The sequence below is a fragment of the Rana temporaria genome, chromosome 1 (genome assembly GCF_905171775.1).
Source record: "Rana temporaria chromosome 1, aRanTem1.1, whole genome shotgun sequence".
Taxonomy (NCBI): domain Eukaryota; kingdom Metazoa; phylum Chordata; class Amphibia; order Anura; family Ranidae; genus Rana; species Rana temporaria.
In genome coordinates, this window is record NC_053489.1 from 115,525,655 (window position 1) to 115,597,743 (window position 72,089).

The window sequence follows — 72,089 nt, forward strand, 5'->3', positions numbered from 1 at the left end:
TATTTGTTACGACACCCAAAGTGCACAGAATATGAATTGTGCTACCAGAACTAGTTCACCTCTTTAATTAAAAAGATAGTCAAATACGCTTGAGCAGGATGATGCCTGCAGGCATATGAATGGACAGGAGCATGTACAATACCTCACCCTCTGAGTATTATGGATTGGACATGTAATACAAACAAAAGGCTTCCATAGTGAAACGCTATTTTATTTAACCACTTGTTTACTGGGCACATATACCCCCTTCCTGCCCAGGCGAAATTTCAGCACTGTCACGCTTTGAATGACAATTGCGCGGTCGTGCGATGTGGCTCCCAAACAAAATTGACGTCCTTTTTTCCCCACAAATAGAGCCTTCTTTAGGTGGTACTAGCTGAATACCCGGCGTTGCCCGGTCTTCCTATCTTAACCTTTTGGGGAGGAAAATCATAGTAATATAAATATACCCATCTTTTATATAAGGGTGTAGGTAAGGGTTAATTTAACTGTCATATATTTTTATTTGGCATATAAGTAATATGTGTAGCAGGTATTATTGAAATATCTCCAGGCGTACAGAAGTTATGTGGGAACATTAAAGTCCCATGCAAATCAATGGGAAATGTAACAAAAACCCCGACCCTCACAAATGGGGGTAGTTAAGGGATAAATTAACTATCCTATAGTTTAAGTGGACATATAAGTAACATGTGACCAAGTGTTATCGAAATATGTACAGCCGTTTGGAAGTTATGAAGTAACATGTATTTCCCATAAAATTGAATGGGACTTTAAAGGAAAACCCCGACCATGTCAAATGGGGGTGGGTAAGGGTTAAACCACCTATCCTATGTTTGTTGCTGACATATAAGTAACATGTGTGCCAAGTTTCATGTTAATATCTTTAGCCGTTTGGACGTGATGCTGGAACATACATACATACACACACACGTTGAGTTTTATATATGTATAGATTTTGCTTTCCAGGGTCCTAGACTATGGAACGCTTTACCAACCAGCATTCGGTTGGAGGAAAACCACCTGATTTTCAGAAGACGGATCAAAACTCTGCTCTTTTGAGGTCATGAGTCACAGACAACTAGCGCCCAGAAGCGATTCAGTTCGCATGTGTTGCGCTCTATAAATTTTTCATTCATTCATTCATTCGATCACCTCTGTGGTGCGATATAAACAAAATATAGCGACAATTGTGAAAAAAAATAAACATTTTTTACTTTTTGCTATAATAAATATTGAATTAAAAAAAGTTTAGTCCGATACGTATTATTCTACATATTTTTGGTAAAAAAAAAAAAAAAAACGCATTAAGCTTATAGTGATTGGTTTGCACAAAAGTTATAGCACCTACAAAATAGGGGATAGAACTGACTTTTTTATTATTATTTGTTTTACTAGTAATGGTGGTGATCTGTGATTTTTGTCAGGACGGCGACATTACGGCGGACACATCAGACACTTGACACATTTTTGGGACCATTCACATTTATACAGAGAACAGTGCTATAAATATGCACTGATTACTGTATAAATGTGACTGGCAGGGAAGGGGGTGAGGAAGGGGTTAATGTGTGCCCTGCATAGTGTTTCTAACTGTGGGGGGGAGGGGAGTGACCGATGGTTATCCCTATAAACAAGGGACACACCATCGGTCTCCTCTCCCTGATAGGACATGGATCTCTGTGTGAGTGACGCGGGGGGCATGCGCGCGCCCCCCCAGTGGCTGGAGGGCGTATAAAGACGGCCTCCCCGCAATTAAAATCCACATTGCGGCCGTAAAAAGTCATTTGGCGGGTAGGAAGTGGTTAAAAATGGAATATAAAAACATCAGCCAAATGGCTACTCACTTGAAAAGTGCCCTTATCCCGACACTGGGGCTGCAGGCTCATTGCCTCTCCCACCTCTGTGGCGGCGTGCGTTCCACTGGCCGTTGCCACTATCCAAAGAAAACGGAAGTGTCGTAGGGCATAGTACACGTGACCAGGTACGGTCGCCGACGTATGTTTTCGTATTGTTTACGTTTTCAAGGGGCATAAGTGCAATTATATCACAATTCCTAAGAGTTACACATCTAAATGGCTTATAAAATTCAATATTTCATTGAGGCAAGGTTTATCTATGGCTGCCACTTTCAACCCAGGGTCCTTCTTAATCCAGTCCAGCAGGGACTGTTATATTGTTCCCCTTCCAGTGGGTAACAGGCATTGTCAAGAACACAATCACACAGGGATTTGTTTTTTTCCATTTTTGGGCTCATTGATTTGCAATATTGCCCCTCCATTACTTGTGAGCAACTTCAATCCGATGATATTCTTATGCCAATGGGCAGATTGTTGATCCTTTGTGTCCCTGGTTAATGGAAATTAAGATAGAGGTTTGTATCTCAGGACTTTATATACTAATTTAGACCTATTATATTAGGACTTTGTATTGATTGATTTCTACTCTGGTGTCTTTTGGGTTGCTCCTGGTTTTTGTTGCTTTGTAGTCGTCCCTACACTTGCTTGTTCATGTTTGGTGTCCAACTAGAATCTGGGTAAGTGGCCCCTGTTTGGGATAGTCATGCCATTTTGGTTCACAAGCTATACTTACCTGCTGTTTATTGTGATTTTTTGCCATATTGATTGTCTGTTTTATTACAAACAGGTATGCTCTGCATATTGAACTCCTTAATTTTTCAGGTTTTAGATCCTGAAAAATGCATAGCAATATCACTTTGAAGTAAAACCACTCTTAAAAGTTTACAAGTTGTACTTAGCAGCTTAAGCCCAGTTGAAGTGTAACTGTAGTAACCTCTTTTGTATGGATACATTTTTGCAGACAATTTTAATGCCAATACCTTTTAACCACTTCCTGACCCTAGGACGTACCCATACATTCTCAGGTGAAAAAGTGGTTATACCTGGATCATGTCTGAAGCTATGATTGGATCTAAATTTGCAGCCGGCGATGGGCTTGTAAAAAAAAGTAATCTGAGCAGCTCTACAGCCACCCAATCACCTAAAGGGCATGGAAGGGGCCTATTCCACCACAGAACCTGGGACCATTACACTGGGTCAGGCAAGCTGCAGAAAGAGGTGATGAATGAAGCAACACGTATTATATCACGGCCGCTTTCAGCTGTTTGTTTACTGCATGTACCAGCCAGACAAGCTCACATTTCACTTTAAACTGGTAGCCAGTAAAGTGTTTTTTAACCACTTAAGCCCCGGACCATATTGCTGGTCAATGACCGGGCCAGTTTTTGCGATTTGGCACTGCGTCACTTTAACTGACAATTGCACGGTCCTGCGACGTGGCTCCCAAATAAAATTGGCCTCCTTTTTTTCCCACAAATAGAGCTTTCTTTTGTCGTTATTTGATCACCTCTGCGGTTTTTATTTTTTGCGCTATAAACAAAAAGAGCGACAATTTTGAAAAAAATATGAATATTTTTTACTTTTTGCTGTAATAAATATCCCCAAAAATATATAAAAAATATTTTTTTTCCTCAGTTAGGCAGATACGTATTCTTCTACATGTTTTTCGAAGAAAAAAAAAAACGCAATAAGCGTTTGATTGGTTTGCGCAAAAGCTATAGCGTCTACAAAATAGGGCATAGTTTTATGGCATTTTTAATAAATATATATATATATATATATATATATATATATATATATATATATATATATATATATATTTTTTTTTACTAGTAATGGCGGCGATCAGCGATTTTTATCGGTACTGCGACATTATGGACACATTTTTTGGGACTATTGGCATTTTTATAGCGATCAGCGCCATTAAAATGCATTGATTACTATAAAAATGCCACTGGTAGGGAAGGGGTTAACACTAGGGGGCGAGGAAGGGGTTAATTATGTTCCCTGTGTGTGTTCCAACTGAAGGGGGGGGTGGACTGACTTGGGGAAATGACAGATCGCTGTTCATACATTATATGAACAGACGATCAGGCATTTCTCCCCCTGACAGGACCGGGAGCTGTGCGTTTACACACACAGCTCACGGTTCTCGCTCTGTAATGAGCGGTTGCCCGGCGGTGATCGCACGCGCGTCGGGACTAGGGGGCGAGCGCCCCTTTCGGCTGAATCGCGAGATCACGTAATATTACGTGATCTCGCGAAGCTGAGCTGGCGGCTGGTCGGCAAGCGGTTAAAGCATTGCTATGACGTTTAGGGTACTGTAGTTTTATGCCATTTCACATGCATGCAACATTTTTAATCTCAACATGTTGGGTACCTTAAAAAAGTGGCAATTGATAAATGGCTGCGCAAATATTGTGACATAAAAAAAAAAAAAAAAAATATGCTCCTCCAGAGCATCTGCTCCACGAGGTCTAGAACTCTCATGGAAATCTCACTGTGGAATGTCTCTTACCTCAATTCTCAAGCATTAGCTCTTTGGAAGAAAAATTGCCTGAGATATGTCCAGAACCAGACCCAAGTATTCCAGGAATATCTGAATTTGAAGGTATTTATTGGGGAATTTTAGGCCCAGAACAGGACAAACTGGTACTGTAAGCAGGTTTGGAAAGAAACATTTGAAGTGGTCCTGGCACAAGATATGGTTTAGGGCACTATGCAAATCGGACTGTCCTGGGTTGATTTGGAGAGTGGGAAGGAGGGAGGAGGTTTTTGGAATCTTCTGCTGTGGAAGTAAAAAACATACCCCCATTGTGACATTTTTTTTTATGAATTGGTCAAGTGGCTGAGTTTTAGCACCATCCCAAACCTAGTCTTTTTTTACAGTAATGGTATAGTGTTTTCCTGACACTGGACCATATATAGAGTCCAGGTTTTGTCCATCATAGTGGAAATACCCCCTACAGCTGACTACACACCAAGTGCCAAGCTGAGCACCCATGCAGGATCCATTGCCCAAAGTGTAGGGCCCAGGTACAGTTCCCATCGTTTTATTGAGGTTGTACTGATCAGGATGCAAGGTTTCAGTTTTCGGTATTAACTGACAAAGTGGACTGAAGAACCCGAAGATAAAATATTAACTAGGTAAGCTAAAATGGATTGCTCCAAAAAGGGAAAGAGGTCCATCACCTAAGGACACTAACAAAAAACTGAGGACTCATGGAGGGTAGGGATATAGTGAAGGTACCCAGGGGAAGTGTCCTTAAACGTTTCCAGCGTCCATTCACCTGAAAGCATGAGCTTTGACCAGGGTCTATGAATACTCCGCTCGTTTCCTGTACAGTAAGATTAAAATGTTCCATTTACAAACTCAGCTCATGCAATTGCCATGAGAATGGGGGAAACAGTGTATACGGTATATCTTTAGCCACCCACCAAATAATCTGTGATGCCCAGTACAAAGAAAACAGGCCATACATTAGCTATTATAAACAAAATGTATTTAACAATATAATACCTTTTACACAAACATCAACAGTTTAAATACCCAAAACAAAAATACACATTTGTTATGTACATGTCCAGTGACTATAAAGAATCCACCAAATCATCATCACTCCACTCCTCCTGGAAAAAAAAGAGAAAAAGGTGAACTGCAAATTTAGCTTAATTCAGCATGCTTTACTTCAGTATGCGATTATATGGGATTCTAAGGATTTTATGGCAATTGCCTTTACCAAGATCATGGGACCACTTTCTACCTGCAAGAAGGTAATGAGCGACTAGTTTAATCTCTGGTGCCCAAGAACTAGTATAGAGCCATGGAAGTCCTGTTTTCAACACAATTTTTTGATTAAAGCCCCGTACACACGGCAGAATGGCGGGAGACATTTGTCTGTTAAATAAAAAAAAAAAAACTGACCGACTCCCAATTAGCGCTCTCAGTCAATGGCAGAGAGCGATGTTTGGAGTGTTCTGGTGGGGGGGGGGGGGGGGGGGGGCATCCCCCTGTCAGAACACAACAGCTCAGCAGGGGAGATAGCTGGACTAACCTTGCATGATTAGTACAGTGTCTCTGACGGGAGCCGTCAGGTTTTTTTTTTCCCCCCAGAAAAAAAAAACTTTTAGTGTGTACCCCGCTTTAGTCTTCTGTAGGTAAACAGTCATCTGCACAATGCCCTGTGCTGAGTGTATGTTAATCTAATAAACACTGTACTCTTCTGCCAGCCTGGGCTACAAGATTATTATATATATCAATTAAGATGTTTAAAAGACACACAACACTGATCTAGGGCAGGTAGTACGCAGGAACTTTACCAACTTTCATGAGAAGACAGGAATCCACTTCCTCTGCCTCCTGCGGCGCAGCTTAAACCAAAAGCTCTGATGTAAATAAGGGACTGTGTGATTTGGGGGCTAATGAGTTGGGGAGAACTCTGATGTGATTGGGTGGCTGATGAGATAGAGATATAGATATATGCATATCATTAAGACAGTTGTGAGCATCAACTGTCCCAGCCTCAGGTTTCCTACTAAGAATATTTGTTTCTTACACTTTAGATTTGGGTACTTTAGGGTTCTGCATACTTTTTAAAAGTGCTGCAACAAAAAAAAATACCAAAAAAAAAAAAAGGAGGAGGGGATGAGAATTGCAGATCTAGGCTTCAATTATCTCAAGTCATGAAAAGGGTAACCAGATTTACTTAATTGACGCTTTCCCACTAAAGCCTAGTACACACGGGCCTAATGTCGGGCGGCATCTGTCGAAGGGTCATGACCGAAAAAGGTTTGCCGACCGTCTTCCGATCAGCACTGTCAGTCAAAGAGCCCTAAAAAACAGAGTGTTCTAGCAAGGGGAGATGGGGTGGATGTCCTCCTGTCATAACACAGTAGCAATGCAGGGGAGACCGCTGTACTAACATTGGATTGTTAGTGCAGCAGCGCCTCCTGAGCGGTCTATTATACTAGTGTGTACGAACAGAAGAGGATCTACAAACACACGTGTTAGATGTTCCATCCGTCTCTCCCTCCGACAGCAGGTAGGGATCTTCTCTCTGCACCGACTGTCACGATTATAAAACAACGTGGCTGCGTCACTCATTTATAGAGTCCTGTGAATGAATGAACTACAAGTACCTTTAGCTACCACGACCAACGGTTTGTAGTGATTTTTCCTGTAGTTTTTCAGTAACCGCCTGCCCATATCGGAGTTAAAAAGGCAGACAGTGAGGATCCTGCAATTGCACCCATAATCTGCTGATCGCGGGTACAATGCTTTACAGGCTCCAGAGAAAAATATAAATAAATGCACATTTATTTTTACCTGCAAATAGATGTGCATTTGTTATTTTTATTATATTATAAAAAAGGTAAACATCCTTTAATAAACATTTAAATAACTCATAATTGTCAAAGTACAAAATGTGTACAAACCTCTTCCATTCTTGGCTTTTTGGATATATAATCATCGTCTTCATAACCCTTTCTCTTTTTTCTATAAGAAAGGAAAGCATTTTCATTTTTTTAATGATTGATTCACTTTGGGGGAAAAGGGTTTCCTACGACTTTCTCATTAGAAAGGAGGCGATGGTGTTAATTTGCTTGCTTGTAGCAAGACCCAACTTATAAAAAACTACAAATGTATTAGTACAGGAGTCAGTAACCCAAGGTAAATGTGCCATGGTGGACAAGTGAAGCCTGTTTTAGTAGCACTTGTAAGATCAGTAGTCCTAGGTCTACAAAACGATTTGGTATTTCTAGGTAAAACAAAACAAAACAAAAAAAACTGTAGTAAAAGTGAGTTTATACGACTTATGCCTCATAAACATGATAGGATTATCCAACGGGAATTGTTCGACGACAGGCTGTTGTCTGAAAATCCGACCGTTTGTATGCTCCATCGGACAAACAGGCATGCTCAGAAGCAATGTTCACCATAACACAACATTAGCAGAAGTTGCCCAAAGGGTGGTGCTAAAGAGCTGAAAAATCATGTAGTTTCGTGTTTGTTGGCTGACAATTCTTTGCCGTTTGTATGCAAGACAAGTTCATGGCCAACACCCTTCGGACAAAAGTCCTACGGTTTGTCCGATGAAAATCTGATCGTGTGTATGAGGCTTAAGGCATTTTTACAGCAGTCTTTTGGCTTCAGACATTTTTTTTTGCATCCAATAAATTCCCCAGCAAGTTATCCTATGTATCAATGCACACATAGGCGGTTATTTGTTTTTGCAGGTACCCCCCCCCCCCTCAAAACTAGTGGGGTTTGAGAGGCGTTGTTGAGCTTAAAAACGTGGCTATTCAGCGTTTATTAGTGTTTGAGCCATAAGCTTTTATGGGGGAGTATAATTTTGCTGAAAAACCGTACAGACAAAAAAAAAAAAAAACACACACACACACACCAAAAAACGCTAGTTACATAGTTAGATTAATGAAAAAAAAAAAAACACAACAATCGCATATACCCAATATAGAATTGATCCAGAGGAAGGCGAAAAACCCCAGCAGAGCACAAGATCCAATTTGCTACAGCAGGGGGAAAAAAAACAGATTTTCCCAGGATCAACTTTACCTACAAATCTTAGTACTCGGTTATATTCTGTATATTTAGGAAAGAATCCAGGCTTTCTTAAAGCAATCTACTGAGCTGGCCAGAACCACCTCTGGAGGGAGTCTATTCCACATTTTCACAGCTCTTACGGTGCCCCCTTGTCCTCAGTGTTGACTGCAAAATGAATAACTCAACACCAAGTTTACTACATGGACCTCTTATATATTTGTACATGTTGCTCATATCCCCCCTTATTCTCCTCTTCTCAAGAGTGAATAAATTCAGTTCCTCTTTCCTCATAGCTGAGCTCCTCCATGCCTCTTATCAGATTGGTTGCCCTTCTCTGCACTTTTTCCAGATCCCCGATATCCTTTTTGAGAATTGGGGCCCAAAACTGAACTGCATATTCCAGATGGTCTTACTAAATGATTAGTACAGGGAAAAAAAAAAAAAAAAAGGATCTCCATACATACAAGAAAGGACACTGTTCCTAGTGCAAAAACGCTGAAAAACCTCACTCACTACAGCTTTCTACAGCCAACATTACTGGCTTTTTTTTAAGAATGTCCAGTGAGCATGAGGCCTAGAGCTGTGCAAAAAATCGATTTGATTTAAAAAAAAAAAAAAAAAAAAATCGAGTTGGTAGGTCAAATTACACCACAAACTAGGCTAAAGCCACGGCCTTGCCTAAAAACTCCTGCCTGCAGCTCCTCAGGACCAGAAAGGTGTCAAAATAAAATAAAAATAAATCACCCAGCTCTAATTAGGCCCAATTCTTACAGTTTTAACCACTTACAACAACCGCCTAACGCCATTATACGTCGGCAGAATGGCACGGCTGGGCGCAGGCATGTACCTGTACGTCGCCTTGCGCATGCGACCAGGTCCGAAGCTCCGGGACCCGATTGCCGCCGGTGTCCCGCGATCGGGTCACAGGAGCTGAAGAACGGAGAGAGGTGAGTGTAAACACACCTTCCCCGTTCTTCTGTGTGGCAGTGTCACTGATCGTCTGTTCCCTGTTATAGGGAACGACGATCAGTGACGTCACACCTACAGCCACGCCCCCAATAGTAAGAATCACTCCCTTAGGGCACACTTAACCCCTTAGCGTCCCCTAGAGGTTAACCCCTTCACTGCCATTTGCACAGTAAATCAGTGCCTTTTTATAGCACGTTTTGCTGTGAAAATGACAATGGTCCCAAAAATGTGTCAAAAGTGTCCGCCGTAATGTCGCAGTCACGAAAAAAAAAAAAAAAAGCCGATTGCTGCCATTACGGAGTAAAAAAAAAAATTATTAATAAAAATGCCATAAAACTATCCCCTATTTTGTAAACGCGATAACTTTTGCAAAAACCAATCAATAAATGCTTATTGCGATTTTTTTTTACCAAAAATAAGTAGAATACGTATCTACCTAAACTGAGGGAAAAAAAAGTTTTTTTATATATTTTTGGTGATATTATAGCAAAAAGTTAAAAATATATAAAAAAAAAAAAAAAATCACAATTGTCGCTCTATTTTTGTTTATAGAGCAAAAAAAAACAGAGGTGATCAAATACCACCAAAAGAAAGCTTGAATGGTGGGAAAAAAAAAAAAGACGCCAATTTTGTTTGGGAGCCCTGCGAACGACCGCGCAATTGTCAGTTAACGCGACGCAGTGCGGAATCGCAAAAAGGGGCAAGGTCCTTAAACTGCATAATGGTCCGGTCTTAAGTGGTTAAAAAGAAGGCCTTTATGGGGGTTTTTTTGCACTTGGATCCACAGATATGAGCAAAGCTGATTTTTCACACCTGAAGACTAAAGCCTCGTACACACGATCAGATTTTCGGACCATCTAATTTTTGTGGCAAGCTAGTCTCATGTAGAAAGTTAATCCATTTGGATTGTAACAGAGCCACCATTAGAGCCAAGGCCATGGCTAGACTAAAGGGAGAGCCACGACCTGAAAATTATTATCCGCCACCACAAAACTTTAGGATGTGCAAGAACACATCCTTGACATCGATAGATGGCGAGAATTTCCACAGCTGAAGGACCGCTATAAACTGATCTTGCAGATTGCATCAAGACTTTGTGACCTTCAGAATAAGGTTTAAGTTCCAGAATGCGTCTGGCCTCCCCTCTTGGTCGGAGAACCATAAAGAGGCTTAAAGTAGAACCCCTGAAACCTTGATTCCTCAGGGACCTTGTAAATAAGGATATAACCTCCTGTACCCAGGAGTTAGAGAACGCTTGACACCAGATACTACCCAAATTTACCAAATACTTACCTGATGTGCATGGTCCAGAGTTTGCTCTTTTCTGGGCTACTGGAGTGGGATATCTTTAGATGACCATACTGCTGCCTAGCTGCCTGGGCTGTGTCTTCACAGGGTCCTAAAGACTTCAGCACCAGTGTGAGGATATCAAGATGAGTGGCAGCAAAAGGATTAGTCGGTGGAGAGACCACTAGTTTTCTCTCCCAAAAAATACCCTGCTGCAAACTCCATTTTGACCGATGAAAGGTTTTAAATATGACACCTGGCATATTTATGTACAGATACTTTTGCTACTTACAGGTTAACCAAAGAAGAAACTTCACCGCTGTGGCACTTCTCCAATTTCTTCTCTATTAAAGAGACATCTTCAGGTCTAGCAAACTCATATTTCGATACCAGTATCTTTAGACCTATGTAATAAATTGTGAAAAACATACCATTAGGAGTGCAAGTAACTAACAATATAGCAAACATTTATTGGAGGGTATACAGTGCATACGGAAAGTATTCACAGCGCTTTACTTTCTTTATCGTACATCACGGGACACAGAGCAGCATAGCCATTACATATGGGTTATATAGTGTACCTTCAGGTGATGGACACTGGCACTCTCCGACAGGAAGTTCCCTCCCTATATAACCCCCACCCATAGTGGGAGTACCTCAGTTTTTTCGCCAGTGTCTTAGGTGTTGGTGCACGTTGAAGGTTGTGCCTGCAGTTTGTCCTTGGGACCAGGGCCAGCCGACCGGATCCGTCCAAGGTGCTTCATAGCCAAAGTGGACGGTACCCGGGCCCCAATTCGTGGATGGGGTTTTGCCTATAATGCCTCTCCTTGGAGGGATCCAGGACTGGGTTTTTAACCTATGAATACCTGCTGCCAGTAGTGCTGTATAGGTCCAGGTGTGTGGTGTTCCTGACTTGGACCCCGGTCCCTGAAGGTCTATGACCATACCCACGGTGAAGGGGGAAGATTGGGCCTCTTGCATGAGCAATACCCTGCGGCGTGGAAAAGGTAAGCGGGGGGCCTACGGAACTTGGTTTGTCAGTAGGCCCCCCACAGGGGACTCTGGGGTAAGCCTTTTTTATGCCTCTGTGCATGGGCTAAAAGAGAAACCACAAAGTCTGCATGGCTGGATGGCTCAGACACCCAGGTATACTGTTCCTCTGGCTGGGCTAGTAGACTGCTGCTGCTGCTACAAGGTGGTTTTGCTCCATGAGATTGTAAGGGGGCATGTCAGGATTAAAAGACTTACTTCCTAGTTGTCTGTGTGTGCTTCCAGCAGCTCCTGGGCTCCTCTCCCCACATGGCTTCCTGCTTCCTCAGAGCGGCGTCTGGAGCGAGCGCGCGCGCATGCGCGCGCACTGTTATAGACGGCGGGGCGCGCCGACGCTGCGTGGAGGGGGCGGGGGACGCCCGGGGAGTCCCCTCCCCTCTGTACATCAGAGGGGAAAACTCTATTTAGCCTGTCAGTCTGCTGTAGGCTGTGAAGGGACACGGAGCAGCGATGCCGAGCTGAGCAGGATAGGTTTGCCTATGATTATGCTGACAGTGACACCTAGTGGCCGTTTTTTTGTACACACCTTACTAAAGAGCTGTTTAAGCTCATATTTTCTCTAGAAAGCCGGTGTACTAAGTAGCAGTCAGAGTACTTTTATTATTAGGTGCTCTCCTAGCCCAGCATTAAGGGAAGCAATATTAGGATGTGATTAAGCCCTTGGGGCACAATATTGTTATCTCTTGTTAGGAAAAAATTAGGCTAGGGTAATGTTAGACAGAGACTAAACTTCCCAAAACCTCATTTATTTAAATGTGTGTTTTTCTCCAGCTATTACAGTTGGTTGTATATTAGCGGAGTATCTCAGATTTGTTTATTATGGCTCCTAAGGGTGCAGGGAACGCTAAAAATGCTAAAGGTGTTAAAAAGCCAAAGGGTTCCCCATCGGGCTCTGAGGATATTCCCCAAAATCCAGCTGCCCCTACCTCCCCGGAGGATTCGGAGGTTGCTGCCCTAGGTGAGCCATCGGGGTTGCTAGGTGCTACGGCTGGCCCTATTCAACCAACTCCTTCCTATGTCACGGAAGAGATGTTAGCCTCCACCTTGGGTGGATTTGAAAAAAGGATGGCCGCTTTTATTACGGCCTCTTTATCCGGGAAGAAGCGGGCTAGGTCCCCGTCTCCCAGGTTTGAATCTCCTGAGGAAGATGTCCTTTCCACTGAGGAATTGGAAGATACAGGAGACCAGGCCGAGGATCACCTGGACCATTTAGGTTCTGAGGATTCTACTATAGAAGAACCTTTTTCAGCTTCTCACGCAGAAAAACTGTGGGTTCAGTCCTTAACGGATATGGTGCGGTCAGCTTTTAGGATGCCTTTGCCTCAGCCTCTGGCTTCCGCTGTGTCCTCATTGGGCTCCCTAAAGGCGCCCCAAGCCAACTTGGTGTTCCGGTTCATCCTTTGTTAAAGGACCTGATATTTCAGGACTGGGTTAAGCCAGACAGGATTTTTTTTTGCCTCCTAAAAAGTTCGCAGTTATGTACCCCTTAGAGGAGGATTTTTCAAAAAAATGGGCTGTCCCCACTGTTGACGCAGCCATATCATGTGTCAATAAAGCTTTAACGTGTCCAGTGGACAATATTCACATGTTCAAAGATCCGGTGGATAAAAGACTTGAGACCTTACTGAAGGCATCCTTTGCCACAGCGGGGGCAGTGGTCCAGCCAGCCGTAGCTGCCATTTGGCGTCTGCCAGGCTTTAAAGGACCAGGCAAAGCAGGCCCTAAAGGACCTCCCGGCTCAACAGGCTCAGGACTTGGCTGACCTACCTAGAGCTTTATGTTTCGCGGTAGACGCTATCAAGGATTCAATCCAACAGGCGTCCCGCCTATCCCTGCTTCTGGTTCACATGAGAAGATTACTTTGGTTAAAAAACTGGTCTGCAGAAACCCCCTGCAAGAAGCTCCTTACAGGATTCTCCTTTCAGGGAGAGAGATTGTTTGGAGAAGATCTTGACAAATATATACAAAAGATCTCTAGTGGTAAGAGCACCCTCTTGCCGGTTAAGAAAAGGTTCCGGGGTACCTCTTTTAAGCGTCCAACCTCTCCAGTCCCAGGGCCCTCATTCTCTAGGCAGTGTCGACGGCCTCCTGAACGCGCAGCTGCAAACAGGCCACAGGGGCAAGCTGCAGGAAACAAGAGACCATGGAACCGTAAGCCGGTTAAAGCTGCCCCTAAGGCAGCCTTGTGAAGGGGCGCCCCCACTCTCTCGGGTGGGGGGGAAGACTCCGGTTCTTCTCGGGGTTGTGGGGGGCCAAAGTTACCGACCAATGGGTTCTGTCCTCAGTGACTCAGGGATACAAGCTGAAGTTTCGGGAGTTCCCCCCCTCCTCACTTTCAAGCGTCAAGACTTCCAAGCAACCCTCAAAAGCAGGCATCGCTTCTGTCCGCCCTAGAGCGACTCCTATCTCAAGGAGTGATTATGGAAGTACCAGCAGGGGAGCAAGGACAAGGGTTTTACTCAAACCTCTTCATTGTCCCGAAGCCAAACGGCGACGTCAGGCCTATACTCGACCTAAAGTCATTAAACCGCTTTTTAAGAGTCCGGTCCTTTCGAATGGAGTCCATTCGCTCGGTGGTGGCCGCCCTTCAAGGAAGGGAGTTCATGGCCTCCATCGATATAAAGGACGCGTACCTGCACGTTCTGATTTTCCCAGGCCATTACAGGTTCCTGCGTTTTGCCCTAAACTATCGGCATTTTCAGTTCGTGGCCCTTCCGTTCGGACTAGCCACGGCCCCTCGGGTTTTTACGAAAATCCTGGCCCCTGTGTTAGCCATCCTAAGGGAACAGGGCATTCTGGTCATGGCCTACTTAGACGACCTTCTGGTAGTCGACCACTCAGCGGCCGGCTTAAATCGGGCAGTGTTGCTAGTAGTAAACTGCCTAGAGTCCCTGGGTTGGGTTCTAAACCGGGACAAATCGGCCTTACAGCCCACAAGAAGGTTGGAGTATCTAGGTTTGATTTTAGATACAAGACGACAACGGATCTTCCTGCCCCAGTCCAGAGTAGACTCGATAAGGGAGTTAATCCAGATAATCCTAAGCAGCACAAGGCCATCTATACGCCTATGCATGCGCCTGTTGGGAAAGCTAGTGGCCACCTTCGAGGCAGTGCCCTATGCCCAGATCCATTCTCGGAGGCTACAGAGAGCAATTCTCACGGCCTGGGACAAAAGACTCCAGGCCTTGGATCTTCCCATTTCTCTTCCCTATGCGGTAAGACAGAGTCTGTGCTGGTGGCTAGTCCCAAAAAATCTTCTGAAAGGAAGATCGTTCAGTCCCCCCTCATGGAGGATAGTAACCACGGATGCCAGCCTATTGGGCTGGGGTGCAGTCCTAGACGATTTAACCCTACAGGGGAAATGGTCAAGGGCAGAATCAGCCCTATCCATAAATGTCTTAGAGATCCGAGCAGCTCGGTTGGCTCTTTTGGGCTGGACGGAGATTCTGCAGGGTTCCCCAGTAAGGGTACAATCCGACAATGCCACTGCCGTGGCTTATATAAACCACCAGGGCGGCACCAGGAGTCAGGCAGCCCAGAGGGAGGTAGATCGGATCTTTTCATGGGCAGAAGCCCATGTCCCCTGCATCTCAGCTATCTTTATCCCCGGGGTGGACAATTGGCAAGCGGACTTCCTCAGCCGCCAACAGATGTCCCCAGGGGAGTGGTCCCTCCACCCCGAAGTGTTCCAGGACATCTGCCGGAAGTGGGGTACTCCGGAGGTGGACGTTATGGCGTCCAGATTCAATGCCAAAGTAGCAAAGTTTGTCTCTCGAACGAGGGATCCATTGGCCTGCGGGACGGATGCCTTGGTGTGCCCTTGGCATCAGTTTGCGCTAATCTATGCCTTCCCTCCAATACGGATGCTACCCCGTCTTCTTCACAGAATTCAAAGGGAACGCAAACCAGCGATTCTAGTGGCCCCAGCGTGGCCCTGAAGACCTTGATAAAAAGGATGACGGTAGAGGAGCCTTGGGTCCTCCCCCTGCGTCCGGACCTCCTCTCACAAGGGCCATTCTACCATCCTGCCTTACAGGCCCTAAATTTAACGGCCTGGCGGCTGAGTCCCTGATTCTCAGAAACAGAGGCCTTTCAGGGCAGGTCATTTCCACCCTTATAAGCGCAAGAAAACCAGTTTCCAGGTTAATATACTATAGGGTGTGGAAGGCCTATATTGCCTGGTGTGAGACCAGGAAATGGGATCCCCGCAAATATGCCATTGGGAGAATCCTGGAGTTTTTACAGTTGGGAGTGGAAAAAGGTTTGGCGGTCAGCACAATCAAGGGGCAGGTGTCTGCCTTATCGGTCTTCTTCCAGAGACCTTTGGCTGCCCATTCTCTAATGAAATCCTTTTTACAAGGTGTTATTCGGGTGAATCCCCCGATTAAAGCTCCCCTGTATCCTTGGGATCTAAATTTGGTTCTATCGGCCTTGCAAAGGCAGCCCTTTGAGCCCTTGTCCGCGATCCCTTTGGTCCTTTTGACTAGGAAACTAGTGTTTCTGGTGGCCATGGCATCCGCCAGAAGAGTGTCGGAGTTGGCAGCCTTGTCATGTAGGGCACCTTATTTATTACTGCATAAGGACAGGGTCGTTTTGCGGCCGCTTCCGTCCTTCCTGCCTAAGGTGGTGTCTAATTTTCACCTTAAATCAAGATGCGATTCTTCCATCATTTTTTCCAAAGCCTTCTTCTAAGGAAGAGAGGTTACTACATTCCTTGGATGTAGTTAGAGCTGTAAAGATTTACTTGGAAGCTACAGCCCAGATTCGTAAGACTGGCGTCTTATTCATTCTGCCAGAAGGGCCCAAGAAGGGTCAGGCAGCGTCTAAAGCCACTATTTCTAAGTGGATTAGGCAGACAATTATACAGGCCTATGGCTTGAAGGGGAAGAGTCCACCCTTATCGGTTAAGGCTCATTCCACTAGAGCTGTGAGTGCCTCTTGGGCAGCGTATCACCAGGTCTCTATGGCTCAGGTCTGCAGGGCAGCGACCTGGTCATCTGTCCACACATTTGCAAAGTTTTATCAAATGGACGTTAGGAGGAACGCCGATTCAACTTTTGGGCAGGCGGTCCTCCAGGCCGCAGTTTAACCTCCTCCTGTCCGGTGGCACCTCCTGTTTGTTTTTTTCTGGTTGTCTCCCTCCCCTCATGGAGCATTGCTTGGGGACATCCCATATGTAATGGCTATGCTGCTCTGTGTCCCGTGATGTACGATAAAGAAAAAGGGATTTTTAATAACAGCTTACCTGTAAAATCCTTTTCTTGTAGTACATCACGGGACACAGAGCTCCCACCCCTCTTATGGGGAATTTTGGGATGCATATTGCTTGCTACAAAACTGAGGTACTCCCACTATGGGTGGGGGTTATATAGGGAGTGAACTTCCTGTCGGAGAGTGCCAGTGTCCATCACCTGAAGGTACACTATATAACCCATATGTAATGGCTATGCTGCTCTGTGTCCCGTGATGTACTACAAGAAAAGGATTTTACAGGTAAGCTGTTATTAAAAATCCCTTTTTTTCCACATTTTGTTATATTACAGCCTTATTCCAAAATTGATCGAATTCATTATTTTTCTCAGAATTCACGAACAATACCCCATAATGACAGCATTAAAAGAAGTTTGTTTGAAACCTTTGCAAGTTTAACCACTTGCCGACCAGCTCACACAGATATACTGCGGCAGGTTGGCTCTCCTGCGCGAACCGACGCACCTGTACGTCAGTCCGTGCAAAAATGATAGCAGGCACACGTCGCAGGCTCGATGTCCGCCGGGGACCTCAGTGAGTAGAGGCAGAACGGGGAACTTAGTATGGAAGGCTGCTTTCACACTGGGATAGGGGCAGCGTCAGCGGTAAAGCGGCGATTAAACGTCATTTTTGGCTGTTAGCAGGGCGATTTTAACCCCCGCTAGTGGCCGAAAAAGGATGAAAGCCCCCCGCAAAGTGCTGCTGCAGCAGCGCTTTGCCAGTGGTTTGGCCATGCTACCCATTCATTTCAATGGGCAGGAACGGTGCCCTTCACTGCTCCAAAGATGCTGCTTGCAGGAGTATTTTTAACGTTCTGCCAGTGCATCGTCTCAGTGTGAAAGCCCTTGGGCCTTCACACTGGGGGAATCAGGAGAGCTGTTTTTTAGGCACTATTTTTAGCCCAAAAGCGCCTGAAAAACGCCTTGTGTGAAAGGGTTCTAAACAACACAATTCCCCATTCTGCCAGATGACACGACAGATCTACTGTTCCCAGTGATCAGAAGCCGTGATCTTGGTTATGTTCCACTAAGCCCATCCCCCCTACAGTTAGAACACACTTAACCCCTTCCCTGCCATTTTTACATCGATCAGTGCAGTTTTATAGCACTGATCAATATAATAATATCACTTGTCCTCAAAGTGTCATTTGGTGTTAGATTTGTCCACCGCAACCCTGCTAAAAAAAATGCAGATCGCCACCATTACCAGTAAAAAATAAAAAAAATAAAAAAAAGTCCCTAAATCTCAGTTTGATGCGATAACTTGCGCAAACCAAATCAATATAGGCCTACTGCAATTTTTTTTACCCAAATTATGCAGAAGAATATATAATCAGCCTAAACTGATGAATAAATCAGTTTTTCTTTTAGATTTTTTTTTGGATATGTATTGGATATGGATATATTGTCGAAATTTTTTGTTTATAGCGCAAAAAATAAAAACCGCAAAAGGTGATCAAATACCACCAAAAGAAAGCTCTATTTGTGGGTAAAAATGGACTTCAATCTTGATTGGGTACAACATCGCACGACCGTGCAATTGTCAGTTAAAGCGACGCAGTGCCAAATCGCAAAAAAATGGCCTGGTCATTAAGGGGGCAAATCCTTCCTGGGGCTGAAGTGGTAAATAAAAAATATATCACATGTAGATAAGTATTCACAGCCTTGACATGACACTCAAAATTGAGCTCAGGTGCATCCTGTTTCTACAACTTGGTGTCCACATGTGGTAAATTCAGTTGATTGAACATGATTTATATTAGACAGGCGTGTGCCTTTCCAAAGGTCCCACAATTAACAGTGCATGTCAGAGCACAAACCATCTGAAGGAATTGCCTGTAGACCCGCAAGACAAGATAGGATCCAGGCACAGATATGGGGAAGGGTACAGAACAATTTCTGCAGCATTGAAGGTCCCCATTAAAAAAAGTGGCCTCCATTATCCATAAATGGAAGTATGGCACCACCAGGACTCTTCCTAGAGCAGGTCGTCTGACCAAACTGAGCAATCGGGGGGAGAAGGCCTTAGTCAGGAAGGTGACCAAAAACCCTATGGTCATTCTGACAGAGCTCCAGCGTTTCTCTGTGGAGAGAGGAGAACCTTCCAGAGAAACAACCAACTCTGCAGCACTCCACCAATCAGGCTTGTATGGTGGAGTGGCCAGACGGAAGCCACTCCTCAGTAAGACACATGACAGCTAACCTGGAGTTTGCCAAAAGGCAACTGAAGGACTTTGTTCATGAGAAACAAAATTCTCTGGTCTGATGAAGAAAAGATGAACGCTTTGGCCTGAATGGCAAGGGTCATGTCTGGAGGAAACCAGGCACCGCTCATCACCTGGCCAATACCATCCCTACAGTGAAGCATTTTGGTGGCAGCATCGTGCCATGGAGATGTTTTTCAGTGACATGAACTGGGAGACTAGTCAGGATCGACGGAAAGATGAATGCAGCAATGTACAGAAACATCCCAAATGTAAACCTGTTCCAGAGAACTCTGGACCTCAGACTTGGGCAAAGGTTTATCTTCCAACAGGACAATGACCCCAAGCACACAGCCAAGATAACAAAGGAGTGGCTACGGACAACTCTGTGTCCTTGAGTGGCCCAGCCAGAGCCCAGACTTGAAGCCAATTGAACATCTCTGGGGAGATTTGAAAATGGCTGTGCACCGACGCTTCCCATCTAACCTGATAAAGCTTGAGAGGTCCTGCAAATAATAGGAGAAACTGCCCAAAAATAGGTGTGCCAAGCTTGTAGCATCATACTCAAAAAGACTTGAGGATCCAATTGGTGCCAAAAGTGTTTCAACAAAGTATTGAGCAAAGTTCGTGAATACTTATGTAATTTTTCTTCTTTAACCCCTAACCCCCAGACCATATTGCTGGTCAAAGACCAGAGCACTTTTTGCGATTCGGCACTGCCGCGCTTTAACCGACAATTGCGCGGTCCTGCGATGTGGCTCCCAAACAAAATTGACGTCCTTTTTTTCCCACAAATAGAGCTTTCTTTTGGTGGTATTTGATCACTTCTGCGGTTTTTAGTTTTTGCGCTATAAACAAAAATAGTGCGACAATTTTGAAAAAAATATGAATATTTTTTCATATATTTTCATATATTAATAAATAAATATTAATAAATATCCCCCAAAAATATATAAAAAAAAAATCATTTTTTTCCTCAGTTTAGGCCGATACGTATTCTTCTACATATTTTTCGTGTAAAAAAAAAAAAAAAAAAAAAAAAAAAAAAAAAAAATCGAAAAAAACTTTTTATTGGTTTGCGAAAAAGTTATAGCGTTTACAAAATAGGGGGTAGTTTTATGGCATTTTTATTAATATTTTTATTTATTTTTTTACTAGTAATGGCGGAGATCATTATGGCGGACACTTCAGACACTTGACACATTTTTGGGACCATTGGCATTTTTAAAGCAATCAGTGCTATAAAAAAAAGCATTGGATTACTAGAAAAATGCCACTGGCAGGGAAGGGGTTAACACTAGGGGGGCGGGGAAGGGGTTAAGTATGTTCCCTGGGTGTGTTCTAACTGTAGGGGGGGTGGCCTCACTAGGGGAAATGACAGATCGCTGTGCAAACATTGTATGAACAGACGGTCAGGCATTTCTCCCCTGACAGGACCGGGAGCTGTGTGTTTACACACACAGCTCTCGGTCCTCGCTCTGTAACGAGCAATCGCGGGTGCCCGCACGCCCCCTTATTCCCCAGCTTTGAGAGCCGACGTAGAGCTACGGGTTCTCGCGCAGGAAAGCCGACCTGCCGCCGTATATCAGTTATACGGCAGCTGGTCGGCAAGAAGTTAATAAATGTGCAAAGATTACAAAACAAACTTCTTTCACATTGTCTTTATAGGGTATTGTTTGTAGAATTTTGAGGAAAATAATGAATTAAATACATTTTGGAATAAGGCTGTAATATAACAAAATGTGGAAAAAGTGAAACGCTGTGAATACTTTCCGATGCACTGTATACAAATCCTAACTACAGTGGTTCCACAGCCCAAATTTTTTTTTCCAGAAGGTGCACACCAGGATCACAAGATCCACCGTCAATGAATACTCACAGAAATAGGTCCCAGAGTTCCCCTTCGATTCTGGGAAGATCACATTTATTGATAAAGCCATTACAGAAAGAAAACAATGTTTCAGGCTAAATTTGCTTAAAACACAAAGAGGGGAAACATGGCTTTATATTCCTAATAATGAAGGCAGAAGTAGCCCATAACAATGTACTTTCCAGCAAGGAACATACATTGCATTCCACATTAATAATTCTGCTACCATAATGAGTGTGTGCTGTGAATTGTCTCCAGCATTGCTCCTGTTTCTTCTTCCCGGAGGCTGCCATTTTGCCCTAGCCCGGAGCTCCAGCAGTAAATCAGCAGAACTAAACCCATTGATTGAAAAAGTAAAAAAAAAAAAAAAAGGCTACATTCCTGGAATGCCAGGATTACCAACTGTCACATTTGCTCGTGTCCTCAACCAAACCATCAAATTATGATGTCATAATTGACCACATGTGCAGCACCATGGCAGTTGCAGATCAAACAAAAGCAGCTTCCTTGGCTGTAAAGGATAGAGGGGTTTAATTCTGTCTGTTAGCAGATTGGTCTTTACAAAATCAGTAGTGCCTAAAAATGGGAGCAACTGTGCAGAGCAGGGCGAGACAGTGTATTACTGGACTTTAAACAGTATAGGTGCCTATTTTTAAATGTTTACATTGCTACAGTGGGAAAAACAATTAGTTGATTCCTTGCAGATTTTGTAAGTTTGCCCACTTACAAAGAAATGAATGGTCTATAAATGTATCATCATAGGTGTATTTTAAATGATAGAGACAGACTATCAACCAAAAATCCAGAAAAACTACATGATGCAAATGCTAGAAATTGAGTTGGAGTTCAGTGAGTAAAATAAGTATTTGATCCCCAAGCAAAACATGACTTAGTACTTGGTGGAGAAACCCTTGTTGCCAAGCACAGAGGTAATACGTTTCTTGTAGTTGGTGACCAGGTTTGCACACATTTTAGTCTACTCTTCTTTACAGATCTTTTCTAAATCCTTAAGGTTTCTTGGCTTTCATTTGGCAACTCAGTTTTAGCTCCCTCCATAAATTTTCTACATGACTGAGCTCATGTTCACATTGGGCCGTTTTCACATGCGATATGATTTTTCTTGCTCCAAACACGGCGAGTCAAGTTAATGCCGAAGAGCTACATTTTGGTCTCGTCTGACCTAAAAGGGGCCAGCCTGAAATCACATAGCAGGACTTAATTTACTGACTAAAGTCTCACTTAAGCCAAATGGAGTTGAAATGGGTGCCAACAACCCTGGATCCATGAGTGCACAGACTTTCATTGTTTAACTTATAGAAGACTAAACCGATTCTACTACAATGAACACAACATTGCTTGACAAATATGAAAGAACTGTAAAAACAAGATCCAGATATCCCAAAGAATAAAAATAAACATACGTTTCATCCCATCCAGTAGATTATCCATGGTTCCCCGGCTGTCTTTTAGAGAAAGACACTCCAATAAATAACTGAAATACAGAAATATGTTATTTTCAGTAAGGCGGCATTCTGAACAACATCATCTCCTAAGAAGTTATTTTTACAGATAAAACGACACCATTTAGAAAGATAATTCAATCAAGCATTCTTTGCATTTAAACTTAACCACATAACATGATCCCAATGCAATATTAGAAAAACCCATTCTGCCAAAGAAAACAAAACACGGTGTGGAATATTCCTACATCTCCAGATACCTGTGGAAGATTTAAAAAAAAATTGAAAAAACGTGTGTGGCAGCTTCTTTTAATCATCGGAGCATAGCTGAGCAGCGCAAAACTCCACTCAACCTTAATGCAACAGGAGCCTCTACTATTTTATGTAAATATAAATAATCCACAAGGATGGGCACAGATACAATTTGTTTGTTGGCGTCATGCCTTCTCAACATGTTTTAGGGGAGACTTGTGATGAGAATTAAGCCTAGTACCCAAAGGCCCAATGTCAGGCAGCATTGGCTGGTTAAATAGAAACCGGCTGACATTTGGCCCATGTGTACTGCAGCCAGTCTGACAGAAGCTGGTATGGCAGAAAAAGGTCCGGTTGATTGTATTCTGGCGGGAGGGCAGTCTTCCCTGTCAGAACACAATATTACTGCAGGGGAGATCGCCGTACCAATGTCAGATAGTTAGTGCGCGAGCTCCCTCTAAACTGTCAGTTTTTTTTTGTTCAACCCACTGGCTTTTATGAAAAAAAAATTTTATAATTATATATATATATATATATATATATATATATATATATATATATATATATATATATATATATATATATAAAGGGGGTCAGAGAGTTAGTTACCTCGGACCATGTTTATTTGGCTAAATTCAGCTCTGGCTGTACTGTGTGCCCATGGTTGTTGCCCGGGCAAAACCTCACACCACCACGGGTGGCAGCAGTGAGGTCAGGGTCGCGTGGATGCTTCTCCTCGGCAGCCAATCAGAAGGGTTGATCGCCTCACTGTGCATGCTGGGGAGAGGTATTTAGGGGCAGATCCCATTGGCTCGAGGTCGTCGTCCTCGCTGCCATTCGCAGTCGTCCCACCATCCCCGTGTGGCCCTCCTGGCCGGGGTGTGTGTTAGAGTGTTCCTGGCTCCAGGACCACGTTGGTTTGGAGCAAATGATCTACCTTGTAGGCCCGGTGGGTAGACTGGGTCTGCAATTTACAATTGGCCCTGTGCTGTCCGTCCCGAGGGTGGAAGCTGACCGATGGAGAACCTGTCCGGGGGGGAATACCGAGCACGAGGCTGGTATCTCAGGAGAGGCCTGTTGCATCATCGAAGGACACATCGTTTCTGAGAGGCTGAATGATGGTCGCCTATCAGTCCCGAAATCACAAAAGCTGTTTGAAGGAGATCCGGGTGCTAAATCCAGTTTGAGAAGGATTTCGGAGAATATCTCCACCTTTGGGAAAGTCTGTGGCCGGGACTTTTGCTAAAGCTCAGACTGACACCCTGGCTGCTAGGCTGGCGAGAGAGGCCTATCCAGGTGCACTGTACCCACTCTGGCTAGAGTGGTGACGAAAGTTGTTGGAAGCAAGACTGTTTCCAGAAACCAGTTATACCTGAATCCGCCATCTTCCATCCCTTCACCTATTACTATGTTTACCATTTTACCCCGTTGGGTAATAAAGCACAAAAAAGACATCGACAGTGTGGACATTAACTTTATTACAGCTCTCATCCAGTACCCTAGACCGCGGAAAATTAGAGGCAACACGCCACCCAAATCAAACCAGCAGCTCCTTCAGGGGTAGTGCTACATTATATTATATAATATATATATAAATAAAACGTGTGTCTGAGGCACAATATAGGCTTGCTATTAAGCTTACCCCATGAATTCCATACTTTCAGGCTCAGGTATTTTGGCTTCTTCTTTTTTTTGTTTTTTTTACATTCTGGATAGAGCAAGGGAGTTTTTTTCTTTTTTTGCCAGCTGTGTCCCATTGAGAAGTGAGAGGAAATCCCTGCAAATTAAGGGAATCCCTTGCCCCCCCCCCCCCCAGGTGACCAGATCTAGTGTTCCAAATTGGAGGTTTTCTCCTCTATAACTTTTATGGAGAGAACACAAAATTTGTGATTTTCTTTTACTCTCTAATTTTAATGAGAACTGGTAAACAGGACAAATAGAGAGGGTGAATTGAATGGAGTCACGGACAGCAATAAAAACCCAATAGGTGTTCTAATCCCTCTCCACTCTGTGCACGTTGAAGCCCGAGGTCCAACTGGGCAGCCAGCAACTAGTCTGCATCGGCAAATATTTCTTCTACAACCCCAAGCCGTGCTGCATTTTATAAATGCCATTACACTATGTCTATTTGTGACAACATACCTCTCAATATTAAGACCTGCTCTGCAAGCACTAGATAAGATAGCAGTAAGAGCAATAATGGATGGTGTAAACAGCAAGCAAGCATCAGTCAGAGCGACGCGATTCAAGAAGTCATCAGCCGCTTTCCTCAACGTCTCCGGATTATCTAGCAAGGGATATCGCGTCTAAAAAGGAAAAAGTACATCTTGTTTGTATTATACATTCAACACATATAATGACTAGAATGTCTTTATATTTCATTGGTCATAGCCAATTATAACATTTTGATTTGTTGGTTTTATTTTGCTACAAACATTTCACGTTGCAGCGTTATCAAATTCTGCATTCAAGTAACATTGTTTCAACAAACAGAATCACATGACCCCTTTAAAAACGTTTTCCTTCAGGGCCAGTTAATATTTGTATACATGTAATTAAGCTAGGGATTGACATATATCGTTTTTTTCATTGCAGATACCAACATCCGGTGCCGATATTCTGTAGATGTAAACATTTTTGCACTGTCCTTTTAATTTTTTATATATTTTTTTTTCTGTCATAAGGCATGTAAACATCCCTTGTGACAGTAATAAGCAGTGACAGGTACTTTATGGAGGCATCTGGGGGTCTATAACACCCCAAACCGCTCCTCTGCACTTGAAAGTTTTCAAAAACAGATTTTTAGAATATTACTAAAACAAAAAACGAAAAAACAAACAAACATGATTTAGAATACTTTCTATTTATTTTTATTTTTTTTTAAACTGGCGCCTATAAGATGCCAGTAATCCGGAAGTAATGTCATGACATTGCTCCCAGGTTACTAGATCTGAGACCCAAACAAAGTCCATTCAGCTTTGTTTGGGTCTCCGGCCAGACCCTCTCCCGCTTCTTGTAATAACAGCTGAGCGGCTGCTTAGCCGTATTGGTTGTTATTACAAGAAATACCACCACCCGCTCTATAGAACGGTACTGGGGTGATGCCTGGAGCAATAAAAAAATAATAATAATATCGGCCTCCCTGATAATCGGTCGACCCCTAGTCTATACCAACAATATATCACAGGACACTAGAAGATGTAACCACTTGACTCCCAGGCCCTTTTCTGGCACTTTTTGTTTATATTTATCAATCAGTATTTTTTGCTAGAAAATTTCTTAGAACCCCCAAACATTTGTTTAAAGCAGAGGCTTTAGAAATTAAAATGGTGGGTGCTCCTATTTTTAATGTCACACGGTATTTGCACAGCAATTTTTCAAATGCAATTATTTATTTAATTTTTAAACTATGTTTTTTGGAATTTGAATGCAAAAAAACAATACAGAAACCAATTTTTGGTAAAATATAAAAGATAATATTATGCCGAGTAAAGACACCAAACTTGTCATATTGCAAAACTGAGTCACCTGTGCAAGGGTGACAATGTAAATTTTACTACCCATAAGTGACACTTTAAAAAGGGGGAATCCAAATGTTTACAGTTGTCACCAGAACAGAAAGTGAGGAAAAATATTCCAACGGTATTTGTGTTTTCCCTGGGTTGTTTGCCTCACCTAATGCCCAATGATGGGATCACATGCTGTGGCTGCCATTTGTAGTGCAATGACTGACTGATTTCCTTATGTGCAAGCATGAATTCACCTGACTTGTCCCTATTTACCAGAGGGACAAGCAACTTCTTGGTCTGGGTCATATAGCATCCAATGAATGTCCATCACAAACATGTGCATGCTAATGGATGAAAAACACATATCTTCCAGCATGCCAAGCCAGGGCTCGACAAAATCCGGGCGCCCAATCGCAATTGTGACAAGAAATTGTGACCTGGCGCCCGGGGAAGCTTAGGCCTGCAGAAGGCTGCAAAGCCGCGGGCTCAATTACCGGCGATGGCGCGGCGGGGGAGGTGGGAGTGCACGGAGACACAGGATTCTGTGTCTCCATGTGCCCCCACCGTGCGATCGCGGAGGGCCCGCGCCCGCCAGTAATTGAGGCCCGCGGCCTGCTGCAGGCCTAAGCTTCCTTCTGTGATCTGGCGCCATCTTGTGGTGGCCGTTGGCATTACAAGTAAAACAGCAGTTCTAATGTGTTTTTCACGGTTTTCACTGCCATCTCCTTCCCTCTAATTGGAACCCCCAAACATTATATATATTTTTTATTCTAACACCCTTGAGAATAAAATGGCGGTCGATGCAATACTTTGTCACACCGTATTTGCGCAGCGGTCTTACAAGCGCACTTTTTTTTTGGGGGGGGGGGGGGGAATACACTTTTTTTAATTAAAAAAATAAGATAACAGTAAAGTTAGCCCAATTATTTTTTATATTGTGAAAGATAATGTTACGCAGAGTAAATTGATACCCAATATGTCACACTTCAAAATTGCATCCGCTCGTGGAATGGCGACAAACTTTTACCCTTTAAAATCTCCATAGGCGGCGTTTAAAAAAATTCTACAGGTTGCATGTTTTGAGTTACAGAGGAGGTCTAGGGCTAGAATTGTTTGTCTCGCTCTACCAATTGCTGAGATACCTCACAAGGGGCGTTTAAATACCGTTTACATATGCAGGCGCTACTCACGTATGCGTTCGCTTCTGCGTGCGAGCTTGGCGGGACGAGGCGCGTTTTCTGGCTCCTAACTTTTTTAGCTGGCTCCTAGATTCCAAGCAAATTTGTCAAACTGTGCTAAGCTGTTAATAGCCCTCACCTGCAAAGCACTAGATTGAGAGACCTTGGGGTTCTGGCTTACGTACTTTCTTCACAGCAGGTGTCAGTTCTCAGACTACAGACAGAGGTCATGCATTAACCTGTGCAGTGCCACCCCCCATTCCTCAAACAAACATACATTTCTGGCACAGGATTGTGATGATTTAATAAGCTGTGTGTACAGGGCAACAAAGGACACCATGAAGCTACATGATCAATCAACAGTTTATGCAAGTGAAAAACACAAGGTGCAGGTAGGACAGTTCATAATGCCTTTATTCAATGTTCCTCTAATAAGTGTACCTGTATAGTAAGGGGGGGGAGGGTTGGGGGGGAAACAAACAACCAACCACAACACATACTTACTAGTCCATGCAGTATAGTGTCACCTTCCTTGCAACCAAATCACTGCTCTGCTCCTGTGCTGCCATCTTTAAATATCCCATGTATGTATAGACATGCCTCTGGTTTCAGATACAGTATATGGGACTTGGCAAAGACTTGTGGCATGTCTCAGCACTTGCAGGACTTTACTAAAATCGTACTTATTTTATTTGAAGTCGTAAGACATTGACACGCGAGGGGGCAAGGAGCCCCCCCCATTATAATTTTAATGGTCTATGCTAAACTAAAGCTAAAACATGGAACAAACAGGATTCTTGTGATCCTAGAGCAGTTTGCTGCTGCCTTCTTTATGATTCACAATTATCCAAATAAAATGTTTTGTGTCACAATTAAATCAATGATTTATTACAATGTCATTTTTACTTCAATTTCTAGCTTTTGCCATGCTAGTTAGAGGTATAACAAGATTCTGCTCTCACAGTACCTTTAAACCAATAAAGCAAAACGGAAACCTCCTATTCAAGCCAATAAACCTGCCATCTTAACCTCCATTTGATCTTCAGTTGTCATGGTGCTGCACACTTGATCAGTTATGACACCAGCAATTTGACGGCTTCACAGTTTGGTTGCAAGCACAAGCAACTGTCACAGTTATTCACAGCATGCCTTAAATGTAACGGTTTTGGGAAACTTGATGGGTTTAGTTCCACTTTTGGTACCCATCCAAAAGTCAATAGTGGTTGTAAACCTCAGACATGAAATATGAACAAAGCATATCCCTCTATAGCAGTGATGGCGAACCTTGGCACCCCAGATGTTTTGGAACTACATTTCCCATGGTGCTCAACTACACTGCAGAGTGCATGAGCATCATGGGAAATGTAGTTCCAAAACATCTGGAGTGCCAAGGCTCGCCATCACTGCTATAGTGTTTACTTGTCTCAATTCAGAGCATTAAGTGTAATTTCTGTCTGCTGCTTGTTCCTCTGCTATCAGCATGAATCACTTCTGACAAGTTTTCCTGACACCAAAAAAATGGTGACAGGGGAGGGAACTCCAGCAGACTGACAGTCTCTGTTCTTGTGAGCTGTGTGAAGGGGGGGGGGGGTGCCACTTCCCTCCAATCAGCTTTCAGAGTTCTGCTCACTGAGCTCTGCAGTGAAGAATTGCAACTCTCCAACAAGCTTTATTAATTCATCACTTTGAACGGCTGTAGAGAAGAGAAGACTACAGATAGGCAGGTACAACTTATGTAGGAGGATTGGTTTCATCTCTGCATCACCTTAGGCAAGTCACTTCACTGGGTATATATGTGAGGGTTTACAATTACATTCATTTAGAGCCCTTTTACACTAGGGCGCTTCCACAATGCCGATAAAACGCTGAGCGCTTTTGCAGCGCTCTTCAGGCATTTGCAGTGCACTTTTTAAAGGACACGTGACTCAAAAACCACTACAAAAACCATTGAGGCAAGTTTCAGGGGGTATTTTTGAGGCACATTTTTTAGCGCTGCAAAGATTGCTGCATGCCAGATTTTTTACTTTTTACCACACAACCAGAGCACTGCCCATTGTGAAAGCAATCATGGAAAGCATTTTTCGTGAGCTTTTTGGGCGTTTTTTTTTTACGCCAAAGCGCTTGAAAAACTGAGTGTGAAAGGGGTCTTAAAGTGGGCATTTAGCTGTTGTTATGTGTTACTGATGCTGACCATTAGATGCCAGTCATCAATATGCTTGTCAGTTTTGTTAAAAAAGCCCAGACCTGACCATAAAAGTGTTTGTTTGATTTTCAGACATCTCAAGATCCATTTTCCTTTCACTCAAGTTTATAACTTACAACATAACAGTTTAAGATAGAGGAATATTGCTCTCATAGTACCTTTAAATCAATTAAATACCCTTCAAAAGGTCGGTAAGGGTTGTGTACTATTAGGTGGAAGTTCAGCTGTTGGATGAGCAGTAGTTCATATTCCAGAATCTGTTCTAGAATCTTCTCCTGGGTTGCAGGGCTTTCTGGAAGGTTACCAACAAACTGGACGCTGGATACATTAAATTCATCTACTTTACAAGCCAAGAATGCACACGTCAGCCTTAAAGATAAAAACAAAAAAAAAACATGGAGACACTAACAGTAATACCAAAAAATTGCTGTGCTGTTTTAAGAGAGAGGGCTGGAAAAATAAAGGAATGGTGTAAGTTTCAATGTACCTTGCCCTCCGATTCCTGCTGTATTGAATTGTAACTGTACTGTCTGCCCCCATGTTGTAAAGTGCTGAGAAAGATATTGGTGCTATATAAATTCTGTATTATAACAACAATGGTGCGTCATAGTGACAACAAGCATTTCCTTTCAACTTTTAATGTGCTGCATTGGTTACCGATTGGATCCACCGCTGTCACACCTAGTGCACTGCATTAGGATCAGTGAAGCCACTCATCACAGCTATGGATGATTAGCAAAGCAGTGGGGTTTAAATTACCAGCTCCAGGAATATTCATTTCCACTCATGCAGAACAGAAGAAGTTGAAGTGTTTGTTTTGTTTGTTTGTTTTTTTAAGGTTGAAAATTGAGCTCCCGTTTCCTTATAGCAGGTTAAACAGCACAGTGCTTGCACTGTATAACCTGCCCCTCTGGAAACTGTAAAAAACCTGGCTGATCCTGACGGTTTTTATCCTCCCCCATGTAAACAGATCACGGTTTATAATGGCTGCTGAACCCTGACACCATGGTCAGTTTACGTGCCTCCATCATCCACTCTTCTCCCCTCCCTGCCTGTCAGGTTGGTAGTCTGTGTCTCTGTCTTCGCCCCCTCCACTGCTGTAACAAAACTACTATTTATAAAAATAAAAAAAAAGCCATTTAAGCTGCCATCCTCCTGCACTGTAAAAGTGTTTGTTAGAAATAAGGACACTCTGATATTCCGATACAAGGATACAGCGGGAGGGGCAATCGGCCAGCTCCGCGGTCACATGACTACCGGCTGACATCAGAGGGAGAGCTTGGCTCCTCTTGCTGTAGCCCTGGATCAGAAGACTGGGAGTCTTCAAATAGTTATTTAGAGGCATCGATTCTAACAAACACTTACACAATGCAGGAGGGTGGCAGCTTAAAATAGTGGGGCTGGCAGCAAAGCATAATTTAGGTTTACAAACCCTTTAAAGTATATTACGTTTTGAAAGGGATTGTAAAGTTGCTATATATATACACACACACACACACACACACACACACACCTGTCCTGTGTAGTGGTCCTGTCGAGTGCCCCCACAGCAATCAGCTTTCTATGGGGGCACCAGAGCTGAGGCTTCGGTTTGGCCCACCCCCACTCCTTCCTGATTGGCCAACTGACTTTGATTGACAGCAGTGGGATCCAATGGTGCCACTGCTGTTTCTGTCTCAGCCAATGAGGAGGGAGAGTCCCGGTAAGCCGAGTCACTCATGTAGATCACTGGATGGAGTTAAGGCTCAGGTAAGTATTAGCAGGGTGGCTGCACACAGAAGGCTTTTATCTTCATGCATAAAATGCATGAAGATAAAAATAAAAAATTCTGCCTTTACAGCCCCTTTAAAGCGGAGGTCCACACATAAAGTGAACCTCCGCTTTTCTGAACCCCCCCCCCCTCTCTGGTGTCACATTTGGCACCTTTCAGGGGGAGGGGGGGTGCAGATACCTATGTAATACAGGTATTTGCACCCACTTCCAAGTATAGACTCTATATAGAGTCACGCCCCTCCCCCACCCGCTGTCTTCTGGGAAACACACTGGTCCCAGAAGACAGCGGGGACCAGTGAGGAAGTGCCACGCAACTTGCGCATGTGCAGTAGGGAACCGGGAAGTGAAGCCGCAGCGCTTCACTTCCAAATTCCCTCACTGAGGATGGCGGCGGGGGCAGCCGACATCACGAGCACCCTGGACAAGGTAACTGTCCATTTACTAAAAGTCAGCAGCTGCAGTATTTGTACCTGCTGGCTTTTAATTTTTATTTTTTAGGCAGACCTGCGCTTAAAAAAAAAATTCTAGTTGGCATCTTCGTCATGGTTTATTATTTGCCTGTGTTCCTGTTTAAGCTGGAGCTATGACTGCTGCCCCAGTCTCTTGTTTCAGTGTGGCTCCCTTCTCTTGCAGCACCCCATGGATTTACCTTTGAATGATGGTACTAGAGCCGTGTCTCCCTTTGCTCTGTGCATCAATAGAAACACACACCCTAATAGCTGCTTATGACAAGGCACTCCTCTGGTCCTCCCTTCTGCTAACTAACAACTTTTCTGTGAAGACCGGAAGTCCAAGAAGCAGAACTGAGCAGGAGCCAGAAACATTGACAGTTCTAAACTGGAAATGCTTGTGTAAAAACTTTAAACAAAAATAGTTAACTGGAGAAAGTCTAATTTATTGGGGTCAATGTGTTGAAAAAAATAAATAAGAAAATGCTGAAGATCTAATACTATGTTAACATCCACATACTTAAAGGTCCCCATACAACAACATATAGCTCTCGATCGACAGCCTTTTAGAAATGGCCAACCCTGGCTTTCATGGCACAGAGTCATATGACCAAGTGCACAGACATTGGTCATGTGATCTCAGCTAACGGGGAGGATTATTGTTCATGCCAGCTGCTGACTGGCCACTACATCAGATTTAGCTCCAATCCCCAAAGCTATTCAAGTTGAAATCATGGGATTAATGCCCAAGTATTTTGTCATGGAACTGTCATGCCATGAAACGGTGGTTTGAAATTAGGTACTACTTAGCATCTTTTTCTTTTTTTAAAAAACAATTTAAAGGGGACAAGATAATTAGGATAGAGAGAAGGAGCAATTTAGGTGTAAATGATTCTGACAATCATACAATGTATTAAATGCATGATCATCTTCAGAGGCCCCCAAAGGCTTAATTAGACTAAACATGGATTTTCATAGGATTCAACTTGGATTTCAGTTGCGACTACAGAGATAAGTCTAACAGCTTTCACACTCTCCTAGGAAAAACTTGTCTTCTTGAGGAAAGAGACATGCAACAAGTAGTAGCTACATGAACACTCGACACAAAGGCTTACATGATTATTCGTGGATGATGTTCCATAACTGAATTATTCAGGTAAAATCGTTTGAAATACATACAAGCTGTCCCCTGAAAGAAAATAAACAGCAAATAAAACAGGAAAGCAAAGAAAATGCAAAACCTTTGAGCACTTACATAGCTATACAACTTATAACTCGTTTAGATCACAAGAGGCCCAATTAATTATTATATAAGGCAAAAGGTTACTGGACCCAACAATTGTTATTTACAGCCACCTGTCTTAATTTCACCTCTCAGCAACGTTATACCTGAGTTAATTATGCACAAAATCAAGTCTGAAAATTAAAGAGGTGCTACACCCTTTAGTGATCCTAGAATATTATTTGACATGTTTTTCTAATTCTAAAGTTTATGTAATCCCTTACAACAAACCTACAAACTTTTTTGCTCCTTTTTTGGCCCATTTAACAGAATACTGCTTAAAAGTTTGTTCTATCTGAAAAGTGCAAATACATCTGTTCATCACACAGCAAAAATGCTGCTAAATCGCAATTTGAATAGAGCAGTGAGGAGTTGGAATTCTGTCACGTAATTTTTGCTCTGTGTCCCTGTTCAGGAGTCTAAGCATATATATATATATATATATATATAAATAAAAAAAAAACACACACACACACACACACACACCTTTTAAATATTCCTAAAAAAGGGATCAAAACACTTACAGCATAGTGTATGAAAGGGAGCTCATCATAAGGATAGGTTAGGAAGGTGATCCGGCATCAGGATGGTCCCAGTGTGTGAATATATATATAAGTCCCAGGGGTGAGCCCTCTTCTGGTCAGGCTGGGACTTGCTGCTACTGATCAGAAGCACCAAAGGAATAGCCGCACTGCCGGGATCAGCATGGCATGCAAGCCCCTGAGATTACATCAACGGGAGGAGACCAACAACCAGCGTGGACCGCAAACCTGTAATTAGGTTGCCATGTCCGACTCTCACTTTCATGTCCATCGTCATCTGACATTTGGAGTTTTCCCTCTCCTTTTGTCTTCTCATTTCGTAAATTTTTCCCCCGCTCTGTATGCATTTTTTGTATATTTATTTGTGTCACTCGTGCTCTCAGTGCTGGCACAGCACAATACCAGGTCTATACTTTCTGTTTTCAGCCCACAGCCTGCCTCCAGACTATAAGAAGCTATACCTTCTAATTATTGGCATTAAGAAGGGACCAATCAGTTATTCTGAAAAGCGCCCCGCCTTTATCACCTCACTTCTGGTTTGCGGTCCACACTGGTCGTTGGTTTCCTCCCACTGATGTCATCTGCGGAACTCGTGTTCCACGCTGCTCCAGGCAGGGCAGCTATTCTCTTGGTGCTTCCTTTAGGGATATTAAAACATTTTTTTTTTTTTTAATGCTGCACTTAGAGGTGCATTTTTTCTGTTTTGTTTAGGAGATTCACAAAATCTGATCACCAAATGTCACCAGGAATAAAAAGAAAAGTGAGAGTAAATTCAGAACAGGAATTGAACAGGAATGAAGGCAACTGTGAGGCCTCGTACACACGATAGGTTAAACAGAGGACAATGGACCATCAGTCTGATGGACCATCAGTCAGCTTCATCGATTAACCGATGACAACGGTCCATCAGACCGTTCTCATCGGATGGACTGATCGTGTGTACGCGGCTTAGGATGGAAACGGTCACGGATAGGATTTACCCAATGTAAAAAAAAAAAAAAAAAAAAAAAAAAAAAAAAAAAAATTGTCTTACGATTTATGCCCCATACACACGATCCAAAAATCGTACAAAAAATGTCGCTTTCGAAACGATCGTATAATAGTCGGATCGTTAGTACAGAGCTTTCGAGAGCCAAACAGGACAGTTCATCCGATATTATTCTATCGGACATGCACATAATGCCAGATCGTACGATTTTCATTTAATCAGTACAGCCGTTGTTCGTGACATGACATCACTTCCGATTTTTTATTTTGTCGTACGAAAATTTTCGTGACTTTAGTAAACTCAGATTCTAAGTGAGATTAGCATACAAAAAAAAAAAACGGACGATCATTCGTCCGATAATCAGATCGTGTGTGCCAGGCATAAGTCTACAGGCTGGGAAGTAAAAAAAATCTCCAGATGACAAAAATAAAACACTGACAGGTGTTTTACCCTTCTCTACTCAAATCAAAATGTACCGCCCCCAATTTTGGATAATCGGTAAATACCACATCATACAGTACACAGGCAAAGTATTCATAGACCCCTGGGGTATTGGCTCATAGCTTCAGGTAACTGGACAGTGGCAAACTTTTGAGGACACACACACACACACACACACACACTGGATGGGTCCCTTATAACCCAACCTCACTCCATAAGTCCTCAGTTTGTAAACAAGAAATGCAAAGTAATCAATAAATTGATTGAAGGATGACCTACAAACTGTACTTCAAATATGAAATTTACAGGCAAGTCAAAATTCCTCTTATCCTTATTGTACAGTGCAGGACAAAAAGTATTCATAAACCCTGAGACATCACCAAGCCATAAATGAGAAAGATGGGCAACAACCAAGCAAACAACACAGGTCAACAGACCCAACTTCAGACCGCAGCTGCAAGAACTTTACAGTTGAAAGCACCATCCACAGAAGACTGGACATCCATCTGCTAGAACTTTGAAAAAGTATAAACATAGGATAAGGTGGCAGCCTTACACGGCTGCGTTAGACAGGCCCAGTGCCGAAATGCCCAAAAAATTCCCACTAAATCTGGTGGAATTGGCTTGTAAAGGTGCCAAGCATTTGTAGAGTGTTAGCTCTAGCAATTAGAATTCTTATCCATTTTGTGATGGTGGACTTGAAAGCAAGGTGTCCCTTGCAAGGTTATGACAAGACAAATAGGGGATGCATCTGATAGAAGATATATATATCTTTAAAAAGGTAGACTCTAATGCAGGGGTCTTCAAACTACAGCCCTACAGTTGTTCAGGAACTACAATTCCCATCATGCCTAGTCATATCTGTGAATGTCAGAGTTTTACAATGCCTCATTGGATGTGTAGTTCCGCAACAGCTGGAGGGCCGTAGTTTGGGGATAACTGCTCTAATGGCTGCGACTACATCCAGGCAATGCAGAGAGATTTCCTTTGGATGCTTTGGAGTAGGGTGTAAGGATGGTAGAACAATTGAGGTGAAAGGATTATCTTGTCTTTGTGAAGTATGAGGAAAAGCTCAGTAAAACTACCAAAAATCTTTTAAGACCTGGGATTCAACAGTAGGATTGAACAGAGGGCCCAGATCTGGTCTATTGGAAAGGGGTCAGGGTTCATTTTCTAGACATCTGCGTAAAACCCTATACACCCTATAAGATTTTCTGCAGATTTCGGTCTTCAGATTTACCAATACCATATAATAGGAGGTCAAACCTTAAGAGTTTCAATTTGTATGCAATCAGGCAGGCCCTTGTACTACATGGTTTTGGTAAATCTAAAGACAAAAAATCTGCATAAAATCTAATAGTGTGAATGGGGTCTAAAGCCTCATACACACGATCGGACTTCAAACAAACTTTTCAGTGCATTTTTGTTCGAAGGGTGTTGGCTGTGAACTTGGTATGAAAACACGGCAGGACTTTTTCAGCAAACCTTACCAAAATCAAGTTTTTTAGCTCTTTACCGCCACCCTTTGGTCAACTTCTGTATTGTTGTCGGATCTTTTACATTGATTCTGAGCATGCGTGTTTGTACTTTGGACTTAAGTCCGATGGATTTCTTTACACACAGCAGGACTTAGCACCACAGGACTTTTGTTGCAGGAAAGTTTGTCTGTTTGCAGAGTGAACATTTGTCCGATGAAAACTGAAAAAGTTTGTCCGATGGAGCGTACACACGGTCAAATTTTTTGAAAAACCTGGTCATTTTGAAAAAAACCTGGTCATTTTGAAGTTTGTCAAAAAGTCCTATCATGCGTATGGGCCTTAAGTCTGTGTACCAGGTTCTTCTGGGCCAGTTTGGTGCAATGAGAATCACAAGTTTCTTCTCTTGCTCTTTTTAAGCAAACAAGGCAGAATTTACACTGAAGTGAAGGTATAGCTTAGCCTGAACGGAGACCCTGAATCCGGACGTGGGAAGCTGAAGTAGTCCATTTTCTAGTTGTCCACTCCTAGGATGTGGACCACAGAGACTGCTGGATAGTGAGTTTCCATTTGTGAGATTATTTGGTTTGCTTCTTTCAAGGCTGCATGACTCCTGGTGCCCCCTGGGTAGGGGATGCAAGCCACATCTGTGGCATTGTCTAATTGCAGTCTAGCTAGGTTGTCTACAGAGAAAAAGGTGTCAAGTGTTGCAGAGCCATCCAAACTGCTCTGAGATCCAGTATGTGGCTGGGGAGGTGACCAAGTTTCCTGGATTTTGGGGAATGGAAACAATCCTCCCAGCCCGGAGTCTAGAGTCCAAGGATAATGGGGATGTTATAACCCAAATTTGGCAATGGCCATATTTTAGAAATTACTTGCAACTGGGTGGGCAGGGCATTATGGGCAACTGAGAAACTAGTGCCTCTTCACACCCACTTAACTTTTCACTGACAGCACACAGAATTGGACACATTCAAAAGCTGCAATTGGATGGAATTGTGGCTATGGATCCACCCATGTGGAAAGCCAGCTGAAAAAAAAGTACAACTTTGTGTATAACCCTTCACTCTCTGGATGTATGCAATACGCCCAAAAAGATGAAGTGATTAAATAAACTGACAACATACAGCTGAATAAGAGTTTGCCTGTGCCTAGGGGTACAATTATAAGCATATATATTAAAAAAAAAACTAAGTTAATTTACTAAATACTTACCAAGACAGATTTAGGCATTGTGGGCTTAAAAGCATTGCAGAAATCCACCAACTTCTTCTCATAGTATTTGCAGATGATCCCCTCTTCATGAGTCTCCAAATTAAATATCTCACCCAAGTGTGCCTGTGAAAAAGACATTTTACATTTACATTTTGTTGATGACACAGTACACTTTTGCAAAACATTACATGTATGTTACAATACACAAAGGATTAAACAATACAATGTGCAATAATGCCAACTGACATTTCCTCTAAAGTTTTTCTTCATTCATGCCCAACATAGACATATACTGTATAGCGCCCTCAGTCAACAAACAAAGCAAAAGAACAAAGTCCTAAGTGCAAAGTCAGTGACCTATTGTAACCAATCTGAATTGCTGTTTCTGAAGTGGATTCTGATTGGTTGCTATAGGTTTAGCACTTTAGAATGACACTTTAACCGGTTCCGGACCGCCGCCTGTACATATACGTCGGCAGAATGGCACGTACAGGCACATTGGCGTACCTGTACGTCCCTGCCTAGACGCCGGTCGGGGGTCCGATTGGACCCCCCCCGGTACATGCGGCGGTTCGGTAGGCTCCAGAAGCGATCCGTGATGAGGGGGCGGCTGTCCGTTTTCAGCTCCCCCTCTGCGATCCCTCTGAGCCAATGACTGAACTCCCCCCTCCTCCTTTAGTGTAAACACAGGAAGAGGGAAGTGTGTGTTCTCTCCTCGTGGTGGTCATATCGACCACCGCTGCGGAGAGAAGACATCACAATCGTAAGTTGCACCTAACAGCACACTGACACCTGTCCATTAGGCACATTTAACCCCCTTTTAACCCCTTCAGTCACCGCCGATCGCCCCCCCCCCCCCCCCCAGTCTCCTGTAACATTGACACTGATTGCAGGGATCATTTATTTTCTGATTTCTGCATTTAGTGTCAGTGTTACAGAAAAAAAAGTGTCAGGGCAGTTAGTTTTAGCCCCCTTTAGGTCCAGGGTAGCCCCCTACCCCCCCCTAATAAAGGTTTAACCCCTTGATCACCGCCCTAGTTAACCCTTTCACCCCCTATTGCCAGTGTCACTAAGCGATCGATTTTCTGATCGCTGTATTAGTGTCACTGTTGCCGCTAGGCAGTTAGCTTTTTTTGAGGTTCCCCGCCAAGTTCTATAGCGTTAGGTACCCCCATAAATAAAGTTTTTAACCCGATTGCCCCCTAGTTAACCCTTTCACCAGTGATCACCGTATAAGTGTTACGGTTGACGCTGGTTAGTTAGTTTGCTGTTTATAGCATCAGGGCACCCGCCGTATATAACCCAATAAAGGTTTAACCCCCTGATCGCCCGGCGGGTGATATAAATTAAATTTTAGCGTCAGTCAGGGTCTGCGTCGCCCCAGGCAGTGTTAGGTTAGTGCCAGTACCGCTTACACCCACTCGCAAAGCATACACCCCCCTTAGTGGTATAGTATCTGAACGGATCGATACCTGATCTGATCAGATCTATACTAGCGTACCCAGCAGTTTAGGGTACCCAAAAACGCATTGTTAGCGGAATCAGCCCAGATACCCGCTAGCACCTGCGTTTTCCCCCTCTGCCCAACCCACCCAAGTGCAGTATCAATCGATCACTGTCACTTCAAAAACACAACACACAACTGCAGCGTTCGTAGAGACAGGCCTGATCCCTGCGATCGCTAACAGTTTTTTTGGAAGCGTTTTCTACATTTTCCTTTCTATAGTCAGGTGCTTTTTTTTACCTGTGAATCATCACCAGTGTACCACTAAATTTAAAACCCAAAATGGCAAAGCGAATGTACAGTGGTGAAGAGGCCGTCAGGATTCTGTGCATGTCAGATAGTGAAGAAGAGGAGGTCACGTATCTGACAGAATCTGGCTCAGAATACGATCCTGTTTACGACAGCGGCTCCATGTCAGATAGCTCGGACGACGGAGTAGTGGTCCCTGCTAAGGCCAGGCGTACCCGACCCCGTTCTGATGTTGTTGAGCAGCAAGTAACGCAGGACCCTTGTATGGAGCAGAGAGCCAGTACTAGCGCCGCCATTCCTTCTGGTGGATTGGCAAGCACCAGCGGCCTAGTACACCCTGGTCGTTCATCGAGCACTGCAGTATCACGTGGTAACATAGCGAGTCCCATAAGTGCAGTTCAAGCTGGCGAGGTGGCAAGCACAAGTAGTGTCCCGCTGCCACCAAGAAGAAGACAGAGACAGGCCCGTCGTGCCCATAGTGCCCTTCCTGCAGAATTTGCCTATCCTGATTGGGTCCCCACCACTTCTGCAGCACCCGTACTTCCCCCATTCACTGGCCAACCCGGTATTCAGGTGGATACAGCGAATTTTATGGCACTTGATTTTTATTCGCTGTTTTTCACGGAAGATCTCTTTAGATCTATTGTGGACCAGAGTAATTTATATGCTGGTACCTACATCGCCGCTAACCCCCAGTCTCTCCTTGCCAAAGAATGGAAACCTCTTGAGGTTTCCGAATTTAAAACCTTTCTGGGCCTTACCCTCAACATGGGCATACACCAATTTCCGGAGTTGCGGATGTATTGGTCCACACATCCCATCGACCATATGCTGTGTTCTCTGCTCACATGGCCAGGAAACGATACGAGGCGATCCTGCGGTTTCTGCATTTCAGTGACAATGCACTTTGTCGTCCACGTGGAGACCCTGAATTTGACCGGCTCTACAAAATTCGGCCCCTCATAAATCATTTCAACGAACGTTTTGCAGCCTTGTTTAATCCCCAGCAGGTTGTATGCGTTGATGAGTCCCTGATGAAATTTTCTGGCCGCTTGTCTTTCAAGCAGTACCTTCCCAACAAGCGTGCCAGATACGGGGTCAAGCTCTGTGACAGGGCCACAGGCTACACATGGAGCTTTAGGGTTTATGAGGGCAAAGATAGTGAGGTAGAGCCGGAAGGATGCCCAGATTACATGGGGAGCGCTGGCAAGATCGTGTGGGACTTGGTGTCACCCTTATTCGGAAAGGGGTACCACTTATACGTGGACAATTATTACAGCAGCGTGCCACTTTTTAGTCACCTGTTCGATCATCAGATTGGAGCATGTGGCACCGTGCGACCTAATCGCCGGGGCTTCCCCCAGAGGCTTGTAGATTCCCGTCTTAGCCTGGGGGCGAGAGCCTGCTTCAGAAGTAATAATTTGCTCGCTGTGAAGTGGCGGGACAATAAGAATGTTTTCGTTCTTACCACCCCTTCACGCAGACACGACAGTACAAATTCGTACGGCGACTGGTGTTGTGGAGAAACCCCTCTGTATCCACGAATATAACCAAAACATGGGAGGGGTGGACCTCAACGACCAGTTGATGGCGCCGTATCATATTGTCCGTAAGACGAGACGCTGGTACAAAAAAGTGTCTCTACATTTATTTCAATTGGCTCTACTGAATGCTCACGTCTTATACAGAGCTTCAGGACAGAATGGATCCTTTCTTGCATTCCAGAAGGAGATCATCACAGAACTCCTGTATCCAGGCGGTACTGTACCTCACCATCCCCAACCAAATGCAGTAAGCCGACTGCATGAGAGGCATTTTTCGTATGCCCTCGAGAGTACCCCTACCCAACGAGCCCCCCAAAGAAAATGTTGTGTCTGTAGAAAGCGCGGATTTAGGCGTGACACCCGTTATTTTTGTCCCCGCTGTCCTGACAATCCTGGTCTTTGTATTGGGGAATGTTTTGAACGCTTCCACACACGAGTTAATTATTAGTGTAGGGTAAAACATTACACAGGCTAAGTACACTTACACAGGGTCTCCCAAGATGCCATCGCATTTTGAGAGACCCAAACCTGGAACCGAAAAGTTGAACAGTTACAAAAAAAAGTGTTAAAAAGGAAAAAATAAAAAACAAAAAAATAGTTGACGTTTTATTGTTCTCTCCCTCTCTATTCTCTCTCTATTGTTCTGCTCTTTTTTACTGTATTCTATTCTGCAAAGTTTTATTGTTGTTGTGTTTTTTCATGCTTGCTTTTCAGGTATGTAATTTACTTTACTGTTTTCAGGTACGCCATTCAGCTGTTGCGCGGACTTATTTATCTTGACAGCAACAGCGTTTGCTCCCACGATATATAAAGCCGCGACTCCAGTGCTGTAGGAGGTGATTTCACCAGCACAGTTAAAAAAAAGAGCATATATGCCGAAGCATTGGGGCAGCAGGGGCGGAGGAGCGATTTTGCTCCTAATGCCGCGTACATACGGTTGACATTCCTACGGATGCTTTCCCGTGGAAAAGTCTGACCATGTGTACACGGCATAGAAAAGTCCGACCGTGTGTACGCGGCATAGAAAAGACCGACCGTACGCGGCATAACTTTTTTGCGGGAGGATGCCCCCATGCTTCGGCATATATATATATTAGGCACAGGTTGCGTTAAAAAATGTTTTATTTTTTACTATGTTTTTTTTATAGGTATTTGCTTTGCAGGTATGGTATGATCTTACTGTTATACTGGAATGTTACTTTGTTTTAATGTTAACCATCATTTGCTTAGCAGGTACGCCATTCAGTTGCAGTGCGGATTTATTTAGCGTGACAGCAACAGCGTTTGCTCCCACGATATATAAAGCCGCGACTCCAATGCTGTATGAGGTGATTTCACCACCACAGTTCAAAAAAGAGCATATATGCCGAAGCATAGGGGCATTAGGGGCGGAGGAGCGATTTTGCTCCTAATGCCGCGTACATACGGTTGACATTCCTACGGAGGCTTTCCCGTGGAAAAGTCTGACCATGTGTACACGGCATAGAAAATTCCGACCGTACGCGGCATAACTTTTTTGCGGGAGGATGCCCCCATGCTTCGGCATATATAAATGGTGCATGTATGCCCATCATTAGAAGTGGGTGGATGAAGGGAGGTATTCTAATGGTGGGCATACCCACCAATCAATCTTTTTTTCGTTCAGCCAACAGGCTGCATGAAAAAAAAAAAAAGATTACAATACATGTCCAACAAGAACCATCAACGTACTGGTATGTTGCTGGACTTTGAATGGTTATACCAGAATGATGCCTGCGGGTTTAGGCATCATCTTGGTATCATTCTTTTCAGCCAGCGGTCGGCTTTCATGTAAAAGCAGTCCTAGCGGCTAATTAGCCTCTAGACTGCTTCTACATTCAGTGGGAGGGAATGTCCCCCCCCCCCGGATATAAACGGCGCCATTGAGAATATGGGAAAGCATTTTATCACACCGATCTTGGTGTGGTCAGATGCTTTGAGGGCAGAGGAAAGATCTAGGGTCTAATAGACCCCATTTAAAAAAAAAAAAAAAAAAAAAAAAAAAAAGTACCTGTCACTAACTATTGCTATCATAAGGGATATTTACATTCCCTGAGATAACAATAAAAATGGTAAAAAAAAAAAAAAAATGGAAGGAACAGTTAACAAATAAAATAAAAAAAGCGAAATAAATATATATAAAAAAAAAAAAAAAAGCATCCCTGTCCCCCCCTGCTCTTGCGCAAAGGCGAACGCAAGCGTCGGTCTGGAGTCATATGTAAACAGCAATTGCACCATGCATGTGAGGTATCACCGTGAAGGGCAGATCGAGGGCAGTCATTTTAGCAGTAGACCTACTCTGTAAATCTAATGTGGTAACCTGTAAAGGCTTTTAAAGGCTTTTAAAAATGTATGTAGTTTGTCGTCACTGCGCGTTTGTGCGCAATTTTAAAGTATGTCGTGTTTGGTATCCATGTACTCGGCCTAAGATCATAATTTGTATTTCATCAATAATTTGGGCAATATAGTGTGTTTTAGTGCTTTAAAATAAAAAAAAGTGTATTTTTTCCCCAAAAAATGCGTTTGAAAAAACGCTGCGCAAATACTGTGTGGAAAATTTTTTTGCAACACCCACCATTTTAATCTGTAGGGCCTTTGCTTTAAAAAAAATATATAATGTTTGGGGGTTCAACTTAACTTTCTTGCAAAAAAATAATAGGTTTTTATGTAAACAAACAGTGTCAGAAAGGGCTTTTTCTTCAAGTGGTTAGAAGAGTGGGTGATATGTGACATAAGCTTCTAAATTGTTGTGCATAAAATGCCAGGACAATTCAAAACCCCCCCAAATGACCCCATTTTGGAAAGTAGACACCCCAAGCTATTTGCTGAGAGGCATCTCAAGTCAAGTCCATGGAATATTTTAGATTTTGACCCAAGTTGCGGGAAATATAAATATATATATATATATATATATATATATATATATATATATATATTTTTTTTTTGCGCAAAGTTGTCAATAAATGATATATTGCTCAAACATGCCATGGGCATATGTGGAATTACACCCCAAAATACATTCTGTTGCTTCTCCTGAGTACGGGGATACCACATGTGTGAGACTTTTTGGGAGCCTAGCCGCATACGGGACCCCGAAAACCAAGCACCGCCTTCAGCATTTCTAAGGGCGCAAATTTTTGATTTCACTCCTCACTACTTATCACAGTTTCGAAGGCCATAAAATGCCAAAATAGCACAAACCCCCCCCCCCAAATGACCCCATTTTGGAAAGTAGACACCCCAATCTATTTGCTGAGAGGCATGTTGAGTCCATGGAATATTTTTTTTTTGCCCCAAGTGATTGAATCATGACCAAAAAAAATAAAAATAAAAAAAATGTACAAAACATTGTCACTAAATGATATATTTCTCACACATGCCACGGTTATATGTGGAATTGCACCCCAAAATACATTCTGCTGCTTCTCCTGAGTACGGGGATACCACATGTGTGGGACTTTTTGGGAGCCTAGCCGCGTATGAGACCCCGAAAACCAAGCACCGCCTTCAGGATTTCTAAGGACATAAATTTTTGATTTCACTCACACAAATCTTGAAGGCAGTGCTTGGTTTTCGGGGCCCCGTACGCGGCTAGGCTCCCAAAAAGTCCCACACATGTGGTATCCCCGTACTCCGGAGGAGCAGCAGAATGTATTTTGGGGTGCAATTCCACATATAACCGTGGCATGTGTCATTTAGTGACAACGTTTTGTAATTTTTTTTTTTTGGTCATTATTCAGTGACTTGGGGCAAAACAATTTAATATTCCATGGACTCAACATCCCTCTCAGCAAATAGCTTGGGGTGTCTACTTTCCAAAATGGGGTCATTTGGGGGGGGTTTTGTGCTGTTTTGGCATTTTATGGCCTTCGAAACTGTGATAGGTAGTGAGGAGTGAAATCAAAAATTTATGCCCTTAGAAATCTTGAAGGCGGTGCTTTGTTTTCGGGGCCCCGTATGCGGCTAGGCTCACAAAAAGTCCCACACATGTGGTATCCCCGTACTCAGGAGAAGCAGCAGAATGTATTTTGGGGTGCAATTCCACATATAACTATGGCATGTGCGAGAAATATATCATTTAGTGACAACTTTGTGCAAAAAAAAAATCAGTTTGTCATATTCCCGCAACTTGTGTCAAAATATAAAATATTCCATGGACTCGACATGCCTCTCAGCAAATAGATTGGGGTGTCTACTTTCCAAAATGGGGTCATTTGTTTTTGTTTTTTGCTATTTTGGCATTTTATGGCCTTCGAAACCTTGATAGGTAGTGAGGAGTGAAATCAAAAATTTGTGCCCTTAGAAATGCTGAAGGTGGTGCTTGGTTTTTGGGGCCCCGTATGCGGCTAGGCTCCAAAAAAGTCCCACACATGTGGTATCCCCGTACTCAGGAGAAGCAGCAGAATGTATTTTGGGGTGCAATTCCACATATAACCATGGCATGTGTGAGCAATATATCATTTAGTGACAACTTTTTGTAAACATATTTTTTTTTTTTTTCGTCATTATTCAATCACTTGGGACAAAAAAAAAAATATTCAATGGACTCAACATGCCTCTCAGCAGTTTCCTTGGGGTGTCTACTTTCCAAAATGGGGTCATTTGGGGGGGTTTAGTACTTCCTTGCCATTTTTGCACCTCAAGAAATGAGATAGGCAGTCATAAAATAAAAGCTGTGTAAATTCCAGAAAATGTACCCTAGTTTGTAGACGCTATAACTTTTGCGAAAACCAATAAATATACGCTTATTGCGATTTTTTTTACTAAAGACATGTGGCTGAATACATTTTGGCCTAAATGTTTGACTAAAATTTAGTTTATTCGATATTTTTTACTTTTTGTTATAAGAAAAATCATTTTTTTTCAAAATTTACGGTCTTTTTGCGTTTATATCGCACAAAATAAAAATCGCACAGGCAACCAAATACCATCAAAAGAAAGCTCTATTTGTGGGAAGAAAAGGACGCAAGTTTCGTTTCGGTACAACATTGCATGACCGCACAATTACCAGTTAAAGCAGCGCATTGCCAAATTGTAAAAACACCTTGGGTCTTTGGACAGCGTATTGGTCCGGGGCTTAAGTGGTTAAAGAAGGCCAAAACCCAATCATTAAAACCTTATCTAAGCTTTAAAGGCCAAGTTCACATTTAAAGTGGTTGTACAAACACTTTTACCTACAGGTAAGCCTAGATTAAGGACTAACCTGTAGGTGCTCGAAATATCTACAATAATGAAGGGCACCAATGTCTACGGTGCATGCACCCTAGACAACGGCGCAGGCACACTAATAAAATGCTAGTATGCTATGCACTGGATGGACTTGTGTCTTTTTTTAGCCTGACTAACTATGCAAACTAGCTCATGATGCCTTTGTCTTGCAGGTGTTATGTTTTTATTTAAAAAGTGAGTTTACAACCACTTTAAAGTAGCATTAAAGCAAACCCCCCATTTAGGGTGGAGTAATCAGAGTTTATAACCCGTCAGATCCCCCCCCCCCCCACCACTGAGGGATTTGAATGAATACAATTCAAAACAGCTGACTGGCCCACAGCTATCACATAGTATGGGGGGGGGGGGGTGTAGAACCACAGCACACTGTTACATGCAGGGGTATTGCTTAGCAACAGGTTACACTTTGAAGCGGAGTTCCACCCAAAAGTGGATCTTCCGCTTTAAGCACGCCTCGCCCCCTGACATGCCAAATTTGGGTGTCTGCGTCGGGAGGTCGAGAATCCCGGCTGTGTGTATGCTTCATCGCAGTGTTTCCCATAGGACAGGGGTCGACAATGTCTGGGCGCCAGGTCGCAATTGCAACAAGAAATTGTGACCAGGCGCCCGCTCCCGCCGGTAATTGAGGCCGCGGCTTTGCGGCCTCAATTACCGGCCACGGCGAGGGAGGTGGGGGCGCACGGAGGCACAGGATCCTGTGTCTCCGTGCGCCCCCACCTCGCGATCGCGGCGGGCCCGCGACGACCGGTAATTGAGGCCGCGGCCTTGTGAAGTTCCAACCTCTTCCTTCTGTGAGCTGGCGCCATCTGGTAGTGGCCGTTGGCATTACAAGTTAAACAGCAATTCTAATGTAATTTTTCACTGCCATCTCCTTCCCTCTAATTAGAACCCCCAAACATTATATATATTTTTTATTCTAACACCCTAGAGCAGGGATCCTCAAACTACGGCCCTCCAGCTGTTGCAGAACTACACATCCCATAAGGCATTGTAAAACTCTGACATTCACAGACATGACTAGGCATGATGGGAATTGTAGTTCCTGAACAACTGGAGGGCCGTAGTTTGAAGACCCATGCCCTAGAGAATAAAATGGCGATCGTTGCAATACTTTCTGTAACGCCGTATTCGCGCAGCGGTCTTACAAGCGCACTTTTTTGGGGAAAAAATACACTTTTTTAAATAAAAAAAATACAACAGTAAAGTTATCCCAATTTTTTTTTAATTGTGAAAGATAATGTTACGCCGAGTAAAATGATACCCAACATGTCACGCTTCAAAATTGCATCCGCTTGTGGAATGCCGACAAACTTTTACCCTTTAAAATCTCCATAGGCGAGGTTTAAAAAAATTCTACAGGTTGCATGTTTTGAGTTACAGGGGAGGTCTAGAATTATTTCTCTCGCTCTAACGATCGCGGCGATACCTCACATGTATGGTTTGAATACCGTTTACATATGCGGTCGCTGCTCACGTATGTGTTCGCTTCTGCGCGCAAGCTCGTCGGGACGGGGCGCGTTTTCTGGCTCCTAACTTTTTTAGCTGGCTCCTAGATTCCAAGCAAATTTGTCAAACCCTGCCATAGGAAAACTGCCGTGTTAAAAATCACCGGGAATCCCGGCAGTTTTCCTGTCGGAAAAACTGCGATGGAGCATACACACACACACACACACACAGCCGGTTTTTCCAGCCAAAAGCTCTCATGGCAGTTTTCCCGACGGGAAAACCAGTCATGTGTACGAGGCTTCACTCTTTTATTTTCATACAGATAGAAGAGATATGGAGCTGCCGGATCGCTTCCACACAACCCAGTAACGCTGGTGTCCCACGCCTGCACTGTTTCCTGGGCTCTGTGTGCCCATTGGAAGACCCAGAACTGGCATAGGGGGTGCTACTGTGAAGAGGGGACATCCGTTTGTTGACCTTCACTTCCTGCTAATGATTCAGAAGTGACATCCAGGTCCTTGTATCACTTTTTCCTGGTAGTATGGATGGGACAGAAACAAATGGAACACGATCTAAAAATTCCAATAGTTCTATTGGAAGACAAGTGAGACATCAAGGATCTTTTTTACCCTGGATGTCTCATTAAAGAGAACCTGTCCCCCCAAAAACAAATGCATTACATAGGGGGACCTTTTGTCTTTTGATGAAAAGGTGTATGAAATGAAAAAGGTTACACTCAAGCACTTTAAAATCCAAAAAACAAACAAACACACACACACATGCTTGCCTTGTGCATGTAAACAATTGAATAATAAAAACAATAATAATCACACATTATATATATATATATATATATATATATATATAATAAAAAAACACAAATCGGTGTATAAGATCAATAATAAATATAACAATACAAATATAAATGCTCGTGTTGGGGGCACCTACACAAAATAAAAGTTACACATGTCGCTGCACACATCAGAGTGAGGGCAGTAATTCTAGGTCCCTTATACGCAGGTAACTCTGTAGGGGCGTTTAAAACATCACCTATGGAAGATATAGGGTACCAATGTATGTTGCCATTTCCCAGGTGCACACAATTTTAAGGTTTGCATGATCTCTAGGGCATCTGCTTTCAGGAAATATATAATCCAAATCAGGGGTAATCCGTAGAGACATGACACTTTAGAACACCTTCCAGGGGACAATAAAGGGGAAAGCATGCCTGGTTAGAAGAGATGAGCAGCCCTCACATGTAAGGAGTCCTATACGAGAGGTGTGCTCCTGTCCTCACACCCGATACTGCCTGTCATCTGTCCCATGACTTCTCTGCACCTTCCAGCTGATACTCCATGACAGTCCCTATACTGACAGTAGAAATGCCTCCAGGAGACCTCTGCGCTGCTAATATCCCATGTTATGTCTCATACCACACAGAAGTCAGCCTGGGGGCACTGAGTAGACACCCACCCCTTACCTGTCCTGTCCCTCGTATCCGGGCTCGATACAGACTATTGGCCTGTGTCCGGAGCCGCTGTGCTTCCTCCTGGTTGGGGAAAGTCCAGTGCTTCCTCTGGGTACTGTTATGGAACATCTTCCTCTCTCACACACCTAGCTGCTGGCGCGGCCAATATACGTCACCGAGATGTCAGACGGTGCAGAGCGCCACCACGTGGTCTTTGTCAGGAGCTGTGCAGTGTGAACCGGGGGATTGGTGCTTGTGTGAGGAGAGGGATAAGGTTCGCCAGGAGGCCATGTCCTCTCCTTCCCTAAAAACAGGGCTGGGGAAAACAGCGACATCATATCTGCAGGGCTGTGCGTGACAGAGGAGGGGAGAGCAGGAGGACATGTCTTCTCCATCCCTTCATACTAGGTGTATGGCAGAGGAGGGAAAGGATACACCAGGAGAACATGTCTTCTCCATCCCTTCATACTAGGTGTATGGCAGAGGAGGGATAGGATACACCAGGAGGACATGTCTTCTCCATCCCTTCATACTAGGTGTATGGCAGAGGAGGGATAGGATACACCAGGAGGACATGTCTTCTCCATCCCTTCATACTGGGTGTATGGCAGAGGAGGGAAAGGATACACCAGGAGAACATGTCTTCTCCATCCCTTCATACTAGGTGTATGGCAGAGGAGGGATAGGATACACCAGGAGGACATGTCTTCTCCATCCCTTCATACTGTGTGTATGGCAGAGGAGGGATAGGATACACCAGGAGGACATTTCTTCTCTATCCCTTCATACTGGGTGTATGGCAGAGGAAAGGAGGGATAGGATACACCAGGAGGAAATTACTTCTCCATCCCTTCATACTAGGTGTATGGCAGAGGAGGGATAGGATACACCAGGAAGACATTTCTTCTCTATCCCTTCATACTAGGTGTATGGTAGAGGAAAGGAGGGATAGGATACACCAGGAGGACATTTCTTCTCCATCACTTCATACTAGGTGTATGGCAGAGGAAAGGAGGGATAGGATACACCAGGAGGTCATGTCTTCTCCATCCCTTCATACTGGGTGTATGGCAGAGGAGGGATAGGATACACCAGGAGGACATTTCTTCTCTATCCCTTCATACTAGGTGTATGGTAGAGGAAAGGAGGGATAGGATACACCAGGAGGACATTTCTTCTCCATCACTTCATACTAGGTGTATGGCAGAGGAAAGGAGGGATAGGATACACCAGGAGGACATGTCTTCTCCATCCCTTCATACTAGGTGTATGGCAGAGGAGGGATAGGATACACCAGGAGGACATGTCTTCTCCATCCCTTCATACTGTGTGTATGGCAGAGGAGGGATAGGATACACCAGGAGGACATGTCTTCTCCATCCCTTCATACTAGGTGTATGGCAGAGGAGGGATAGGATACACCAGGAGGACATGTCTTCTCCATCCCTTCATACTGGGTGTATGGCAGAGGAGGGAAAGGATACACCAGGAGAACATGTCTTCTCCATCCCTTCATACTGTGTGTATGGCAGAGGAAAGGAGGGATAGGAAGGATACACCAGGAGGACATGTCTTCTCCATCCCTTCATACTGTGTGTATGGCAGAGGAGGGATAGGAAGGATACACCAGGAGGACATGTCTTCTCCATCCCTTCATACTGTGTGTATGGCAGAGGAGGGATAGGAAGGATACACCAGGAGGATATTTCTTCTCCATCCCTTCATACTGTGTGTATGGCAGAGGAGGGATAGGATACACCAGGAGGTCATGTCTTCTCCATCTCTTCATACTGTGTGTATGGCAGAGGAGGGATAGGATACACCAGGAGGACATGTCTTCTCCATCCCTTCATACTAGGTGTATGGCAGAGGAGGGATAGGATACACCAGGAGGACATGTCTTCTCCATCCCTTCATACTGGGTGTATGGCAGAGGAGGGAAAGGATACACCAGGAGAACATGTCTTCTCCATCCCTTCATACTGTGTGTATGGCAGAGGAAAGGAGGGATAGGAAGGATACACCAGGAGGACATGTCTTCTCCATCCCTTCATACTGTGTGTATGGCAGAGGAGGGATAGGAAGGATACACCAGGAGGACATGTCTTCTCCATCCCTTCATACTGTGTGTATGGCAGAGGAGGGATAGGAAGGATACACCAGGAGGATATTTCTTCTCCATCCCTTCATACTGTGTGTATGGCAGAGGAGGGATAGGATACACCAGGAGGTCATGTCTTCTCCATCTCTTCATACTGTGTGTATGGCAGAGGAGGGATAGGATACACCAGGAGGATATTTCTTCTCCATCCCTTCATACTGTGTGTATGGCAGAGGAGGGATAGGATACACCAGGAGGATATTTCTTCTCCATCCCTTCATACTGTGTGTATGGCAGAGGAGGGATAGGAAGGATACACCAGGAGGTCATGTCTTCTCCATCCCTTCATACTGTGTGTATGGCAGAGGAGGGATAGGATACACCAGGAGGATATTTCTTCTCCATCCCTTCATACTGTGTGTATGGCAGAGGAGGGATAGGAAGGATACACCAGGAGGACATGTCTTCTCCATCCCTTCATACTGTGTGTATGGCAGAGGAGGGATAGGAAGGATACACCAGGAGGATATTTCTTCTCCATCCCTTCATACTGTGTGTATGGCAGAGGAGGGATAGGATACACCAGGAGGTCATGTCTTCTCCATCTCTTCATACTGTGTGTATGGCAGAGGAGGGATAGGATACACCAGGAGGATATTTCTTCTCCATCCCTTCATACTGTGTGTATGGCAGAGGAGGGATAGGATACACCAGGAGGATATTTCTTCTCCATCCCTTCATACTGTGTGTATGGCAGAGGAGGGATAGGAAGGATACACCAGGAGGACATGTCTTCTCCATCCCTTCATACTGGGTGTATAGAAGTGGGATAGGCTACACCATGAGGACATGACTTCTCCATCCGTTTATACTGGGTGTATGGCAGAGGAGAAGAGGTATAGGATACATCAGGAGGACATGTCTTCTCCATCCTCATACAGCACCGTGGTTTAGTGGTTAGCACTTCTGCCTAGCCGCACAAGGGTCATTGGTTCGAATCCCAGCCATGGCACTATCTGAGTTTGCATGTTCTCCCTGTGTCTGCATGGATTTTCTCCAGGTGCTCCGATTTCCTCCCACACTTCAAAGACATGCTTCTAGGTGTAACCACTACCCGACGGCCGTACGACTTTATACGGCCGCGGGGTGGTTGTGAATCTCTAACAGACCGTAAAAAGACGGCCTGCGCGCGCATCCAGCGGCGCGGGCACGCGCGTCCGACGGCGGCGCGCGCGTGCTCGCCGCACCGCTGAGATGCCGATGCGAGTGCCTGGCGGCCGTGATGTCCGCCAGGGACTCGGGATCGGCGGCTACAGGGACAAGACGTGGAGCTCTGTGTATAAACACAGAGATCCATGTCATGTCAGGGGAGAGAGGAGACCGATCTGTGTCCCTTGTACATAGGGACATAGATCGGTCACGTCACCCCCCCTCCACCTACAGTTAGAACACAATTTAGGGTACACATTTAACCCCTTCCTCACCCCCTAGTGTTAACCCCTTCAATGCCAGTCACATTTATACAGTATTTAGTGCATATTTATAGCACTGATCGCTGTATAAATGTGAATGGCGCCAAAAATGTGTCCGATGTGTCCGCCTTAATGTCGCAGTCACGAAAAAAATGCTGATCGCCGCCATTAGTAGTAAAAAAAAATAATAAAAAATAATAATAATTCTGTCCCCTATTTTGTAAGCGCAATAACTTTTGCGCAAACCAGACGCTTCTTGCGATTTATTTTATTTTATTTTTTTCCCAAAAATATGTAGAAGAATACGTATCGCCTAGACTGAGAAAAAAATGTTTTTTAAAAAAAATTGGGCTATTTATTATAGCAACAAGTAAAAAATATTGTTTTTTTTTTCAAAATTGTCGCTCTATTTTTGTTTATAGCGCAAAAAATAAAAACCGCAGAGGCAATCAAATACCACCAAAAGAAAGCTCTATTTGTGGGGAAAAAAGGACGTCAATTTTGTTTGGGAGCCACGTTGCACGACCCGCGCAATTGTCAGTTAAAGTGACGCAGTGCCACAAGCTGAAATTTCACCTGGTCAGGAAGGGGTATATGTGCCCAGTAAGGAAGTGGTTAAAAGAGAAGTATGGGGTTTTTTTTGGGGTTATTTATACTTACCTCGGTGGATGGAGCATCAGACCGATGCTCCATCTGTCCCCCACCGTCTCTACACTGAGGTAAGATGGCTCGGTTCTCACTCCTCTTCGAAAGGAAAGCTGCTGTCAGTCAAGGTCTTTCTTCTCTGCTTCTCCATGCTCGCTGGAGCGCTGAGCCGTGGAGGGGCGGAGAGAGGCTGTCTCAGCGGCTTGCTGAGACTGACATCAATCAGGACAGCTGGCGGATCCCGACTTGGAAGTCGTGATGACGCACTGCCCCGACTGATGGCAGTGACGTCAGTGTAGAGCAGACTTCAGACCGCTCTCTGCTGAAAACGGGTCACAGGAGTGCAAAATGAATTGTACTCCTGTTTCCCTTAGGAGAAGCCCGCAGGCTGTAGTTCTCCTTTAACCTCTTTAAGTCCACCCTATAGCAGTTTTACTGCTACAGGGCAGAAGCTGTGTGCCAGATCATGTATGTGATCTAACACTGCCGGGTAGGGTGCGCGCATTCACACTGCCGCCATCTTGCTTCTGCTGTAATTACACACAGCGGAATCTGATCGGCAGATGCAGGGTACTCGATTTCCTCCAGCACCCACCAATCAGCAGGCAAAGACACAAAACAGTGATTTACCTATGTAAACAAGGCAGATCGCCCTTCTGACAGGAGAGAAGGGATGGAGTTTGTGTCCCTGCAAAGCAGGGAATCAATTCCATCTCTTCTCCTAGTAAAAGCAACTCACACAGAGTAGTAAAACACTGGCTAGGCACACATTTAACCCTTTGATCACCACTGATGTTAACCCCTTCCCAGCCAGTCATTAGTACAGTGACAGTGCATATTCTTAGCACTGATCACTGTATTAGTGTCATTGGTCCACAATTGATTCACTAATGGCGGACATCCCCATTTCTCTACAGAGTTATAAGATAATTGCCTTTGAATCTTTCCTAAAACATTTAGATTCTGTTTGCATTACTTTTGCACAGCAGGGAGCTTTATATCTTTATTTTTATAGATATACTATGACTGACCCTCTCCTCCCAATGTGAAAAGTAATGCAATTACATTGTTTTCTCACCCAAGCACTTTTTTTGGATCCTGATCCAATTCAGCATGGACTTTCTCACTTGTACTTATTGCTCTCTCAATTGTTTTCCACCCCCATACTTCTTTAAATTTGGAAGGGACTTGGGAGTCACCTTTACAGAGCAGGGAAGGGCTCATAAAGCTTTAATTTCAAGTATCATTCAAGAAAGATCCCATTTTATTTGTACATGGTTTCTAAAACCCTGTATGAATTCTTTCTGAAATGCTCACCTCTTTTTTTGGAAGTATCACAACATGAATGCTCCTGCCCAGCTATTAAATTTTTTTGGGACCATTTAGAAGCAATTTCCTTTCAACTTACTGATGTCCATCTGGGGGGTTACTTTCCTGCTCCATCCAAACCACTTGCCAGTAAAACACTATAAACAAACCTCTACTGTGTTACATTGCTGAACACAGCAAAGATGTGTATCCCGCTTTTCTCAGATCAAACCGCTCATACTCCGAGTAGCCTTTGGCTTTCTAAAGTTAACAAATTCAATATATATATGGAGGAGCTCATGGCAACTGCAACCACAGACACAAGTCTGTAAAACATGGTTTTATTGGGTAGATTTTACCTTTTCAGCCAACTACTGTACTCTCATGGCCTGCTTAATGCTACCCTGAATTTATGGTATCTCCAGTGACTTGACCCTTCTGGGGATTTGTCCACCTTCGTAGACTCCTGTTCTTGTTTAGTTATGTTCACTAAATAACCCTACCTCCCTTCTCTCTCTCACCCTCTCCCCCTTCTGCTTATTCCTCTCCTATTCACCTCTTATGATATCTTGTTAGGTGACAAATTTTAAATTAGATGAGAAAACTTATCACCATTATAAGTATGTTGATATCCACACGGCATATTTAGTAACACAATTGTAATAGATGGAACACTAGCAGTGGATCTTATAGGACTACAAGTGATACAATGGCTACTTATCCGTTTGTAGACTTCAATGTAGAGGATAGGGATTCCGTGGTATAGGGTATTCAGCAAAGGCCTCAAGGTTGTAGTAGGTGCAATAGCACTAAAGTAGTAGTTGTTGCATGGAGCGGTGTTGCCACATTGGAAGCGATGGCAGCCTGGACGCAGTGAGGTTCTGTTGCTAGCTGGCCATAACGTTGCCTCTATTGTAGCGTGGCCGAAAAGGCTGACAATAATAGAACACCTTCTTGTTGAAGGTAAATGCCTTTATAGGCAGGTGGGCAGCTGCAGTGAATTGCAGCAATTCGAATGACCGCCGTGGATAGCGGCGCACTTCCGCGTTCCACGCTGGAACGCAGTACTGCGCCGGGGCGATGATGTTATCGCACAAGCACCGTATGCGTTCCAGCATGGAACGCATTATGGTGCTGAAAGTGCCTGTTATTAACAGAGAGAAGGCGCACGGATCGCTTATTATAAGGGGGAACAGGCGGCCAAGGAACGGCTGTTACATCCTGACGCTATAAAAAAATAACTAACTAACCAGTCACCCATAACACTAAGGCCTTGTACAGACGGGCAAACATGTACGATGAAAACGGTCCGCCGGACCGTTTTCAGCGTACATGTCTGCCCGGGGATTTCTGTATGATGGCTGTACTCACCATCATACAGAAATCCGCGCGTACTCGATACGCGGCGACGAGGCCGTGCCGTCGCCAAGACGATGACGCGGCGACGTGCGCGGCCCTGCCAGTTCAATGCTTCCACGCATGCGTCAAAGTCATTCGACGCATGCGAGGGATGGCGGCCGCTCGGACATGTACGGTAGGTCTGTACAGACGACCGAACATGTCCGAGCGGACAGGATTCCAGCGGGCTGTTTCTAAACAAGTTTGGAAATATTTGCCCGCTGGAAAAAGGCCCGGCGGGCAAATGTACGCTGGAATCCTGTCCGCTCGGCTGTACAGACGACCGAACATGTCTGCTGAAACTGGTCCGCGGACCTGTTTCAGCAGACATGTTCGGTCGTCTGTACGGGGCCTAATACAGTGATCACTGGTGACAGGGGTTAAAAGGGTTTACCTGGGGGGGGGTGCGATCAAGGGGTAAACCTTTTTTAGGTGGTTAATGGGGTACCCTAAAGCTACCTGGGCCTACTACTAACTGCCCTAACGCTGATTAGTGTCACAAATGACACCAGTACAGTGATCAGTGAAAAATCTGAAAACTGCACTTGGACAGGGAGTGAAGGGGTTAACTGGGGGGTGATCCGGGGGTGAAAAGTGTGCCTACGTGTACTGGTGTTAGTGTAGTGTTGGTGCAACTTAGGCCCTGTACACACAATCAGTCCACCGATGAAAACGAACTGAAGTCTGATGTGCCTACACACCATCAGTTCAAAATCCGATCGAGTCCAACGCGGTGACGTAAAACACAACGACGTGTTAAAAAAAACGAAGTTCAATGCTTCCAAGCATGCGCCGACTTGATTTTGAGCATGTGTGGGTTTTGAACCGATGCTTTTACGTACTAACCATCAGTTTTGACCGATCGGTCATCAGTCCAATTTTAAAGCAAGTTTTAAAACTTTGGTCTGAAGGACAAAAGTCTGATGGGCCATACACACGGTAGGTTTGGACTGATGAAACTGAACTTCAGTCCGTTTTCATCAGTTTGGACTGATCATGTGTACAAGGTCTTACAGTTAGATGTCCTCTCTCCTCTCTCTGGAACTAAATTGGCATCACTTCCCTTGCATGTGTTTACACTTACAGGCAGGGGAAGCATTTAATTTGCAAGAACCGATCAGCAGGTCCAGGCCAGAAATCATTGGCCTGGACCTGAAGATTGATCGGTTCTGGAACAAATCTGATAATCGGGGGCACCTCTGCCGGCGAGAGCGCTCCCTGTACGGGTACGGGGTTTCGTGCAGCGGTGCCATTGTGCCTCAGTATATGTGCGTAAGCCGGTCGGGAACCAGTTAAACTGGTCAGTTATGAAATTCTAATATGGAGAAATAGTCACAAACAGATCTTAATATTTTTAATTGTATGGCTGATTGATAAAGACATAGGGTACTTTTATTCTCACGTAAAACCCTATTGTTTATTTTTACTTCTTTAAATTAATTTCATGTATTAGTGGGGCATAGGAGAAAACAACCACATTACACTTTCTCTTTAGCAATACTACAAGGCGTGGTATATTAAGGAAACATGTTTCTGTTCATTACTTCTGTTTTCTATGCGCTCAGCTTTTTCCTGTCTGTTAAATTATAAAATATATGCATTTTTTAGCTGACAAATATAACACTCACGGTTCACAAGCTATACTCTTAATTAGTTATATGTTATTAAAATAATTTATAGTCTCTTTATAAACGGATGTTGCATAAATTATAATGGAAGATGTTTACTACTTTTCTGGACTCCTAAAAATGCGCTCATTTAGCAATTCAAAAAACCCTAATTACATTTGTAGGATTGCCTACAAATGTGCATTTTTTCCTTGATGCCTTGATGTGCAATTTTTGAAAGATCATATTCTGCAATATTGCATTCTGGCTTTTTTGTTCCCCTACAGCATGGGTGCTCAACCTGTGGCTCTCCAGCTGTTGCGGAACTACAATTCCCATGAGGCATTGCAAGCCGCTGACAGGTACAAGCATGTCTCCCAAAGGCTGAGGCATTATGGGAATTGTAGTTTTGCAACAGCTGGAGAGCCACAGGTTGAGCACCCATGCCCTACAGCATTAAGGTTTGTAGTTGTAAGTTTCCCTACGGAAGTTTGAATTGCTTATTTAGTTAAGACCTTTGCATGTCTAGTACATGCAGATTCCTGAAACAGACACCTATTCAGCTTTTTTAAGGTTTGTCCCTACCTTCCCCTTTTGGGTGGGTTCAGGTGAGAGAACAGTTCAAACTCATGGAATGGAACAGTTCAAATGAATGGACAGTATAACGCAGTGGCGGCTGGTGCTTAACATTTTTGGGGGGGTGCAAACGAAAAAAAAAAAAAATATTGCAGCCTCACTGTGCCTATCAAATGCAGCCACTGTGCCATCAATTGTCACCACTGTGCCATGCCATCAAACGCAGCCACTGTGCCAATTGTCATATGGGTCTCTCTTAAAATAGGGGATTATCTGAACCTCAACTTGGTATATAGCATGTTTCACAACGCCTGGCATATAGCATGTCTCACAAAGCCTGGTATATAACATTGCTCACAAAGCCTGGTATATAACATTGCTCACAAAGCCTGGTATATAACATTGCTCACAAAGCCTGGTATATAACATTGCTCACAAAGCCTGGTATATAACATTGCTCACAAAGCCTGGTATATAACATTGCTCACAAAGCCTGGTATATAGCATGTCTCACAAAGCCTGGCATATAGCATTTCTCACAAAGCCTGGCATATAGCATTTCTCACAAAGCCTGGCATATAGCATTTCTCACAAAGCCTGGTATATAGCATTTCTCAAAGAAAACCTGGTATATAGCATGTCTCACAAATCCTGGTATATAGAATGTTTCACAAAGCCTGGCATATAACAATGCTCACAAAGCCTGGCATATAACATTGCTCACAAAGCCTGGTATATAACATTGCTCACAAAGCCTGGTATATAACATTGCTCACACAGCCTGGTATATAACATTGCTCACAAAGCCTGGTATATAACATTTTTAACAAGCCTGGCATATAGCATTTCTCACAAAGCCTGGTATATAGCATTTTTCACAAGCCTGGTATATAGCATGTCTCACAAGCCTGGTATATAGCATTTCTCACAAAGCCTGGCATATAACATTTCTCACAAGCCTGGTATATAACATTGCTCACAAGCCTTGTATATAGCATGTCTCACAAAGCCTGGTATATAGAATTTCTCACAAGCCTGGCATATAGCATGTCTCACAAAGCCTGGTATATAGCATTTCTCAAAAAAAAACTGGTATATAGCATGTCTCACAAATCCTGGTATATAGCGATTCTCACAAAAAATGGTATATAGCATGTTTCACAAAGCCTGGTATATAGCATTTCACACAAAGCCTGGCATATAGCATTTCTCCCATGTGAAGGCACAGACCAATTAAAATGCCAAAAAATCCCCCTGATGAGGGATGTTTTGGACATTCAGACCTGACGCGGATATACTGGGGCTTTGAACCGGAGATTGCGGCGGTCCGGGACCTGTGTAAGTTCACCGTACAGAGTTTTTTTTGTAACGGTGAACTTACCCTTTTAAGCAGAGGAGGGTTCAGAGACAACAGGTGCACACATGGAAAAGCCCAGCCATAAGCCTGCTGATTAGGAGACTGCCACAGAGGGAAAAAAAGTGCATAAATACCACCATGAGCAGCTCTGCTGACCCCAGGGCACTCCATTCCCTCACTGCACAGTTTGAAGCAATAGGACATGCTCACTGATGCTGGCGGGAAGAAAGGTGGGCGGGGACCAGCCCCACTGCTAATTCTCCTCTATACTGCCGCTGACTGGCTGAACTGGACCAGTTTTCACGTGTGCGAGGTGGGTCTCCCCGGATCGCTCTCCAGTGCCAACCAAAGGGTGTCCACGTGACATGTCAGGCACGCGTGTTAGGGGTTGCCTAGCCCTTCCCTAATGTATAGAAATCTCAACAAAAAGTCACTGTGGTGTGTAAAGTCACATATAATACACATCACACTGAAATAAGAAAAATCATTGCAAACTTAACCGGCCACTTCCTCTTCCCCACTCTCCATCCAGAAAGCATTCCCCCGCAGCAGCTGGGAAGGAGAGGGGAGGGGGGAACCCGGAAGCATTGTGGGGGGCCAAAGAGTACACAGGAGCTTGGGGCAGCAAATGATGGATAGCGGAGAGGGGGGGGGGGGGGGCTTATAGAGGAACTGTTCCCCTTAATTTTCCTCCTGCAGCAGCTGAAAGGCTTTCTCTATATTGGAAAGAATGGGGGGTGGTGGCGCCTACAAACAAAAAAGGGGGAGAAGGCCCCTCAGATGTATCTACAGGTATATATTGTGAACCATAAGTGCAATAATGCCATATTGGATATAAGTTATGACCTCATATGAAATATAATTGCAACTATGTGAAACACATGTCATATAAAGTAAAGAATAAATATATATATATATATATATATATGTAAACTGGCATCTCATGCCCTCAACCAGGAAAAACAATCATAAGGTCCTTATAAATTGTCAATGAAAAAAATGAAGAAAAGAAGAAAAAATTGTGAAAAAAAAGAGTCCATCACACAATGTGATTAATGTCCCATACACATAAATCTTGAAATTCCTTTCGTCAGGGACCCAGGTGAGGGAGCAATATGGCAATATGTGATCCTGAAGTGGTTCCGGTGCTCCCCCACCTGGGTCCCTGACGAAAGGAATTTCAAGATTTATGTGTATGGGACATTAATCACATTGTGTGATGGACTCTTTTTTTTCACAATTTTTTCTTTTTTTCTTCCTTTTTTCATTTACAATTTATAAGGACCTTATGATTGTTTTTCCTAGTTGAGGGCATGAGATGCCAGTTTACATATATATATATTTATTCTTTACTTTATATGACATGTGTTTCACATAGTTGCAATTATATTTCATATGAGGTCATAACTTATATCCAATATAGCATTATTGCACTTATGGTTCACAATATATACCTGTATCACACAGTTTGGTAACAGCTGACATTGATAGCACAACTGAGTCAGGACACAGGCACATGAATATTGCCCACATTTCTTATGTATGTGCTTATTACACAGCTTTTTATATGCACTTTTGGGTAGACGGTATATAGTAACACGGACGGGGCTATTTCCAGTCATTAAAACCCATACTTCTGTAGATACATCTGAGGGGCCTTCTCCCCCTTTTTTGATTGTAAGCGCCACCACCCCCATTCCCCATTTTTTCATATTTACTGTAGTATCCCCCTAGGGGGGGACTCTATGGGACTGCAGCCTTTCTTGTTTGCTTTTTTCCTAAGTGCAGGATTATACTTATTTTCATTGGTTTCTATATATGCCTCTCCTCCTATCCAGGTGTACAGGGTGCTGCACGGGAAACCTGGAGCATGCAATTGTGACCCCTGCAACTCCTGTACATACGCCCCTGTTGGGGGGATGGGATGAGTGTCGGTGCTGGGGGGGGCAGTGGGATCAGTGTCAGTGCTAGGGGGAGGATGGGATCAGTGTCAGTGCCCGGGGGAGGGATGGTGGGATCAGTGTCAGTGCGGGGGGGAATGGTGGGGTCCAGTGGCGGCTGGTGCTCAAAATTTTAGGGGGGGCACAAACGAAAAACAAAAAAAAAATTGCAGCCTCACTGTGCCCATCAAATGCAGCCACTGTGCCATCAATTGTCACCACTGTGCCATGCCATCAAACGCAGCCACTGTGCCATCAATTGTCACTACTGTGCCATGCCATCAAACACAGCCACTGTGCCCCTCAATTGTCGCCACTGTGCCCTTTAATTGTCGCCACTTTGCCCATTGTTGCCACTGTGCATGTCACTGTGCCCTTTAATTGTTGCCACTGTGCCCATTGACACCACTGTGCCCATTGATGCCACTGTGCAAGTCACTGTGCCCTTTAATTGTTGCCACTGTGCCCTGTAAAATGCACTTACCTTTCTGCTTCCATGTCCCTTGATGTCTTCTCCCGCCCTCGATGACGCTACAGCCAATCAGGTTACCGATAACCAGAATAGGCGGATCTGATTGGCTGAGACCGCCGTCGGTCTTATCCAAGGAATGCACCCCCTGTGCGTTCTGAGGATAGACATCCGGGAGACGAGGGCTGTACTCGGAAAGCCTATCAGAGCCGCTGGCTCTGATAGGCACTTCCGCTCAGCCAACCAGCTGCCGTTATTCAGGTAACCGGTAGCTGGCAACAATAACATACATTCATGCAATGCAATACATGAATGTATGTTATTTGCGAGAGGGGGTGACGCTGTAGCGCCTTCTATAGACGGCCGCCATCACTGCAGTTAGTAATAAGTAAAAACGACATTTTAACCACTTGACGACCGGCCACCGCCGTTATACGTCGACAAGTTGGCTCGGCTGGGCGAGAGCACGTAGTATGACGTCCTCTCTCCCAGCCGCCACTAGGGGCGCGCGCGCGCGCCCCCCGCTCGCCCCCGACTCCCGTGTGTGTGCCCGGCGGGCGCAATCGCCGCCGGGCACACGCGATCGCTCGGTACAGAGCGATCGCGTGGGGTCCTGTCGGGTCCTGTCAGCAGGGGAAATGCTGATCTGTCGCGTCGGGTCCTGTCAGCAGGGGAAATGCTGATCTTCGGTTCATACAATGTATGAACCGAGGATCAGTGTTTCCCCTAGTGAGGCCACCCCCCCCCCCACAGTAAGAACACACCCAGGCATACTTAACCCCTTCCCCGCCCCCTAGTGTTAACCCCTTCACTGCCAGTGGCATTTTTATAGTAATCCAATGCATTTTTATAGCACTGATTGCTATAAAAATGCCAATGGTCCCAAAAATGTGTCAAAAGTGTCCGCCATAATGTCGCAGTACCAAAAAAAAAAATCGCTGATCGCCGCCATTACTAGTAAAAAAAATATAATAAAAATGACATAAAAATACCCTCTATTTTGTAAACGCTATAACTTTTGCGCAAACCAATCAATAAACGCTTATTGCGATTTTTTTTTAACGAAAAATATGTAGAAGAAAACGTATCGGCCTAAACTGAGGAAAAAAAATGTTTTTTTATATATTTTTGGGGGATATTTATTATAGCAAAATGTAAAAAATATTAATTTTTTTCAAAATTGTCGCTCTATTTTTGTTTATAGCGCAAAAACTAAAAACCGCAGAGGTGATCAAATACCACCAAAAGAAAGCTCTATTTGTGGCAAAAAAAGGACGCCAATTTTGTTTGGGAGCCACGTCGCACGACCGCGCAATTGTCTGTTAAAGCGACGCAGTCCCGAATCGCAAAAAGTACTCTGGTCTTTGGGCAGCAATATGGTCCGGGGGGTAAGTGGTTAAGCAAAATAAAAATTCTTAAAGGGCCCGTTTTTTGATTTTTTTTTGTGACTACAGGAGGGGGGGGGGGAGGCGGCTGCGCCCGAGCGTACTGTACAGTGACATGTTGACAACATAGGAGCACATTTAGAAGACAATTGTCATCCAATAACAGGAAGTGCCTGACCATTTGTCAACCCATAACAGGAAGGGCCTTCATTGCTTGATTACCAAGTATTATTTTAATAAAAACTGCATGTTTAAAAAGTTTAAAAACAACTTTTAAAGTAACTATGACATAGTAAAGCTTTGTATGAGATTTTAGTAATGAGGTTTAGATCTACTTTAAACAAATGTGATGCAGATCCCCCGATGTGGGTTAAACCTTTTTTTTCAATTGATTTATATTCACTGGAAGTAATAGGATCTGTCAAATCAGAGAAGGCAAATGCAAAAGAGTGTTGGCAGGAGAGTATAAAAGGAGAAAACACTGACCGGGGATAAGCAATAAACAAAAGATTGAAAACAAGAACATGATCACATTTGTCCCTTTATATGTTGTAAATAGACACCTTGGATTTTCTGTTGAAAGTGTGACATATATTCTTCTAGGCTGATATTTTATCAGCTTAACTTGGATTTCCAAGCTATTTTTAGTCTGAAATGTTTCTGGCCTGAAATTCTTCCACCTGAGATCAGCTTTGTTTAAGAATCACAACTGAGCTTGCATAAAGCTAAACTCTAGACAGATAGGAAAAAACTCCACCTAATCCAGCTAGTGATCTGACCTACATATTATTTACCACATTGACAATTATATAACCTGCATCTGTTTCCCCCTTTTTTGACCAGAGCAGGGCTTGTATAGAGATATTTTTTCTTTACTTGGTAAATATCGTCTTGCAGGAAATTCTTTTTTTAATCTACAAATCATGTTAAAAAAATTCTTTAACCACTTTATCCCCAGAAGCATTTACCCCCTTCCTGGCCAGAGCACTTATTGCAATACGGCACTGCATCGCTTTAACTGGCAATTGCGTGGACGCGCAACGTTGCACCCAAACAAAAATGTACTCGGCTTCGCTCGCGCTCACGCTCTGTGACGTTTATGCGTGCGCACGAGAGAAGCCGAGCCTAGCCGAATGTACCCGAGTGTACTGCACTCGGTATATGTCGGCGCAGGATTTCAAACTGAGCGCGGGAAGCGGCTATCGGCGTATATCGCGCACCCACGATTTCCCCCTTATTTTAATGGGAAAAAAGTGTGCGATATACACCGATATATACAGTACTTCATATCTCTTAATCACTTTACAGAACAGTGTTTACGAACACTGATCAAAGTTCAGCTTTTAGCAGCAGTGGCTAGAGCTTAAAGAGGAAGTAAAGCCTTGTTAAAAAAAATACTCCCTGCAAGACAAAGGCATAATGAGCTAGTATGCATAGCATACTAGCTCATTATGAAGTACTTACCTGAGATCGAAGCCCCCGCAGCCGTCCTCGTTCGCCTCCTCCATCGCCGCCATCTCTCCCGGAGTGACTTCCGTGTATTGCGGCTCCGGCACTGTGACTAGCTGGAGCAGTGATGACATCACTCCTGCACATGCACGTGGGTGACACCACTAACGGCATGATCCCTGTTAGAAGCGGCACGCTCAGTGAGCCGTTGTCTACGGAGCATACGCCGCAGACATCGGTGCATGTCTTTTGCAAATTTCTCCTAAACCGTGTAGGTTTAGGAGATGTTTCTTGCACCTACGGCCGGGTACTCACGAGCAAACATGTACGGTGAAACCGGTCCGTCGGCTTAAAAGGCTTCCACGCATGCGTCAAAGTCATTCGACGCATGCGAGGGACGGCGGGCGCTCGGACATGTACGGTAGGTCTGTACTGACGACCGTACAGGTCCGAGCGGGCAGGATTCCAGCGGACGGTTTTAAAACACGTCCAGGAATATTTGCCCGCTGGGAAAAGGCCCGGCGGGCAAATGTTTGCTGGAATTCGGCCCGCTCGCGCCTACACACGACCGAACATGTATGCTGAAACTGGCCCGCGGACCAGTTTCAGCATACATGTTTGGTCGTGTGTACGGGGCCTTAAGGTAAGCCTTAATCTAGGCTTACCTGTAGGTAAAAGTGATCTGTAAGGGTTTACAACCACTTTAACATAGCAAGTCACAGGTAAAAAAGTGCAGCAGTGGGGAAGCAAGGCATGCTGCATACACCCTGTGCATTTCAATTAATACACAGTAGCACACCTAAGTTACAGGGCTGGTAAAGACTGGTTCAATTTAATACATTTTCCATGGTTCAGTTGATGTAGTATTTCTCCAATGTGAATAAAACTACTAACACAATGTTTTTCGCTTTAAGATGCAAGTCCAGAGCCAGGAATGCAGGTTCCATATATCATAAAATTGCCTTCAAATGGTGTGCTTTTCCAATGTGTAAAGACAACTCTAAGGCCCCATACTCACGAGCAAACATGTCTGCTGAAACTGGCCCGCAGGCCAGTTTCAGCAGACATGTTTGGTCGTGTGTGGGCGCGAGCGGGCCGAATTCCAGCAAACATTTGCCCGCCGGGCCTTTTCCCAGCAGACAAATATTCCTGGACTTGTTTTAAAACAGTCCGCTGGAATTCTGCCCGCTCGGACATGTACGGTCGTCAGTACAGACCTACCGTACATGTCCAGGCGCCCGCCGTCCCTCGCATGCGTCGAATGACTTCGACGCATGCGTGGAAGCATTTTAAAGGCGGGCCGCCCACGTCGCCACGTCATTGTCGCGGCGACACCGCGTCATCGACGCGGCGACACCGCGGACACGCCCCGCGTATTGTTTACGCGCGGACTTCTGTACGATGGTGTGTACAACCATCGTACAGAAGCCCTCTGGCAGACATGTATGGTGGAAACGGTCCGACGGACCGCTTTCACCATACATGTTTGGTCGTGAGTACCCGGCCTTAGAGGTAGGTATAACTTGTGTTTAGTGCACTGGGACAGTATTTTATAATACTTCAATATCCGACTTTATGCATTCTGTCTGCTACTCTAATTATGACTCCACTTTGACCCGTAGTTCCGCTTGTACTTCTCTTTTCTTCTTTGTGAGTGTAGCCTGAATGTCATCTGCCATGGCCTGTGTGACTGAAAGTAATGTTGCTAATATTAATATTTGCCTCAGTTAATAGGCAGTCAGTAAGGTTGAAGTTTAACCAAGGCAATACGGAAACCCAGGAATCATACTGATTAGCCAGATTGTTAAGGCTAATGTTGGAGAGTTCCCAGGCTGATTATGTTTATTTGTAAACTACACACATTTGCACATTTTTTTTAAATATTGCATATTCATATTTCATATTATTCCTTTAAAACCTGCGAAGAATAGATTGCATCAGCTTATTGACATATTTCCCCTCTTTTCTAGGTTTTCTAATTAAGACAGAGCTCGTTGTTTAGTTTGCAGGAGCTGTCAAGATAGTGCTCAGATTTGATTTTAGACACACTTCTTGCACTGAACATGCGTTCAACAGGTATTCCTTATATAAATCTACCAAAGACTGCTATAGTTTACCTTTAAAGGGGTAGTAAAGGTTAGTTTTTCATTTTCTAAATAGGTTCCTTTAAGCTAGTGCATTGTTGGTTCACTTACCTTTTCCTTCAATTTCCCTTCTAAATGTTTTTTTTTTCTTTGTCTGAATTTCTTACTTCCTGTTCCTCCTTAGTAAGCTTGCCCCCATCATCCGAGACGTTCTGGCTGGGGGTTAGTCAGCATGCTCGCCCCCTCCCTTGGGACTACATCCCTGCGGGGAGACACAGAACGGCTCAGATGATGGGGGCAAGCTTACTGAGGAGAAACAGGAAGTGAGAAATTCAGACAAAGAAAAAAACATTTACAAGGCAAATCGAAGGAAAAGGTAAGTGAACCAACAATGCACTAGCTTAAAGGAACCTATTTATAAAAAAAAAAAAAAAACCCTTGACAACCCCTTTAACTACTTAAATGTATTGATTTAAAATGTGTTTCAAATAAAACAGTATCCTACTTCCTAATTAAACCAATGTTTTTTAAGTTAATCTTCACATTTTTTTTTTTTTTTTTTATTATAGGAATGCAGCACAATAAACATTGGATATTATGAAGATGTTTACAATTGTATTGAATCAAATCTTTCTAATTTATGTAGCAAAACAAAATAAAAAAAACAGCATATAAATAGAAGTCATCAATGGTAGTCTACATATAGTATTTGTCTCAGTACTGGTTTTCTTTCAAAATATTACTAAAACCTATATATGGCTGTTGGCCCTGAAACGTCACTTGGAAAACTGATATGCTGCAATTTACATGGGTATACGCGAGTAGAAATTATTCATGAAATCTACAGTAAATGCAAAGAAACACATTACATACCCTACAGTTCAAAACTCAGGAGGATCTTCAGTACACAGTTGATGCTGAAAGACAGTATTTATTGTTCAAAAATATTTCCTTTTGAAATAATTTGTATTGCAAAGTTTGTCCTATGATTACTCTGCACTTCATCTCACAACGAATGATTTTTTTTTTTTTTTTAGATTGCTGTTTGGTAGATAGGATTGGATTTATGATTCTGAACGGAAGGTTGCTTACTTATTCTTTATTTACATACAAATGAGCTTCTGCCTCTGGAACAAGAAAGGTAGAATAGGCTAGGTTGTTTGATAGATTTCCACAATTAAAGCGAAGAGTCTGTCCTCTGGAAGTCCATTATCCAGCAATATTTGGCAGATTTTGAAAGCCAGCCTTTACTGGGAATGAGGCATATGAATATTTCTCCAGGAGCAGTTTCTCCAAGTTTTGTGAAATTAAGCAATTCAATTGGAAATATGAAATATTCCCTAGAATTATTGCAGTGCATCTTTACAAGTCTTGCAAAACAAACATTATTTAAAGAAAAAATATTTTGTGATATCTGCAATAAAAAATGTACCTTTCACCAGATTTTTTTTTTTGCTAGACTTTATAAAAGTAAAATATGGAATCATATTTATACTGAGAATTGGAAAGTTGGTAGCCAAAGCAGTCATCATTTGTAGAATTTTGTTCCTAGATATTTATTTAAACAGCCAGTCTAACCAAAATGTATGTTTTTACTTTGGGTGCTTTAACAAAGAAAAGTCGCCTGCGGGCCTCTTGTTGAAAAAGGATCACATTTGTGCTCCCTACTATTCCGATTTGCTATAGCCTTTTCAAAAGGCTGTTAATCTCCCTGTTGCCTTTCATTTATTTATTAGATTACTTCCAAAACGGAGCAATGTAGCTGAAAGACGCAACTAAAAGGCCATCTATCACAATTTAAAAAAAAAAAATACCCTTATAAATACTAGACATGTGCAGACTGGAATATTTCGTTTTGTTTTTTCGTTTTCGTTTGGAAAATAAATTTATTTAGTTACTCCCGAAAATCGTTTTGATTTATTTCGTTTTTCGTTGGGGAATAGCTTTCGTCCGAAAATCCAATAATACTTGGTTTCTGTCGAATGGTCAAAAGAATATTCGCCGGAACGTCGAATCTTTTTGGTTTCTGTCGAATGGGCAAAAGAATATTCGACTGAACGTATATACGTCGAATCGTACATTTCCGTTCGAATATTCCGCCTACAAGAATTCTAATGTTGTATGACTAGTAATAATGTCGAATCTATTCTCTATAATGTCGAATCTATTTTCTCATAAATCGAAATCTATTCTCTGTAATGTCGAATCTATTATTTCTATAGTGTCGAATCTTTTCTCTATAATGTCGAATCTTTTCTCTATGATGTCGAATCTTTTCCCTATAATGTCGAATCTCTCTATATCGAATTTTTACCGCAACGAAAACGAAAATAAAGCATTTTTTATGTCGGATCTTTCGGTTTTCGTTTCTTGCACTTTCGTTATCGTTTGTTAAAACGATAACGAAAAAAAACAGATTTTCGGACGAAAATGCATTCTAACGAAAACGAATGCACATGTCTAATAAATACCCAATTTTTATTCTATACAGTGGAACCTTGGATTACATTGAAGTCAATGGAAACAAAAATTATTTGTTCCGCATTGACTTCAATGGCATGCAATACCAAATGCGGCCAGAGGCAGGGGAGCGCCGCAGAGCCTCAGAAACGTCGGGAAAGGCCCGAGGACAGTTCGGCTGACCTCAGAAAGACTCCGTTCACAAGCCTTTCCAAGGTTTGCCGAGGTCAGCCGAACTGTCCTTGGGCCTTTCTGGCTGTTTCCGAACTGCGCCCCCCACCTCAGGCCAAACGCGGTACTGCACACCGCTTTGGCCTGAATCCTGCTCATTTTGCGAGACAACACTTGCAAACCAAGTTAGGATTTTAGGAAATACAGTGCTCGTATTGCAAAATGCTCGCTAACCGTGTTACTCGCAATCTGAGGTTCCACTGTAAATATAATTTTCTACAATTTTTTTTATAATTTTTGTACAGCGTTAACAATTTTGGCAGGCTTTGACATGTTTGTTATATTATCCTAGATTGTAAGCTCTAACGAGCAGGGCCCTCTGATCCCTCTGTACAGTAATGATTCGTATTGTAAGTGTACTGCCTGCCACCATGTTGTAAAGCGCTGCGCAAACTGTTGGCACTATATACATTTTGTAAAGTAATAATAACAACATTTTACCTTTTAGAGATTTCAGCAGTAGGATTGAGAAGGAACCAGTTATAGTGGGAGGTGTGAGATGGGAAAACTCAACCAATGGGACTAGCCAGCTTTTGACTTAGCCTACGCTCTAACCCATATATGAAATATCAGGTGCTAAAGATTTTAGATATGCATTTAGGTTTTACATATGATCACATGTACAGTGGGGATCGAAAGTTTGGGCACCCCAGGTAAAAATTTGTATTAATGTGCATAACGAAGCCAAGGAAAGATGGAAACATGTCCAAAAGGCATCAAATTACAGATTAGACATTCTTATAATATGTCAAAAAAAGGTTAGATTTTATTTCATCATTTGCACTTTCAAAATTACAGAAAACAAAAAAATGACGTCTGCAAAAGTTTGGGCACCCTGAAGAATTTATAGCATGCACTGCCCCCTTTGCAAAGCTGAGACCTGCCAGTGTCATGGATTGTTCTCAATCATTGTCTGGGAAGACCAGGTGATGTCAATCTCAAAGGTTTTAAATGCCCAGACTCATCTGACCTTGCCCCAACAATCAGCACCATGGGTTCTTCTAAGCAGTTGTCTAGAAAACTGAAACTGAAAATAGTTGACGCTCACAAAGCTGGAGAAGGCTATAAGAAGATAGCAAAGCGTTTTCAGATGTCAATATGCTCTGTTCAGAATGTAATTAAGAAATGGCAGTCATCAGGAACAGTGGAAGTTAAAGCAAGATCTGGAAGACCAAGAAAAATATCAGACAGAACAGCTCGCAGGATTGTGAGAAAAGCAATTCAAAACCCACGTTTGACTGCACGATCCCTCCAGAAAGATCTGGCAGACACTGGAGTTGTGGTACACTATTCCACGATAAAGAGATACTTGTACAAAATATGGTCTTCATGGAAGAGTCATCAGAAGAAATCCTCTTCTACGTCCTGACCACAAAAATCAGCATTTGAACTTTGCAAATGAACATATAGACAAGTCTGATGCATTTTGGAAACAAGTTCTGTGGACCGATGAGGTTAAAATAAAACTTTTTGGCCGGAATGAGCAAAGGTACGTTTGGAGAAGAAAGGGCACAGAATTAAAAGAACCTCTGTCCAACTGGTAAGCATGGGGGTGGATCAATCATGCTTTGGGGTTGTATTGCAGCCAGTGGCACAGGGAACATTTCACGAGTAGAAGGAAAAATGGTTTCAATAAAATTTCAGCAAATTTTGAATGGTAACTTGATGCCATCTGTGAAAAAGCTGAAGTTAAAGAGAGGATGGCTTCTACAAATGGATAATGACCCTAAACACACCTCAAAATCCACGGGGGATTACATCAAGAGGCGTAAACTGAAGGTTTTGCCATGGCCTTCACCATTTTCTGACCTCAACATAATTGAAAATCTATGGATAGACCTTAAAAGAGCAGTGTGTGACAGACAGCCCAGAAATCTCAAAGAACTGGAAGACTTTTGTAAGGAAGAATGGGCAAAGATACCTCAAACAAGAATTGAAAGACTCTTGGCTGGCTACAAAAAGCGTTTACAAGCTGTGATATTTGCCAAAGGGGGCAGTACAAGATATTAACTCTGCAGGGTGCCCAAACTTTTGCAGACGCCATTTTTTTTGTTTTCTGTAATTTTGAAAGTGTAAATAATGGAAATAAAATCTAACTTTTTTTGACATATTATAAGAATGTCTAATCTGTAATTTGATGCTTTTTGGAGATTTTTCCATCTTTCCTTGGCTTCGTTATGCACATTAATACAAATTTTACCTGGGGTGCCCAAACTTTCGATCCCCACTGTACTTTTTAAAGCACAAATCGCATTTCCATTACAGATCAATGGTCCCGCATTTGTGCTCCATGAAGTCTTTATAACCACTTTAATACTGGGCACTTATACAC

General features: G+C 43.5%; 1 protein-coding gene across 1 annotated transcript; it reads right to left on the reverse strand.

Moving 5' to 3' along the window:
* Window positions 1-5,345: 5,345 nt before the first annotated feature.
* Window positions 5,346-49,545, reverse strand: CCNH (cyclin H). The gene is made up of 9 exons (XM_040341836.1): window positions 49,288-49,545; window positions 37,818-37,940; window positions 32,990-33,063; window positions 29,811-30,021; window positions 24,905-25,068; window positions 22,472-22,542; window positions 10,970-11,081; window positions 7,296-7,356; window positions 5,346-5,489 (listed from the first exon to the last, which is right to left on the reverse strand). Exons 1-9 carry the CDS (start codon window positions 49,402-49,404, stop codon window positions 5,451-5,453), a joined length of 972 nt encoding a protein of 323 aa, XP_040197770.1. The 5' UTR covers window positions 49,405-49,545; the 3' UTR covers window positions 5,346-5,450.
* Between the last annotated feature and the right edge of the window lie 22,544 nt (window positions 49,546-72,089).

Excerpts from the sequence above, each read along its gene's own strand:
- CCNH (XM_040341836.1), bottom strand. The coding sequence starts at position 49,404 with ATGTTCCATAACAGTACCCAGAGGAAGCACTGGACTTTCCCCAACCAG. Across the intron at positions 25,069-29,810 it reads GGTATTTAATTGATTTAAAG|ACGCGATATCCCTTGCTAGA; the intron begins GTACTATGAGAG and ends TTTCCTTTTTAG. Across the intron at positions 7,357-10,969 it reads GTTTCTTCTTTGGTTAACCT|AAAAAAGAGAAAGGGTTATG; the intron begins GTAAGTAGCAAA and ends CCTTTCTTATAG.